The sequence below is a fragment of the Coregonus lavaretus genome, assembly GCF_964263955.1.
Source record: "Coregonus lavaretus genome assembly, chromosome: 16".
Classification (NCBI taxonomy): Eukaryota; Metazoa; Chordata; class Actinopteri; order Salmoniformes; family Salmonidae; genus Coregonus; species Coregonus lavaretus.
This window is the reverse complement of record NC_140003.1, coordinates 46,856,005-46,928,093: the sequence shown is the minus strand read 5'-3', so window position 1 is coordinate 46,928,093 and position 72,089 is coordinate 46,856,005. Positions and strand designations below refer to the sequence as shown.

General features: G+C 43.3%; 2 protein-coding genes across 2 annotated transcripts in view; one reads left to right on the top strand and one right to left on the bottom strand.

Annotated features, from left to right (window-relative positions):
• LOC311143325 (nucleoporin NUP35-like) overlaps positions 1-2,202 on the bottom strand; it is a 7,807-nt gene extending 5,605 nt beyond the window's left edge. Inside the window, exons 1-4 of the mRNA XM_084179157.1 lie at positions 2,046-2,202; positions 1,655-1,782; positions 1,045-1,102; positions 802-943 (exon numbers count right to left, since the gene is read on the bottom strand). Coding sequence (XP_084035283.1) covers positions 802-943; positions 1,045-1,102; positions 1,655-1,782; positions 2,046-2,190 — 473 coding nt within the window. The 5' untranslated portion in view covers positions 2,191-2,202. The remainder of the gene's footprint in view (positions 1-801; positions 944-1,044; positions 1,103-1,654; positions 1,783-2,045) is intronic.
• A 10,804-nt stretch (positions 2,203-13,006) lies between these two features.
• LOC311143478 (integrator complex subunit 6-like) lies at positions 13,007-71,809 on the top strand. Its single transcript, XM_084179305.1, has 18 exons — positions 13,007-13,421; positions 13,535-13,612; positions 14,168-14,317; positions 22,944-23,033; positions 23,551-23,734; positions 34,401-34,526; positions 35,024-35,166; positions 36,992-37,144; positions 37,585-37,717; positions 56,491-56,585; positions 56,993-57,103; positions 61,378-61,593; positions 61,915-62,038; positions 62,228-62,370; positions 62,623-62,824; positions 63,000-63,551; positions 68,479-68,572; positions 71,341-71,809. Exons 1-18 carry the CDS (start codon positions 13,311-13,313, stop codon positions 71,432-71,434), a joined length of 2,799 nt encoding a protein of 932 aa, XP_084035431.1. The 5' UTR covers positions 13,007-13,310; the 3' UTR covers positions 71,435-71,809.
• The last annotated feature ends 280 nt before the right edge of the window (positions 71,810-72,089 follow it).

The window sequence follows — 72,089 nt, the reverse complement described above, 5'->3', positions numbered from 1 at the left end:
ACCATGGCTATGCCCCCATAGGATGACAATGCCGCCATCCACAGGGCACGAGTGGTCACTGAATGGTTTGATGAGCATGAAAACTATGTAAACCATATGCCATGGCTGTCTCAGTCACCAGAGCTCAACCCAATTGAACACTTACGGGAGATTCTGGAGCGGCGCCTGAGACAGTGTTTTCCACCACCATCAACAAAACACCAAATGATGGAATTTCTCATGGAAGAATGATGTCACATCCCTCCAATAGAGTTCCAGACACCTGTAGAATCTATACCAAGGTTCATTGAAGTTGTTCTGGCTCGTGGTGGCCCAACGCCTTATTAAAGCGCAACTGAAGGCAATAAACATATTTTCATATAAAAACAGCCTATGTGGCATCGATATTTGCCCGAAACATTTATTCTACTGTCAAAATTGACCACAAAGTGTAAATAGGATCATCTTGTTCAACGCTCACTAACACGGGGTACACAGAGGCATGATTGTGCGCTATCAAATCCTACCGCAGAACACTAGACAGTGAGACAGACCTGCCTATCAGCGCAGCGTTACCTTAGATTCTGACTATTTTGAGGAAGTAATACTGGCTTTGTTCCTATGGTGTCTCATGGGGGACAAACATTAGTAACTGCCACATTGAACCACACCCCCAAGACTGAAATCTGGTTTTTCTTAATGAGCAACAGAGAAACGCATGCGGGATCGGATGCGTTCGCTCTTTAAGACACTTTATGTTGGGGTTTCCTTTATTTTGGCAGTTACCTGTAGATATTAGGGGGTGCAATACCAGGAACTTACCCAAACACAGTGATCCAAGTATCATCTAGACGGTCTTCAGAAGACAGTGCATCTCCCTGAGTGAAGAAAGGGTCTACTTGGGCTGGAGACATTGTTGACATCGCCTGCTGTCCGATGGTAGCAGGACTAAATATACTGGATGCTGAACAGAAGACGACATTAGGACGTACCTATGAATTCCCTCTCTTAGTAAATCTAAGACCAGTTGGTACAAACAAGTTTGAAGAAAACGAAACAGCTCACCTGTTCCTGGTGTAACTGCCATATAACCAGACAGTGGGGTGTGCATCATTGAGAAGGGCTGAGAGAAGATTACATCCAAATTATTACATTTACATTTGACATTTTTTGTCATTTAGCAGACGCTCTTATCCAGAGCGACTTACAGTATTTTACTTATTTTATTTAAAGGGCACATCGACCGATTTTTCACCTAGTCGGCTCGGGGATTAGAACCAGCGACCTTTCGGTTACTGGCACAACGCTCTTAACCACTAAGCTACCTGCCGCCCCTATTACATGTCCTCTTGATGCAGATACACTACTCAAAATCAAAAGCTTCTGGTGAGATGCTAATGTAGCAGGTGTAGAATCACTAGCAAATTGGATAAAACACTACCCTGGCTAAAGCGACAGACTCTGGGAAAACTCCAGAGGGACTGAAGAGTCTGGGGATGAATCCAGAAGAAGAAGAAAAATGTATGCACTAACTGTAAGTCGCTCTGGATAAGAGCGTCTGCTAAAATGACTAAAATGTAGAACACTACTCTGAGTGTAAAGTGTTGTAGCGCGTAAGGTCCCGGGTTCACGCCCAGGTCAGGAGAGGAATGGAACCTACTCTGTTAACACTTACCTGTTTATGTGCGCCCATAGGGGACATCCCTACAGCAGGACTAGAGAGGTCATCGTAGATACTCCTGACCGGAGGGGCCCCACTCTTGTCTTTGTGTGTAGGAACCACGGGTTGAGGGGTAGAGCCACCTAACAGAGAGAGGGTTAGAGAAACAGTCAGGAATCAATTGGAAATATTGCAGAGGAGAAACTGCCTTTGCCATATTACAACACTGACAGTGAAAGTAACAGATCTTGATAGTAACCAATAAGCAGGTGTTTTAAAGCAAGTTAGGCCTATCACGCTATGAAAGGGATGTTAGATAATTAGATATGACAGACTGTAAAGTCAACTAGCTAGTTATTTGTTTTAGTGAACAACAAATGACCCCCAAAAGTAAACTATCACTCACCTGTTTGAAGTGGTGACCTCATATCCATGACCCCAAATGACCGAGGCTGGGGTGTGACAGGTGCCGGCAGATCCCCCATCAAAAATCCGGGGAGAAACTGGGCACCCGGGCCGGGCTTGGGTGATGTTGGGGAACCCAGAGTCATTAGTTCCGTGCCTAGGGCCAGATAACGTTAGTTAGCGAAGTTAATGAATAAGTAAGCTAGCTAGTTGTTAGTACACAGGTACCTAGCTATGGCTCTTTTGTTAGTCTATAGCCTAGCATTCCTCCACATTGTTAGCAAAATAGTTCAGCTGCTGATTTCAAAACTCTTCTTTTAGCTAATCATCAAAGTTACTAACTGGCTAGTAGCTGACTTAGCTAGCTAGCTATAAACATTACAACAATAGCTAGCTAGCTAATTTAGCTAACTGACCAGTCACCATGCCAAACGTGTTAGCTAGCTAGTTGGTTAGCTTCACTAGCTAACTTTGCCCACCAACGATTGCTTTTGTTGACATTCTCTGAATGTTAACTAACGTTAGCTACCTTGTAATACGTTCACAGCGAAACTCAAAGTCAACACTGTACTGTAAGCGCTACGGTTAGATAACTCATGTGATAATGCTAACGTCGTTAGCTAGCAGTATTCTGTATCTGTTTAGCTTGCTGGATTGAGGAAAATATGATTAGTTACCCACCTTGGAATTCCATACTAAACCTAAGGACCACCGATTGTACAAAACCTTGGAACAGCGAGACACCAGAGAAACTAGCGAAGTTGAAGATGCGCCTCAAGTTTTCAAATTCTGTCGGAAATGGCGCGTTAGTTCGTCACCTAACTCGCTGGGCTGTGTCCTTTCTCTTACAGTCTGTGGTTCAGCTAACTCGCTGGGCTGTGTCCTTTCTCTTACAGTCTGTGGTTCTGCTAACTCGCTGGGCTGTGTACTTTCTCTTACAGTCTGTGGTTCTGCTAACTCGCTGGGCTGTGTCCTTTCTCTTACAGTCTGTGGTTCTGCTAACTCGCTGGGCTGTGTCCTTTCTCTTACAGTCTGTGGTTCTGCTAACTCGCTGGGCTGTGTCCTTTCTCTTACAGTCTGTGGTTCTGCTAACTCGCTGGGCTGTGTCCTTTCTCTTACAGTCTGTGGTTCTGCTAACTCGCTGGGCTGTGTCCTTTCTCTTACAGTCTGTGGTTCTGCTAACTCGCTGGGCTGTGTCCTTTCTCTTACAGTCTGTGGTTCTGCTAACTCGCTGGGCTGTGTCCTTTCTCTTACAGTCTGTGGTTCTGCTAACTCGCTGGGCTGTGTCCTTTCTCTTACAGTCTGTGGTTCTGCTAACTCGCTGGGCTGTGTCCTTTCTCTTACAGTCTGTGGTTCTGCTAACTCGCTGGGCTGTGTCCTTTCTCTTACAGTCTGTGGTTCTGCTAACTCGCTGGGCTGTGTCCTTTCTCTTACAGTCTGTGGTTCTGCTAACTCGCTGGGCTGTGTCCTTTCTCTTACAGTCTGTGGTTCTGCTAACTCGCTGGGCTGTGTCCTTTCTCTTACAGTCTGTGGTTCTGCTAACTCGCTGGGCTGTGTCCTTTCTCTTACAGTCTGTGGTTCAGCTAACTCGCTGGTCTGTGTCCTTTCTCTTACAGTCTGTGGTTCAGCTAACTCGCTGGTCTGTGTCCTTTCTCTTACAGTCTGTGGTTCTGCTAACTCGCTGGGCTGTGTCCTTTCTCTTACAGTCTGTGGTTCTGCTAACTCGCTGGGCTGTGTCCTTTCTCTTACAGTCTGTGGTTCTGCTAACTCGCTGGGCTGTGTCCTTTCTCTTACAGTCTGTGGTTCTGCTAACTCGCTGGGCTGTGTCCTTTCTCTTACAGTCTGTGGTTCTGCTAACTCGCTGGGCTGTGTCCTTTCTCTTACAGTCTGTGGTTCTGCTAACTCGCTGGGCTGTGTCCTTTCTCTTACAGTCTGTGGTTCTGCTAACTCGCTGGGCTGTGTCCTTTCTCTTACAGTCTGTGGTTCAGCTAACTCGCTGGTCTGTGTCCTTTCTCTTACAGTCTGTGGTTCTGCTAACTCGCTGGGCTGTGTCCTTTCTCTTACAGTCTGTGGTTCTGCTAACTCGCTGGGCTGTGTCCTTTCTCTTACAGTCTGTGGTTCTGCTAACTCGCTGGGCTGTGTCCTTTCTCTTACAGTCTGTGGTTCTGCTAACTCGCTGGGCTGTGTCCTTTCTCTTACAGTCTGTGGTTCTGCTAACTCGCTGGGCTGTGTCCTTTCTCTTACAGTCTGTGGTTCTGCTAACTCGCTGGTCTGTGTCCTTTCTCTTACAGTCTGTGGTTCTGCTAACTCGCTGGGCTGTGTCCTTTCTCTTACAGTCTGTGGTTCTGCTAACTCGCTGGGCTGTGTCCTTTCTCTTACAGTCTGTGGTTCTGCTAACTCGCTGGGCTGTGTCCTTTCTCTTACAGTCTGTGGTTCTGCTAACTCGCTGGGCTGTGTCCTTTCTCTTACAGTCTGTGGTTCTGCTAACTCGCTGGGCTGTGTCCTTTCTCTTACAGTCTGTGGTTCTGCTAACTCGCTGGGCTGTGTCCTTTCTCTTACAGTCTGTGGTTCTGCTAACTCGCTGGGCTGTGTCCTTTCTCTTACAGTCTGTGGTTCTGCTAACTCGCTGGGCTGTGTCCTTTCTCTTACAGTCTGTGGTTCTGCTAACTCGCTGGGCTGTGTCCTTTCTCTTACAGTCTGTGGTTCTGCTAACTCGCTGGGCTGTGTCCTTTCTCTTACAGTCTGTGGTTCAGCTAACTCGCTGGTCTGTGTCCTTTCTCTTACAGTCTGTGGTTCAGCTAACTCGCTGGTCTGTGTCCTTTCTCTTACAGTCTGTGGTTCTGCTAACTCGCTGGGCTGTGTCCTTTCTCTTACAGTCTGTGGTTCTGCTAACTCGCTGGGCTGTGTCCTTTCTCTTACAGTCTGTGGTTCTGCTAACTCGCTGGGCTGTGTCCTTTCTCTTACAGTCTGTGGTTCTGCTAACTCGCTGGGCTGTGTCCTTTCTCTTACAGTCTGTGGTTCTGCTAACTCGCTGGGCTGTGTCCTTTCTCTTACAGTCTGTGGTTCTGCTAACTCGCTGGGCTGTGTCCTTTCTCTTACAGTCTGTGGTTCTGCTAACTCGCTGGGCTGTGTCCTTTCTCTTACAGTCTGTGGTTCAGCTAACTCGCTGGTCTGTGTCCTTTCTCTTACAGTCTGTGGTTCTGCTAACTCGCTGGGCTGTGTCCTTTCTCTTACAGTCTGTGGTTCTGCTAACTCGCTGGGCTGTGTCCTTTCTCTTACAGTCTGTGGTTCTGCTAACTCGCTGGGCTGTGTCCTTTCTCTTACAGTCTGTGGTTCTGCTAACTCGCTGGGCTGTGTCCTTTCTCTTACAGTCTGTGGTTCTGCTAACTCGCTGGGCTGTGTCCTTTCTCTTACAGTCTGTGGTTCTGCTAACTCGCTGGTCTGTGTCCTTTCTCTTACAGTCTGTGGTTCTGCTAACTCGCTGGGCTGTGTCCTTTCTCTTACAGTCTGTGGTTCTGCTAACTCGCTGGGCTGTGTCCTTTCTCTTACAGTCTGTGGTTCTGCTAACTCGCTGGGCTGTGTCCTTTCTCTTACAGTCTGTGGTTCTGCTAACTCGCTGGGCTGTGTCCTTTCTCTTACAGTCTGTGGTTCTGTATTCAGGCCAATGTGGTGGAATGTTTCCTTGAGGGCAGGGAAAACAACATTGATTTATTAGCTAGAAGCTAGCCATTTTCAGAAAGTGTAAAGCCGAAGTAGGGTGTTGCAGCAACCCCTGAAAAATCTGAACAAATATTTGTTTTGTTTTTCTTGACAAAAGTAGTGCATTGGGCCTTTACTAGTCCTATACTAGCGGTCGGATACTTGCCCTGTAGGCGGGCAACAGTTTTGAAAACGTCTCTTTCACGGAGGTTGGAGTAATAACATTAAGAACTAATGGAGAATGTTTCAGTTCTATCATTGACTTCTCAAACCCGGGCCTGGTCTGTTTGGCAACTGTTCCTGGAAGTCTCTCGATATTGCGCCTCTGGCACCGGAGGTTGCTGAGGGGAGAATGTCTGGTAGGGTGTGTTCGTAAATTCAATCAGGAGTGTCAGAGTGCGCTCTGGGCGTTCGTAAATTCAGAGCTTTGCCAGATTGTCCGTTCGTAAATTCAGAGCTTTGCCAGATTGTCCGTTCGTAAATTCAGAGCGTTGCCAAGATTGTCCGTTCGTAAATTCAGAGCGTTGCCAGATTGTCCGTTCGTAAATTCAAAGCGTTGCCAAGATTTTCCGTTCGTAAATTCAGAGCGTTTCGCTCTTGGAGCCCAAGAGCGTTCTGACCCAACAACGGTAGTCAAGCACCCAAGCTAACTGGCTAACGTTACACTTCCAGACACAAATGACAGAACATCTCACTCTGACCGTTTTACTCGCCCTAGCAGAGCTGGGTATGCTGTTTTTTTTATGTTATCCAGAGCGTTGGTGACTGTAACTGTGCTTCTGGCAACAATTTAATGACGCTTTTTTTTGCTGACGTTTACCGATACCGGCCATATTCCATTGGGATGAACGTTCGTAAATTCATAAATTATTCTGCGCTCTGGCACACTCGGGACGAGAGTGCTCTGAAATCGGAGTAGTTAGCCAGAGCGAATTTACGAACGCACCCTTACCAATGGACGGAACGGAGCAAATTGAATGGCATCAAACACTTGGAAAAACGATGTGTTTGATGTATTTGACACCATTCCACCGATTCCGCTCCAGTTATTAACCCGAGCCCGTTCTCACCAATTAAAGGTGCCACCAACCTCCTGGTATTGTGTGTAGCTACGTTTGATTGATAGCTACCTACCTAGCTAGCTAGCCAGCCAGCCCATGGCGAGAGCATTGCATTGAGGATTTTCTAGTGGACTTAATAATAATAATAATAATAATATGCCATTTAGCAGACGCTTTTATCCAAAGCGACTTACAATCATGCGTGCATATATTTTTTTTTTGTGTATGGGTGGTCCCGGGGATCGAACCCACTACCTTGGCGTTACAAGCGCCGTGCTCTACCAGCTGAGCTACAGAGGACTTGAGCTGCAACAGATTTCCACAACGATTTTCCATGTTGCTACCAACCTTATTATAATGCCCCAAAAAATATTGTTCTCACATATTAGTGTAATTTAACACTGTAAGTTAAAGGAATGGGTGGTTTGAGGTGTATTTTTCCTTTGAGAAGTTTACAACAGAAATTGATAAGATGTATGTTGACATGGCTATGGTGCCTTTATAAGATCAAGAGCCAAATGGCTGGAAGAAGGTGAAAATAATACTAGTTACTTTTTTTACTTAGAAAAAAGGAATTGGAAAATAAACAATATGTCTGATGTTAAATTAAATGACAATCTTAAAACTTATCCTATAGAAATAGCAACTCATTTTATGGTAATTTTTACAATTCAAATTTCAATCTCAAGGATTGTGATAGGTTTATTGAACAGGTAAAGGGCTTTCCTCCAACAGTTTCAGAACAATTCAAATCAAACTGTGAGATAGATATCTTGAGTTGTGAGATCTCTGAAGCAATTCTTTCATAGAAAAAAGGTATTGACAGACTTTCAGTTGAATTTGATGTTTGTTTCTGGAACATTTTTGAAACTCCTTTATCAGAAATGTTTAAAGAATGTATGGATAGAAAGGAAATGTCTACTAAAATGAAACAAGGTTTGATTACTTTACTACCCAAACCAGATAAGAATGTATCTATTGAAAATTGGAGACATATAACTTTTAAATGTAGATTACAAAGTAATCGCTCATGTAATATGCTAAACGTTTGGAAAAAAGATCTTAAGGATATTATAAATGAGACTCAAACTGGCTTTATGGCCAATCACCATATTAGTTCTAATATCAGATTGATTTTGGCCCTTATAGACTATTCAGACAATGTGGAGTTTGACTTCTATAAGGCATTTGATAGAATAGAACATAAATTCCTACTTCAGGTCTTTAGTTTTGTAGATCATTGTATTTCTACTGTAGCAATGTTTTAATAAAGATATTAATAGTAGTGTTATTCTCTATCCAAATACTTCAAAAAAGATTTTCAGTACTGAGAGGTGTGTCAAGGGTGTCCTATTTCTCAATGTCTTTTTTAAATAGTGTTTAAACTATTATCTTTGACTATCCTGAATAGTCCAGACATTCAAGGGTTATCAATATGTAACAGAGAAATAAGAATGACTTAACTGGCTGGTGACACAGCATTGTTTCTTAGAGATAGATTACATTTCAAATTGAGCATGCGGTGTAGTTGATCAATCGTTAATTAAACTTAATTTAAGGTGCTCTGACAACACCTCCTTTGGCCGCCATTCCTTCCAGTTCTCTGCTGCCAATGACTGGAACAAATTGCAAAAATCTCTGAAGCTGGAGACACTTATCTCCCTCACTAACTTTAAGCATCAGTTGTCAGAGCACCTTACCGATCACTGCACCTGTACACAGCCCATCTGAAATTAGCCCACCCAACTACCTCATCCCTATATTGTTATTTATTTTGCTCTTTTGCACCCCAGTATCTCTATTTGCACATAATCTCTTGCACATCTAGCATTCCAGTGTTAATACTATTGTAATTATTTTGCACTATAGCCTATTTATTGCCTTACCTCCATAACTTGCTACATTTGCACACACTGTATATAGATTTTCTGTTGTATTTTTGACTTTATGTTTTTTTTTTTTACCCCATATGTAACTCTGTGTTGTTGTTTTTATCGCACTGCTTTGCTTTATCTTGGCCAGGTCGCAGTTGTAAATGAGAACTTGTTCTCAACTGGCTTACCTGGTTAAATAAAGGTAAAATAAAATAAAAAATAAAAAATATTTAAAAAATTGTCAATGTCTGACATGTTATGTTTATATAACACTGACAAAACTTTATTGTATGACATTCCAGTGAAAAAAATGTGTTAAATACCTAAGAATTATCCGGTTAGACAACAACTTAATTTCTCCCCCAAAATTAAAAAATACCAAAACAATCTTGAATATGTGGCTTCAAAGAGATATTTATATTTTAGGAATGGTTCTATTAATGAAGGCTGAGGGTACTTTATCCAGCTCTATCTCTTTTTGAATCCACACGTAAGGAGATTAATAATGAATTTATTTAAAACAAACATCACCACCTTAAAAAGGAAGTTATCTCTGCAACTAGGGCAGAATTAGCTTTTGAGTAATTTGATTTTATGGATATGAATAATACCTTTAAGATTAAGTGGTTAAAAAAATGCATTGAATCTCCGGAATCTTTATGGATCTTTATTCCTCATAATATTTTTAAGAAAATTGGGGGTTTTACAATTCTTGTTGTCTTGTAATTACAACATAACCAAACTGCCACTTAAATTATCAAATTTTATCAGCGAGCCCTTATGGCAAGGAAATTATGTTTTGTGCATGACTTTTCGCCTCAAAGCTATTCTGTGAAATACTGGTAATATCACTATTAAAAACACAATAATTTTTATGCAACATTGGATAGACAAAAATATAATCTTTTTTAGGTGACATGTTTGATAATGGTGGCCAAATGTTAAGTTATGGGGGTCTTTTTAAGTGTCAAAGCCTTTCCTGTTGCATACAAAGAATATCGCTCTGTGGTTAATGCTATACCCTCAGGTATTTACCAGCTAATGAAAAGTCATATGTCTTTTCAAGATACACTTAGAATATAATATTTATGAATGGTATTTATATCAAAAGTACCAAGTTTACAAATAAACATATCAGATAATATTTTTATAGCTAAATAAAAATCACACCATGAGGGAAATCCCTTTGGAATTCACAACCATCAGACATTCAATGGTGAAAGGCTTATGCTTTGTCCCTTTAAATGTTGTATTTCTAATAAGATAAGAGAGGTGCACCTAAATATTTTACACACTATGTACCCCTCCAACACAATGGTGTCAATAGGTACCCTCCAACACAATGGTGTCAATATGTACCCCTCCAACACAATGGTGTCAATATGTACCCCGCCAACACAATTGTGTCAATAGGTACCCTCCAACACAATGGTGTCAATATGTACCCCTCCAACACAATGGTGTCAATATGTACCCCGCCAACACAATTGTGTCAATAGGTACCCTCCAACACAATGGTGTCAATATGTACCCCTCCAACACAATAGTGTCAATATGTACCCCGCCAACACAATTGTGTCAATAGGTACCCTCCAACACAATGGTGTCAATATGTACCCCTCCAACACAATGGTGTCAATATGTGCCCCACCAACACAATTGTGTCAATAGGTACCCTCCAACACAATGGTGTCAATATGTACCCCTCCAACACAATGGTGTCAATATGTACCCTGCCAACACAACGGTGTCAACATGTACCCCTCCAACACAACGGTGTCAACATGTACCCCTCCAACACAATGGTAGGGACCCGGATAGCACTGACCCGTTTTTATTGCGTTCCAATCTTCTTGTCGAGCATGCGCAGCATGGTTGCCAGGTCAAGCTAAAACATTTTTGAACTAAGCAAGCTGCTAAATCGTTCAGTTGACCTACATTGCCTACATCTTGTCCAGGCTACTGTAGAGGATCTGAAATGAGACGTGGGCCTATCAGAGGCTATAGGCTCCCTTCCTTTATCTAAGCAAACCATGGCAAAATTGAATTACAATCACAAACCCCGATTTTAGTGTGTAGCCTATGCCTATTGAAATTATAAATCAATCTCGCAAATGGGCCATTTGTAGTCTTAACATTTGGCACACAATAACAGAACAATTGCCAGAAAATAGCCTAACATTCGTTCTTTTACGTTCATCCAAGTTTTTCTTGCTCAGAGATTTCGAGATCCTCTGTCCAACTTTCATCACTCAAACTCTCCTGTCGGATGTATCTATAGTTATACACATGCACAAAGGGGATTTATTTACAAGTATAAACCTGGTTCGGACATTACGATAGAGCTTTGATAATTTCCAATTGAATTAACTAAACATGTCCATTAATAATTGCATAATAACACAAGGCTACAACAACAAACTGAAGTTATAGGCTACTTATTAAATTGGTTTGCCAGCTCCAGGTAGGCTACACAAGTGGAACAAATTGATTTGCAATGACTCCAGTGATATCGTCATTTCAACATATTTATTGTATCAAATGGTAGCCTAAAATGGCATATACATTAATAGGCTACTTGATGGCCAACAGAGGCAAATGTATCATTCTTCATATTTAGCCCAATGTCAGTTTCATTGAGGACTTTTCCCCATAAAAATAACCACACGAGGGAGTTCCATAAATTCCATTTCAAATTTCCACTCGGGCAGCCCCCGAGACCCAACAACTGAGCATGCATAAAGCACTTCGCTTGATACCGTTTTCTTTAAGCAGTCAACATTAGAATGCAGTTTAAACCACCTCCGAGCGAATTTATGTAATGCGCTCTAGTGCGCCCAAAGTTGTTTTCCAGTGCTTTGTCTCCATTATGTCTTGATGTGCATCAGCTCTAGCGTATTAATATGTTTTATGAACAATGGGTTGGAAATAGGTGTCTCCATTATGACAATCTAAATAGCCTACCTACAACTGGTAAAAAGTTATCACAACGTGCGCGCATGCTGCTATCTCTCCTCTCGCTCACGTGACTCAGACAATAACTGTACTGCTCTTTCAACACACACACACACACACACACACACACACACACACACACACACACACACACACACACACACACACACACACAGAGAGAGACAGAGACACACAGTCACCCACTCAGCAACAGCCTGCCTCACTGCCTGACAGTCAGCAGCTGGTCACAGTGATATATATATATTTTTTAAAGAGAAATGCCATGGCGGCCGCGGTGCAACTTAGAAATAGCACCAAAGGCCGCAACTGTCGTAGTAAATATATAATGTTATAGCTTGGTCTGACTAAAATCTTGTGCATGACCCATCTTGTGTTGGGCCTTTGTATTTGATACAATGCACAAAAGACTTCTATCTTGTCAGCCTTATCAGCAGGTGGCTAAGAACAACACCCACGCCATAGGTCTCTCAGTTCTTCCAACTCACGAGTTCTTGCTCTGAGGACACACACATCATCACTGATAAACACATACACACACATACACACACACACACACACACACATACACACACACACACACACACATCATTACTGATAAACACACACACACACACACACACACACCACTGTAAAACACACACACACATACACACACATACACACACACACACACATACACACACACACACACACACACACACACACACATCATCATTGTTAAACACACATACACACACACACACACACACACACACATACAAACACACACACAAACACACACACACACAAAAACCCCCTTCTCTTAGGCTGAACATCTGAAGACAGAGAACCCGACTCAGAGCCAATGCAATGGAGGTGACCTCGCCCAACTCATCAGGACCAATCAGAAGATCAGAACTACTAGAATCAACCTACTTTATTTTATTGTATAAAATGTCAGCACACAATGTTTAGGGGCTCTCTCTCAGATATCTCCCTACGAGATTGACGAACGGGTCCGTGCACACTATTTACAGATATCTTTACCTCTGAATAAACTGCCTTATATTATACAATTATCCACCTTGTCCGAAAGTCTCTACTTGGTCTCCGTTCTCCAGTAAACTTGTGATCATCAACACAACTCGCGACAAATAAATGTTCACCCGCGACAGCGTTTTCAAAGTAGCCCAATTTTTTTGTGAAAACCACGAACATGGCAACACTGACGCGCAGACAGATCTTATGGCCGTTACCTTATTTGAAGATGGTAATTAGCAACTTCAAAGAGCCAATCAGTAGCGGAATGTGTTGCCACGTGACGCTGAAAGACCGGAAGGCGGTGTGAAGTGCGGAGCGCTCTAAAACCAGTGGAGCAGACAGAGTGCTCAGTGCAGGGTCGAGATGTGACTGGAAACTTAGGACTATTGACAAAATAACATAAAACGGCTCATATTCCCTCTTAAACCTAATAGTATGCCCCAAGGGTTTTTAGATTTATTTCCGTTTATTGAAGAAAGGTATCACACACTATTCTGACTTATTTTTTAAAGATGTGTGAGGCAGTTTAGTTAGCAAGCTAACTGAGGCGGGCAGGACAACAATATATTATTTTTTTCAGTTTTGACCGGTTTTCACTGACACCAAGTCCATGCAGAACGTGTCATCACCAACACAATGCCCGTGTTACTTTTTTTGATAGACACGTCCGCGTCAATGAACCAGCGCACCCACCTGGGCACTACCTATCTGGACATAGCGAAAGGCGCTGTTGAGACTTTCATGAAGGTATTGTAACCCCGAGACGAACCGCCCCACAAGACCCGATAATCTTGTGGTAAAGTTGCTAACTAACCATGACAAAATAATCACTCGATAACCGTTTATTATTCTTTCCACAGCTCAGAGGCAGAGATCCTGCTAGCCGAGGGGACAGGTATATGTTGATAAATCTTGAAGATGTTCCCCTCGGAATAAAGGTACAGTTTATTTTCGGTAATGTCCTGCTTTACATTACACAGTTATCCCGCTTGTCTTCTCACATTCCGATCACCATATCAATTGTGTGAAATCTTAAGACGGAGCTTTCATACCCACTTTAAAACATGGCCGACATTTTGTTTCAGGGTGAACAGCATGGAAGTCTGGGTGATATTTATACATCTAGATAGCTGCTTAGCGAGGTGGGGTCAACTTGGAGAGAGGGGTTGCTGCTAACTTGCCAGCGGAGAACTCACTTTGTCTTACTAGTTTACCATTTTGTCTGAACAGCTTATTATGGTTAATATGATACAGTAGCAAGGAATAAGTTGTAAATCTGTTGACAATGTTTATGGCAAATTTAAAGAAAGGGGAGAAAAAAGGAAATTACATTCTTTGATATGTTTATCAAGGCAATTACATTGTAAAAGTGTATTGATGACCTGATCCTAGAAATCCATCAATGTTGTGTCAGACAAAATATATAATATAAGGCCTATCTTGTTGCATGCGTGTTGTTGATGACAAAAGTGTCTCTTTCCCTATTTCAAAAGGCTGGATGGAAAGAGAGCCATGCCACATTCATGATGGAGTTGAGGAACCTTCAAGCAGCAGGACTCACAACTATTGGCCAGTCTTTGAGGACCGCTTTTGATTTGCTCAATCTCAATAGATTAGTGTCTGGGATAGACAACTATGGACAGGTATGTTGTACTCAGAGATAGAAAGGAGAGAATTGGTCAACTTGTTTCTCAAGGGTCCCCCCATCTTTTGTCCCCACCCTGTCCCCCGCCAATCTCACCCTGTCCCCCGCCCTCCCACCTTGAGTGACAAGTGACGATGACATGAACCAACAGTGTGGTAGGAGTTCCAACAACTTTCTTTTAACTGGAATTTATGTACTGGTATTTACCTTCTTTTTAATAGTATATTGAGTCTATTTTTAATTTAATTTTTTTTGTACTCTATGGTAAGGAATTTCATCCAGAGTAACACTTCACCATGAACTTCCTTTATCTCAAACTATTTGTATAAGAGATAAATGGATAACAATCGTTTAGTTCTGAACAGAACCATTATTTATTTATTTATTTCCATTCCACTGTTCCGACCAGCAAAATAAAGTTCTGAACTGGTTCGAACCCCCCAAAAAGTTAGTTTGTCATTCCCTTCTGTTCCTTTTTAAACCTTTTAAAATCATCTAAAAAAAAAAAACATTTCGCTCTACATGAAATTACTTCAATGGATAGAGCAGCTTGTTATGGAGCGGGCAACCTATGTAAAAGCATTGTACAGACAAGTGTAGTGTACGGCATGCAATTGAAATTTTGCGGGTGAGGCCGAAGCGCTGGGCACCTTGTTGTTATGACGTGTATTATCTGAATTAGGCCCACATAATTATACCTACGGAGGAGCGGCTTCTATGAAGGAACTTTGAATGTCTTTGAACTCCAGAGAGTTGGCATAACTAACGTTGGCCCAGAGCTTGCCCTTGATCATGACTCTCAGTTCGATTACATTACACACAATGTCGCCTAGAGTTTTCAAGAGCTAGGTCAGAGCTAGCGGCACCAGAATTAAAACAAAAACACGTCTTACCTTTTTTGTAGTTAATAAATCTGATGTGAAACATGATAACTGTAGTATCCTTAACTAGCACTGAAAAAGTTAAGAATTGTTCTCTAATTAAACATCTCTCTCCCTAGTTTCTGTATCACTCCTGTAACGACAGTAGCTACTGTAGACTATGCATGCTTCGGGGGGGAGGGTCATATAGCCCAAACACACATAAAGATGTTGAGCAGGCAGACAGGCAGACACTGGAATACGTGTCTGAGTGACAGCGAGGGCTTTGCATAGGCGCTTTGTTCCGGTTTTGTTTTGTTTTTGTGGGACTGGAAAGAAAATTGCCCAGAACGTAAAATAACGTTATTAACCGGTTCCCATGCTTTTAAAATAACGGTTCTGTTCCGGAAAAGTATGGATCACTTTCGTTCTGGGTTCTGTTCCTTCAAAAAATGTGGTTATTTTCTGGTTCTGTTCCCTGAACCGGTTCCAACCCCTGGCGCGCGGACCTTTCTTGATTTGAAGGGTCCTTAAAAAAATATATACTGAATAAGAATATAAACGCAACAATTTCAACAATTTTACTGAGTTTCAGTTCATATAAGGAAATCAGTGAATTGAAACACATTCATTAGACCCTAAACTATGGATTTCACATGACTGGGCATGGGTGCAGCCATGGGTGGGCCTGGGTGGGCATAGGCCCTCCCACTTGGGAGCCAGGCCCAGCCAATCAGAATGAGTTTTTCCCCACAAAAGGGCTTTATTACAGACATAAATACTCCTCAGTTTCATCAACTGTCTGGTTGGCTTGTCTCAATGATCCCGTAGCTGAAGAAGACGGATGTGGAGATCCTGGGCTAGCGTGGTTACACGTGGTCTGCGGTTAAAATCAAATCAAATTTTATTTGCCACATACACGTGTTTAGCAGATGATTGCGGGTGTAGCGAAATGCTTGCACTTCTAGTTCCGACAGTGCAGTAATATCTAACAAGTAATATCTAACAATTTCACAACATATACCTAATACACACATCTAAGGATGGAATGGAATTAAGAATATATACATATATGGACGAGCAATGACAGAGCGCCATGGACTAAGATACAGTAGAATATTAAAGAATACAGTATATACATATGAGATGAGTAATGCAATATATTTTAACATTATTAACGTGACTAGTGTTCCATTTCTTAAAGTGGCCAGGGATTTCAAAAGGCAGCAGCAGGCTCTAATGTGCTAGTGATTGCTATTTAACAGTCTGATGGCCTTGAGATAGAAGCTGTTTTTCATTCTCTCGGTCCCAGCTTTGACGCACCTGTACTGACCTCACCATCTGGATGATAGCGGGGTGAACAGGCAGTGGCTCTTTTGGCCTTCCTGTGACATCGGGTGCTGTAGGTGTCCTGTAGGGCGCGTAGTTTGCCCCGGTAATGCGTTCGGCAGACTGCACCACCCTCTGGAGAGCCCTGCGGTTGTGGGCGGTGCAGTTGCTGTACCAGGCGGTGATACAGCCCAACAGGATGCTCTCGATTGTGCATCTGTAAAAGTTTGTGAGGGTTTTAGGTGCCAAGCCAAATTTCTTCAGCCTCCTGAGGTTGAAGAGGCTCTGTTGCGCCTTCTTCACCACACTGTCTGCGTGGGTGGACCATTTCTGTTTGTCAGTGATGTGTACGCCAAGGAACTTGAAGCTTTCCACCTTCTCTACTGCAGTCCCGTCAATGTGGATAGGGGGGGTGCACCCTCTGCTGTTTCCTGAAGTCCACGATGATCTACTTTGTTTTGTTGACGTTGAGTGAGAGGTTATTTCCTGGCACCACACACCCAGAGCCCTCACCTCCTCCCTGTAGGCTGTCTCGTCATTGTTGGTAATCAAGCCTACTACTGTTGTGTCGTCTGAAAACTTGATGATTGAGTTGGAGGCGTGCTTGGTCACGCAGTCATGGGTGAACAGGGAGTACAGGAGGGGGCTGAGCACGCACCCTTGAGAGGACCCAGTGTTGAGGATCAGCGAAGTGGAGATGTTGTTTTCTACCTTCACCACCTGGGGGCGGCCCGTCAGGACGTCCAGGACCCAGTTGCACAGTGCGGGTTTCAGACCCAGGGCCTCGTGCTTAATGAGGAGCTTGGAGGGTACTATGGTGTTGAATACTGAGCTATAGTCAATGAACAGCATTCTTACATAGGTATTCCTCTTGTCCAGATGGGATAGGGCAGTGTGATGGCGATTGCATCGTCTGTGGATCTATTGGGGCGGTAAGCAAATTGAAGTGGGTCTAGGGTGACAGGTAAGGTGGAGGTGATATGATCCTTGACTAGTCTCTGAAAGCACTTCATGATGACAGAGGTGAGTGCTACGGGGCGATAGTCATTTAGTTCAGTTACCTTTGCTTTCTTGGGTACAGGAACAATGGTGGCCATCTTGAAACGTGGGGACAGCAGACTGGGGTAGGGAGAGATCGAATATGTTCGTAAACACACCAGCCAGTTGGTCTGCGCATGCTCTGAGTACACGGTCAGTCGACATGTTGATAGAACTTCGGCAGCCTAGTCCTCAAATTTGCTTTGTTAAAATCCCCGGCTACAATAAATGCAGCCTCAGGATATGTGGTTGTGAGGCCGGTTGGATGTACTGCCAAATTCTGTTAAACAATGTTGTATGCGGCTTATGGTAGAGAAATTAACATAAAATTCTCTGGCAACGGCTCTGGTGGACATTCCTGCAGTCAGCATGCCAATTGACATTTACATTTTAGTCATTTAGCAGACGCTCTTATCCAGAGCGACTTACAGTTAGAGTGCATACATTTTTTTCATACTGGCCCCCCGTGGGAAACGAACCCACAACCCTGGCGTTGCAAGCGCCATGCTCTACCAACTGAGCTACACAGACATCTGTGGCATTGTGAAAACTGCACATTTTAGATAGGCCTTTTATTGTCCCCAGCACAAGGTGAACCTGTGTAATATTTCAAATGTGTAAAGGGGGGCCCTGGAGAAGAAAGGATGGGAACCCCTGCCCTAGACTAGTATCAGGGATCAGTTCAACAGAACAGGGCTGAGGAGTTAGTGAAGTAAGCCTCTCCTGATCAAATCAATCACATTGTATTTGCCACATGCTTCGTACACAACAGGTGTAGACTAACAGTGAAATGCTTACTGACGGGCCGTTCCCAACAATAATAATAATAATAATAATATGCCATTTAGCAGACGCTTTTATCCAAAGCGACTTACAGTCATGTGTGCATACATTTTTACGTATGGGTGGTCCCGGGGATCGAACCCACTACCCTGGCGTTACAAGCGCCATGCTCTACCAATTGAGTAAACAACAGGTGTAGACTAACAGTGAAATGCTGACTGACGGGCCGTTCCCAACAATTTTATTTTATTTTTTATTTCACCTTTATTTAACCAGGTAAACCAGTTGAGAACAAGTTCTCATTTACAACTGCGACCTGGCCAAGATAAAGCAAAGCAGTGCGATAAAAACAACAACACAGAGTTACATATGGGGTAAAACAAAACAAAGTCAAAAATATAACAGAAAAAAATATATATACAGTGTGTGCAAATGTAGCAAGTTATGAAGGTAAGGCAATAAATGATGAGAGAGAGTTAACAACAGGTGTAGACTAACAGTGAAAACGTTCCCAACAATGATGAGAGAGAGTTAACAACAGGTGTAGACTAACAGTGAAAACGTTCCCAACAATGATGAGAGAGAGTTAACAACAGGTGTAGACTAACAGTGAAAACGTTCCCAACAATGATGAGAGAGAGTTAACAACAGGTGTAGACTAACAGTGAAAACGTTCCCAACAATGATGAGAGAGAGTTAACAACAGGTGTAGACTAACAGTGAAAACGTTCCCAACAATGATGAGAGAGAGTTAACAACAGGTGTAGACTAACAGTGAAATGCTTACTGACTGGCCGTTCCCAACAATGATGAGAGAGAGTTAACAACAGGTGTAGACTAACAGTGAAAACGTTCCCAACAATGATGAGAGAGAGTTAACAACAGGTGTAGACTAACAGTGAAAACGTTCCCAACAATGATGAGAGAGAGTTAACAACAGGTGTAGACTAACAGTGAAAACGTTCCCAACAATGATGAGAGAGAGTTAACAACAGGTGTAGACTAACAGTGAAAACGTTCCCAACAATGATGAGAGAGAGTTAACAACAGGTGTAGACTAACAGTGAAAACGTTCCCAACAATGCAGAGAAAAAAATACTAATAATAGAAACATAATAACACGAGGAATAAATCCACAATGCGTAACGATAACACTGGCTATATACACAGGGTACTAGTCGGTGCAAGGGTACGAGGTAGATATCTCCATATAGGTAGGGATAAAGTGACTAGGCAAGAGGATAATCAATAGCAGCATTGTATGTGATGAGTCAAAAGAGTTAGTGCAAAAAGGGTCAGCGCAGATAGTCCGGGTAGCTATTGGTTAACTATTTAGCAGTCCTTATGGCTTAGGGGTAGAAGCTGTTCAGGGTCCTGTTGGTTCCAGACTTGGTGCATCGGTACCGCTTGCCGCGTGGTAGCAGAGAGAACAGTCTTTGACTTGGGTGGCTGGAGTCTTTGACAATTTGTAGGGCCTTCCTCTGACACCGCCTGGTGTGGAGGTCCTGGATGGCAGGGAGCTTGTTCCCAGTGATGTACTGGGCCGTACGCACTACCCTCTGTTGCGCCTTGCGATCGGATGCCAAGCAGTTGCCATACCAGGCGGTGATGCAGCCAGTCAAGATGCTCTCAATGGTGCAGCTGTAGAATGTTTTTGAGGATCTGAGGGGCCATGACGAATCTTTTCAGTCTCCTGAGCGGGAAGAGGCATTGTTGTGCCTTCTTCACAACTGTTTGTGTGTGTGTGTGTGTGGACCATGCTAATTCCTTAGTGATGTGGACACCGCGGAACATGAAGCTCTTTAGTATCTTCCCTCTCACCATGTCTTTGTTAGAATCCTCAGAACTTGGCTTGGGTGCATCTCGTTCATCTAAAATGTCTCCTCATCTCCTTCCCTTCATCTGCACTGATTATGGTAGAACTGGACTGGCGAAAAACACATTCCTGGTAGGTAAGGATCCAACACACTACCTATCCTGTCAATTCAAATGAGTGTATATGAGGTGAAGGAGATGAGGAAAGGATGTCCGTTTTAGACTTGAGATACAGCCCTTCCCCTTATCTGGTCTGACCACCATATGGGCTATAACCAAGACCTCATGAATGTTGTTTTTGCCTGAAGGAAGAGCACTGTAGGGGGATATCAAGAAGGTCTGTCAGTTTACCTACACATCTTAATCGTTAACGAGCAGTCAGTAATGAAATGGAGAGAAATATGGAGTGAAGAGAAAGGTAGAGGAGGTGTGTTTTTCAGTGCAGGGATGAAGCGCCCTCAGGTTGCCAGGTGTCTGAGCGAATCTTTCCAGGATAGATTGAGTGGTGGAGGGAGGGAGGGAGGGAGGGAGGGAGGGAGGAAAGGAGGAGAGGTAACCAGCTGGTGGGTAATCCAGGGCCTGAACTGATTTTCGCTAGATGGAGAGAGGGAGGGAGGACAGCAGAACAACATGGCAACCCAACTAATTGAGATCTGATGACCTCTGTCTATACATGTTAGCAGACCTGGCAACGTGCCTAAGCATATAGACAGGCGGACAGTTCCATAGGGGAACAGTACATCACCCATACCTGCCCTGCCAGGCCAGTGGATTACATCAGTCACGCTGAAGTGTGTCACGCTGAAGCCATTTCTATGCTGTGACATTTACAGTGATTCTAATGAGGAGTAATGTAGCTTCTCTGTTAATAGGAGTGTTTTCCTAATGAAATATATTGATTTTTAAAGCCTAAATCCACCTGCAGGGTTGTCTCTGGCTGCTACTTCATATTCAGTCAGATCAGCAGGGGGTTGACTAGAATAGGATATCATTAGTACCGTTCTGAAGGAAAACTCCAGGTTGTCATGGATACCCTCCCTCGTCAATCAGGGTACGTGGGTCTGTTTTCTTTACTCTGTTTATAGACTCCCAATGTATCACCTGAGCAAAAAAAATCACTGTCTGGCCACAGTGAAAAGTAAGAAGGGAATAGATCCTTGTCCATTGATGGGAACAGTCACCAGTGGGGAAAGGACTAAACCTCAAGAGGTATGCATTTTGTATCCACAGTCAGAGGTCTTGGTAAATTCCTGGACATAATGTTAATCTCTATTGATAGAGAGAGTGTCAGGGCAGCAGTGAGTTGTTATGGCTTGGCAGAGACTATGTTTCCAAGGTGAATCATACCCATGCCCTCACAAAGCCTGTGATAGAATAGTCTGCTATCTAGCCGTCCGATTAGCCCTTTACTGTAGGCATTGGTGAACTGTTGGAATCGTGGAAATAGAATGATTATTCAAATTCTACAGTTGGAATATAGTGGGCAGCACCTTGAATACATTGTTGTTTGACATATCAAATGAATGAATAAGCCAAGGAGGAATTATTGACAGGATAGGAACCAAAGTGTTGGTCTGTTTCCAGGTGACCCTAATTTAGATTAGTTTTCTTACATCATGTAGCCGCTGCAAATTTGTGACATGCACACGAAAAAAGTTTATTTTTTATTTTTTCCTGTTCGAATCTCATCATGGACAACTTTAGCATTTTAGCTAATTAGCAACTTTGCAACCACATCCCACTGCACAGACTTCAATTCAACGTTTATTCCACTTTGGTTAAAGGGAAACAACATTGATTCTACCAGTGTGTTCTCAGTGGGTTACTACTTTTGAGTTACTTTGCAACTACTTTGCATGTTAACAAACCTTAACCCTTTAACCTAACTCCTAACTATAACCCCAACCTTAACTACTTAGCTAGCATGTTACCTAACCCCTAACCTTAACCCCTAGCCTAGCTAACGTTACCCGCCTAACTAACGTTAGCCACAACATATTGGAATTTGTGTGATGTACACAAATGTGTTGTGAAGAAAGATAATCGTGTGATACACACCAAATGTGTTGTGATGTAAATGGTGTAATACACACGAAAAGGTGGACTTTCATGTGCCTGTCACAATTTCTCAAAATAAGTAATTTGTCTATTTCACAATAAGTTGTGATGGTGTGTTCTAGTCATACTGTAATCTCAGTGCAAATAGTCCGGGTAGCCATGATTAGCTGTTCAGGAGTCTTATGGCTTGGGGGTAGAAGCTGTTGAGAAGTCTTTTGGACCTAGACTTGGCACTCCGGTACCGCTTGCCGTGCGGTAGCAGAGAGAACAGTCTATGACTAGGGTGGCTGGAGTCTTTGACAATTTTGAGGGCCTTCCTCTGACACCGCCTGGTATAGAGGTCCTGGATGGCAGGAAGCTTGGCCCCAGTGATGCACTGGGCCGTAATTACCCCCACCCCTATCAAAACCATTGCCTGTACCCCAAGGGGTGAATCTGTCTCTCCCAACCTCTGTCGGTTTCTCTCACACTCCTCATTTGTCTTCCTCCCTCTCACCCTCTCTCCTCCTTGACATTCCTAAAATAGATCTCCAGTAGGTTAACTATATAATATCTCTTCATGTACTCCTGTTATTTCAGCTCCAGGCCTCAAGTACCCCTCATCACAGCTCAGCTCAGGAAGCTTTTTGGCTATGCTAATTTTACTCTCACGTTTCCTTTTGTGTTTGACCTATTTGCATGTATCTGTACTGTGTCTGCACACCATTTTAACCGCTTTCTTTTCTCTCTCTCCCTCCACAGGGCAGGAATCCCTTCTTCCTTGAGCCGTCCATTGTAGTGGCCATCACCGACGGCAACAAGCTGACCAGTAGCGGTGGAGTCCAGGATGAGGTCAGTCATCACGGAGACCTGGGTCAAAGCCACTCAGGAGTACTTCCTGTTGCTCAGCTGACCAGACGTCCGTCTGTCTGTCTGTCTGTCTGTCTGTCTGTCTGTCTGTCTGTCTGTCTGTCTGTCTGTCTGTCTGTCTGTCTGTCTGTCTGTCTGTCTGTCTGTCTGTCTGTCTGTCTGTCTGTCTGTCTGTCTGTCTGTCTGTCTCTCTGTCTGTCTGTCTCTCTGTCTGTCTCTCTGTCTGTCTCTCTGTCTCTCTCTCTGTCTGTCTCTCTGTCTGTCTCTCTCTCTGTCTCTCTCTCTGTCTCTGTCTCTGTCTCTGTCTCTGTCTCTGTCTCTGTCTCTGTCTCTGTCTCTGTCTCTCTCTCTGTCTCTCTCTCTCTCTCTCTCTCTCTCTCTCTCTCTCTCTCTCTCTCTCTCTCTCTCTCTCATGCACACAGTCTATCTCTTTACAGTATTCCTAAATACCCTTCTCTCTCTCTTTGCCTCCCTCTCTCTCTCTCTCTCTCTCCGCCAGCTCCACCTTCCCCTGACCACTCCTCTGCCGGGCAGTGAGCTGACCAAGGAGCCGTTCCGCTGGGACCAGCGTCTGTTCTCCCTGGTGCTGAGGATCCCTGGACACGCCACTGTAGAGCCTGAACCACTAGGGGGGGTCCCCCCCGACGACTCGGCCATCACCCCCATGTGTGAGGTCACAGGAGGTGTGACACTGTGTGTGTGTGAATGTGTTTAACTATACTTGTGGGGAGCAGAAGTCCCCACAAGAATAGTAAACAATAAAACATTTGACCAACTGGGGACATTTTGTTAGTCCCCACAAGGTCAAATGCTATTTCTAGGGGTTACGGTTATAATTAGTGTTAGGGCTAGAATTAGGGTTAGGAGCTAGGGTTAGTTTTAGGGTTAAGGTTTTCGGGTTAGGTTAGGGGTTAGGGAAAAATGTATTTGAATGGGACTGAATTGTGTGTCCCCACAAGGTTAGTCATACAATACTCTCTCTCTGTGTGTGTGTGTGTGTGTGTGTGTGTGTGTGTAACTGCCTCTGTTTATGTAAGGCCTTATGAGGCTAGAGTATGTCATATCAAATCAAAGTTTATTCGTTACATACACAGGATACAGCGGGTGTAAACGGTACAGTGAAATGCTTACTTGCACGCTCTTTCCTCAACTGTGCAGTATCAATACCAAAAAAGTGTTCAATAGAGCAGGGGTTATTTTTTACTCCGGCCCCCTTAAAGCATTGGGGAACATCCTGCCTACTACTACTACTACTACTACTACTGGGACTCTACATGCTGCTACTACTACTACTACTACTACTACTACTACTACTACTACTACTACTACTGGGACTCTACATGCTACTACTACTACTACTACTACTGGGACTCTACATGCTACTACTACTACTACTACTACTACTACTACTACTGGGACTCTACATGCTACTACTACTACTACTGGGACTCTACATGCTACTACTACTACTACTACTACTACTACTACTACTACTACTACTACTACTACTACTACTGGGACTCTACATGCTACTACTACTACTACTACTACTACTACTACTGGGACTCTACATGCTACTACTACTACTACTACTACTGGGACTCTACATGCTACTACTACTACTACTACTGGGACTCTACATGCTACTACTACTACTACTACTACTACTACTACTGGGACTCTACATGCTACTACTACTACTACTACTGGGACTCTACATGCTACTACTACTACTACTACTGGGACTCTACATGCTACTACTACTACTACTACTACTACTACTACTACTACTACTACTACTACTACTACTACTGGGACTCTACATGCTACTACTACTACTACTACTACTACTACTACTACTACTACTACTGGGACTCTACATGCTACTACTACTACTACTACTACTACTACTACTGGGACTCTACATGCTACTACTACTACTACTACTACTACTACTACTACTACTACTACTACTGGGACTCTACATGCTACTACTACTACTACTGGGACTCTACATGCTACTACTACTACTACTACTACTACTACTGGGACTCTACATGCTACTACTACTACTACTACTACTGGGACTCTACATGCTACTACTACTACTACTACTACTACTACTACTGGGACTCTACATGCTACTCAATCAATCAATCAATCAATTTTATTTTATATAGTCCTTCGTACATCAGCTAATATCTCGAAGTGCTGTACAGAAACCCAGCCTAAAACCCCAAACAGCTAGTAATGCAGGTGTAGAAGCACGGTGGCTAGGAAAAACTCCCTAGAAAGGCCAAAACCTAGGAAGAAACCTAGAGAGGAACCAGGCTATGAGGGGTGGCCAGTCCTCTTCTGGCTGTGCCGGGTGGAGATTATAACAGAACCATGCCAAGATGTTCAAAAATGTTCATAAGTGACAAGCATGGTCAAATAATAATCAGGAATAAATCTCAGTTGGCTTTTCATAGCCGATCATTAAGAGTTGAAAACAGCAGGTCTGGGACAGGTAGGGGTTCCATAACCGCAGGCAGAACAGTTGAAACTGGAATAGCAGCAAGGCCAGGCGGACTGGGGACAGCAAGGAGTCACCACGGCCGGTAGTCCCGACGTATGGTCCTAGGGCTCAGGTTCTCAGAGAGAAAGAGAGAACGAGAGAATTAGAGAGAGCATACTTAAATTCACACAGGACACTGGATAAGACAGGAGAAGTACTCCAGGTATAACCAACTAACCCCAGCCCCCCGACACATAAACTACTGCAGCATAAATACTGGAGGCTGAGACAGGAGCGGTCCGGAGACACTGTGGCCCCATCCGAAGAAACCCCCGGACAGGGCCAAACAGGAAGGATATAACCCCACCCACTCTGCCAAAGCACAGCCCCCGCACCACTAGAGGGATATCCTCAACCACCAACTTACAATCCTGAGACAAGGCCGAGTATAGCCCACAGAGGTCTCCACCACAGCACAAACCAAGGGGGGGCTCTACATGCTACTACTACTACTACTACTACTACTACTACTACTACTACTGGGACTCTACATGCTACTACTACTACTACTACTACTACTACTACTACTACTACTACTACTACTACTACTACTACTGCTACTACTACTGGGACTCTACATGCTACTACTACTACTACTACTGGGACTCTACATGCTACTACTACTACTACTACTACTACTACTACTACTACTGGGACTCTACATGCTACTACTACTACTACTACTACTACTACTACTACTACTACTACTACTACTACTACTACTACTACTACTACTGGGACTCTACATGCTACTACTACTACTACTACTGGGACTCTACATGCTACTACTACTACTACTACTACTACTACTGGGACTCTACATGCTACTACTACTACTACTACTACTACTACTGGGACTCTACATGCTACTACTACTACTACTACTACTACTACTGGGACTCTACATGCTACTACTACTACTACTACTACTGGGACTCTACATGCTACTACTACTACTACTACTACTACTACTACTACTACTACTACTACTACTACTGGGACTCTACATGCTACTACTACTACTACTACTACTACTACTGGGACTCTACATGCTACTACTACTACTACTACTACTACTACTACTACTACTACTACTACTGGGACTCTACATGCTACTACTACTACTACTACTACTACTGGGACTCTACATGCTACTACTACTACTACTACTACTACTACTACTACTACTACTACTGGGACTCTACATGCTACTACTACTACTACTACTACTACTACTACTGGGACTCTACATGCTACTACTACTACTACTACTGGGACTCTACATGCTACTACTACTACTACTACTACTACTACTACTACTACTACTACTACTACTACTACTACTACTACTACTGGGACTCTACATGCTACTACTACTACTACTACTACTACTGGGACTCTACATGCTACTACTACTACTACTACTGGGACTCTACATGCTACTACTACTACTACTACTACTACTACTACTGGGACTCTACATGCTACTACTACTACTTCTACTGGGACTCTACATGCTACTACTACTACTACTACTACTACTACTACTACTACTGGGACTCTACATGCTACTACTACTACTACTACTACTACTACTACTGGGACTCTACATGCTACTACTACTACTACTACTACTGGGACTCTACATGCTACTACTACTACTACTACTACTACTACTACTACTACTGGGACTCTACATGCTGCTACTACTACTACTACTACTACTACTACTGGGACTCTACATGCTACTACTACTACTACTACTGGGACTCTACATGCTACTACTACTACTACTACTACTGGGCCACTACATGCTACTACTACTACTACTACTACTACTACTACTGGGACTCTACATGCTACTACTACTACTACTACTACTACTACTACTGGGACTCTACATGCTGCTACTACTACTACTACTACTGGGACTCTACATACTACTACTACTACTACTACTACTGGGACTCTACATGCTACTACTACTACTACTGGGACTCTACATGCTACTACTACTACTACTACTACTGGGACTCTACATACTACTACTACTACTACTACTGGGACTCTACATGCTGCTACTACTACTACTACTACTACTACTACTACTACTACTACTACTACTGGGACTCTACATGCTACTACTACTACTACTACTGGGACTCTACATGCTGCTACTACTACTACTACTACTACTACTACTACTACTACTACTGGGACTCTACATGCTACTACTACTACTACTACTACTACTACTACTACTACTACTACTACTGGGACTCTACATGCTACTACTACTACTACTGGGACTCTACATGCTACTACTACTACTACTACTACTGGGACTCTACATGCTACTACTACTACTACTACTACTACTACTACTGGGACTCTACATGCTACTACTACTACTACTACTACTACTACTGGGACTCTACATACTACTACTACTACTACTACTACTACTACTACTGGGACTCTACATGCTACTACTACTACTACTACTACTGGGACTCTACATGCTACTACTACTACTACTACTACTACTACTACTACTACTACTACTGGGACTCTACATACTACTACTACTACTACTACTACTACTACTGGGACTCTACATGCTACTACTACTACTACTACTGGGACTCTACATGCTGCTACTACTACTACTACTACTGGGACTCTACATGCTACTACTACTACTACTACTACTACTACTACTACTGGGACTCTACATGCTACTACTACTACTACTACTACTACTACTACTACTACTACTACTGGGACTCTACATGCTACTACTACTACTACTACTACTACTACTACTACTACTGGGACTCTACATGCTACTACTACTACTACTACTACTACTACTACTACTGGGACTCTACATGCTACTACTACTACTACTACTACTACTACTACTACTACTACTACTACTACTGGGACTCTACATGCTACTACTACTACTACTACTGGGACTCTACATGCTACTACTACTACTACTACTACTACTACTACTGGGACTCTACATGCTACTACTACTACTACTACTACTGGGACTCTACATGCTACTACTACTACTACTACTACTGGGACTCTACATGCTGCTACTACTACTACTACTACTACTACTACTACTACTACTATTGGGACTCTACATGCTACTACTACTACTACTACTACTACTACTATTGGGACTCTACATGCTACTACTACTACTACTACTGGGACTCTACATGCTACTACTACTACTACTACTACTGGGACTCTACATACTACTACTACTACTACTACTACTACTACTATTGGGACTCTACATGCTACTACTACTACTACTACTGGGACTCTACATGCTACTACTACTACTACTACTACTGGGACTCTACATGCTACTACTACTACTACTACTACTACTGGGACTCTACATGCTATTACTACTACTACTACTACTGGGACTCTACATGCTACTACTACTACTACTACTACTACTACTACTGGGACTCTACATGCTACTACTACTACTACTACTACTACTGGGACTCTACATGCTACTACTACTACTACTGGGACTCTACATGCTACTACTACTACTACTACTACTGGGACTCTACATGCTACTGCTACTACTACTACTACTACTGGGACTCTACATGCTACTACTACTACTACTACTACTGGGACTCTACATGCTACTACTACTACTACTACTACTACTACTACTACTACTACTACTACTACTACTACTGGGACTCTACATGCTACTACTACTACTACTGGGACTCTACATGCTACTACTACTACTACTACTACTACTACTACTACTACTACTACTACTACTACTACTACTACTACTACTGGGACTCTACATACTACTACTACTACTACTACTACTACTACTACTGGGACTCTACATGCTACTACTACTACTACTACTACTACTACTACTGGGACTCTACATGCTACTACTACTACTACTACTACTACTACTACTACTACTGGGACTCTACATGCTACTACTACTACTACTACTACTACTGGGACTCTATATGCTACTACTACTACTACTGGGACTCTACATGCTACTACTACTACTACTACTACTGGGACTCTACATGCTACTACTACTACTACTACTACTACTACTACTACTACTACTACTACTACTGGGACTCTACATGCTACTACTACTACTACTACTACTACTACTGGGACTCTACATACTACTACTACTACTACTACTACTACTACTGGGACTCTACATGCTACTACTACTACTACTACTACTGGGACTCTACATGCTACTACTACTACTACTACTACTACTACTACTGGGACTCTACATGCTACTACTACTACTACTACTACTGGGACTCTACATGCTACTACTACTACTACTACTACTACTACTACTACTACTGGGACTCTACATGCTGCTACTACTACTACTACTACTACTACTACTACTACTGGGACTCTACATGCTACTACTACTACTACTACTGGGACTCTACATGCTACTACTACTACTACTACTACTGGGCCACTACATGCTACTACTACTACTACTACTACTACTACTACTGGGACTCTACATGCTACTACTACTACTACTACTACTACTACTACTGGGACTCTACATGCTGCTACTACTACTACTACTACTGGGACTCTACATACTACTACTACTACTACTACTACTGGGACTCTACATGCTACTACTACTACTACTGGGACTCTACATGCTACTACTACTACTACTACTACTGGGACTCTACATACTACTACTACTACTACTACTGGGACTCTACATGCTGCTACTACTACTACTACTACTACTACTACTACTACTACTACTACTACTGGGACTCTACATGCTACTACTACTACTACTACTGGGACTCTACATGCTGCTACTACTACTACTACTACTACTACTACTACTACTACTACTGGGACTCTACATGCTACTACTACTACTACTACTACTACTACTACTACTACTACTACTACTGGGACTCTACATGCTACTACTACTACTACTGGGACTCTACATGCTACTACTACTACTACTACTACTGGGACTCTACATGCTACTACTACTACTACTACTACTACTACTACTGGGACTCTACATGCTACTACTACTACTACTACTACTACTACTGGGACTCTACATACTACTACTACTACTACTACTACTACTACTACTGGGACTCTACATGCTACTACTACTACTACTACTACTGGGACTCTACATGCTACTACTACTACTACTACTACTACTACTACTACTACTACTACTACTGGGACTCTACATACTACTACTACTACTACTACTACTACTACTGGGACTCTACATGCTACTACTACTACTACTACTGGGACTCTACATGCTGCTACTACTACTACTACTACTGGGACTCTACATGCTACTACTACTACTACTACTACTACTACTACTACTACTGGGACTCTACATGCTACTACTACTACTACTACTACTACTACTACTACTACTACTACTGGGACTCTACATGCTACTACTACTACTACTACTACTACTACTACTACTGGGACTCTACATGCTACTACTACTACTACTACTACTACTACTACTACTGGGACTCTACATGCTACTACTACTACTACTACTACTACTACTACTACTACTACTACTACTACTACTGGGACTCTACATGCTACTACTACTACTACTACTGGGACTCTACATGCTACTACTACTACTACTACTACTACTACTACTGGGACTCTACATGCTACTACTACTACTACTACTACTGGGACTCTACATGCTACTACTACTACTACTACTACTGGGACTCTACATGCTGCTACTACTACTACTACTACTACTACTACTACTACTATTGGGACTCTACATGCTACTACTACTACTACTACTACTACTACTATTGGGACTCTACATGCTACTACTACTACTACTACTGGGACTCTACATGCTACTACTACTACTACTACTACTGGGACTCTACATACTACTACTACTACTACTACTACTACTACTATTGGGACTCTACATGCTACTACTACTACTACTACTGGGACTCTACATGCTACTACTACTACTACTACTACTGGGACTCTACATGCTACTACTACTACTACTACTACTGGGACTCTACATGCTATTACTACTACTACTACTACTGGGACTCTACATGCTACTACTACTACTACTACTACTACTACTACTGGGACTCTACATGCTACTACTACTACTACTACTACTACTGGGACTCTACATGCTACTACTACTACTACTGGGACTCTACATGCTACTACTACTACTACTACTACTGGGACTCTACATGCTACTGCTACTACTACTACTACTACTGGGACTCTACATGCTACTACTACTACTACTACTACTGGGACTCTACATGCTACTACTACTACTACTACTACTACTACTACTACTACTACTACTACTACTGGGACTCTACATGCTACTACTACTACTACTGGGACTCTACATGCTACTACTACTACTACTACTACTACTACTACTACTACTACTACTACTACTACTACTACTACTACTACTGGGACTCTACATACTACTACTACTACTACTACTACTACTACTACTGGGACTCTACATGCTACTACTACTACTACTACTACTACTACTACTGGGACTCTACATGCTACTACTACTACTACTACTACTACTACTACTACTACTACTGGGACTCTACATGCTACTACTACTACTACTACTACTACTGGGACTCTATATGCTACTACTACTACTACTGGGACTCTACATGCTACTACTACTACTACTACTACTGGGACTCTACATGCTACTACTACTACTACTACTACTACTACTACTACTACTACTACTACTACTGGGACTCTACATGCTACTACTACTACTACTACTACTACTACTGGGACTCTACATACTACTACTACTACTACTACTACTACTACTGGGACTCTACATGCTACTACTACTACTACTACTACTGGGACTCTACATGCTACTACTACTACTACTACTACTGGGACTCTACATGCTGCTACTACTACTACTACTACTACTACTACTACTACTGGGACTCTACATGCTACTACTACTACTACTACTACTACTACTACTACTGGGACTCTACATGCTACTACTACTACTACTACTACTACTACTACTACTACTACTGGGACTCTACATGCTACTACTACTACTACTACTACTACTACTACTACTGGGACTCTACATGCTACTACTACTACTACTACTACTACTACTACTACTACTGGGACTCTACATGCTACTACTACTACTACTACTACTACTACTACTACTGGGACTCTACATGCTACTACTACTACTACTACTACTACTACTGGGACTCTACATGCTACTACTACTACTACTACTACTACTACTACTGGGACTCTACATGCTACTACTACTACTACTACTACTGGGACTCTACATGCTACTACTACTACTACTACTACTGGGACTCTACATGCTGCTACTACTACTACTACTACTACTACTACTACTACTACTACTTGGGACTCTACATGCTACTACTACTACTACTACTGGGACTCTACATGCTACTACTACTACTACTGGGACTCTACATGCTACTACTACTACTACTACTACTACTGGGACTCTACATGCTACTACTACTACTACTACTACTACTACTACTACTACTACTACTGGGACTCTACATGCTACTACTACTACTACTACTGGGACTCTACATGCTACTACTACTACTACTGGGACTCTACATGCTACTACTACTACTACTACTACTACTACTACTACTACTACTACTACTACTGGGACTCTACATGCTACTACTACTACTACTGGGACTCTACATGCTACTACTACTACTACTACTACTACTACTGGGACTCTACATGCTACTACTACTACTACTACTGGGACTCTACATGCTACTACTACTACTACTACTACTACTACTACTGGGACTCTACATGCTACTACTACTACTACTGGGACTCTACATGCTACTACTACTACTACTACTACTACTGGGACTCTACATGCTACTACTACTACTACTACTACTACTACTACTACTACTACTGGGACTCTACATGCTACTACTACTACTACTACTGGGACTCTACATGCTACTACTACTACTACTGGGACTCTACATGCTACTACTACTACTACTACTACTACTACTACTACTACTACTACTGGGACTCTACATGCTACTACTACTACTACTGGGACTCTACATGCTACTACTACTACTACTACTACTACTACTGGGACTCTACATGCTACTACTACTACTACTACTGGGACTCTACATGCTACTACTACTACTACTACTACTACTACTACTGGGACTCTACATGCTGCTACTACTACTACTACTACTACTACTACTGGGACTCTACATGCTACTACTACTACTACTACTACTACTACTACTACTACTACTACTGGGACTCTACATGCTGCTGCTGCTGCTACTACTACTACTACTACTACTACTACTACTACTGGGACTCTACATGCTACAATGGCTCAGGCTAATGAGGTGTGTGTGTGTGTGTGTGTGTGTGTGTGTGTGTGTGTGTGTGTGTGTGTGTGTGTGTGTGTGTGTGTGTGTGTGTGTGTGTGTGTGTGTGTGTGTGTGTGTGTGTGTGTGTGTGTGTGTGTGTGTGTGTGTGTGTGTGTGTGTGTGTGTGTGTGTGTGTGTGTGTGTGTGTCTCTCTTTCTCTCCCAGGCCGCTCCTACAGTGTGTTCTCTCAGCGCATGTTGAACCAGTGTCTGGAATCTCTGCTGCAGAAGATCCAGAGTGGAGTGGTCCTCAGCTTTGAGAAGACAGGCCCTGACCCCTCTCCTGGAGAGGGTAAGACGCTATCATAGTGACGGAAGTCCCAGGATGTGATCTTTAATGGTCAAAACGTGGTACAATGGTCTTCAGTGCAAAAACTTCATAAAAGGCATCTGGCAGAAGTAAATATATCCACAAACACAGATATAATTTTATATATATCTTAAATTACTGCAAGAATTTGATATAATCCTCAAACCAATTCATAAGATTCAGGGATTGACTGCGGAAGTGTGATTTAGGATGGCATCACTTTCACAGGGGAGAGAGAGCGTGCGAGGGAGAGATTGATGGAGATTGGGGACAGTCTCAATTGAATATTCATTGCGTCCTCTCCTCGCCTCCTTCTCAAAACCCATTGGATGAGAGAGCCAGAGGTCCCTTGAAGGAGGCGAGGAGAATGCAATTGAGATTTGTCTTATTGACAGCCAGTTGTTTTTCGTTCCCCTAGCCTCTATGCAGGTGTAGATCTGATTCACTTCATTTAACTCTCTTTCTGTCTCTGTGTCCAGATGAGATCCTGAAGTCCGGCCCCCAGTCCTGGCACTGCTGCCGCAAGCTGATCTACGTACGACCCAACCCCAAGACTGGTGTGCCCATCGGACACTGGCCCATTCCTGAAGCCTTCTGGCCCGACACTAACTCCCCCACCCTGGTAAGAGAGCAAGGGGGTGTGTGTGTGTTTGCGCGTGTGTGTGTGTTTGCGTGTGTGTATGTTTGCTCGTGTGTATGTGTTTGCGCGTGCGTGTGTTTGCACACGTGTGTGTGTTTGCGCGTTTTGTGCGTGTGTGTTTGCGCGTGTGTGTGTGTGTTTGCGAGCGTGTGTGTGTGTGTGAGAGAGAGAGAGAAGGAAGAGTGATGTTGGTGTGTGTAGGGTTGGGCGGTATCCAGATTTTCATACCTTCATACCGTCCTTCTCTCACCCCGGGATTTACGGTGTTACCGTCTTAGTACACAAGGGGGCGCCAAAAATGTAGCCCATTGGGCGTCTATTACCAGAATGCTAACACATTAGCACAATAATTGTGAATTTCTATGGAGGCTGCTAGCTAAATATGCTAACGAGCGTAAACGATAAAAAAACTAATTGCAAAGACAGGCAATCCAGCTCATAAAGGTATACATATATAGGTAGGCGCTACCGAATGTCATTTTTGGTGAGTTTGGACATTTACAAGCGAATGTGAACTAGAGACGTTGTGCAAATGAATGAAGTTTTGACGCATACTTGTCCGAAGGAAGAACAGGACTGGCTCTCTAGCAGCATGTCTACACACTGTGTCTGTGTGGAGTCGCTAGGGCAACGGGCCTGCCTGCTCTGCTTGGAGAAGATGTGGGGAGGAGCAGACGGGCTGAGACCTGAGAGGAGAAAAAAAATGCAAGGAAATCGAGATGGCAGTGGCAGCCAATGGGCTTTAACTTCTCAAACACGGCAGAAAGCTAACACAATATGATGCCCCGTCACCTTATTAATTCAGCCACTTACTGAGATAGCAAGTTAAACTTAAGGGTTCTGTTAATGCAGAATTCTGTGTTTTTTCACGCAGGAAAAAAAGATAAAACACATAAGAAATATCTTTCTGCGTTTTGTAAATGCAGATTTAAATTTATTCTTATTGTAAATTCTGCTCGGCATCAGACTCATTTTGGGCTTCAGTTGCCCTTCTAAACTCGGATGAGAATTCACAAATGGGCATTTTATCAGCAGACAGCTCTGACCGATGTGGAGCTACTTTTTTCTGGTACTTTTCTCGGTTTAACCAGCCTACATTTCTCTGGTAAAATGCAAGATTAACTTTTAAGCAAAAAATTAGGAAATGTAGCAGGCTACATTCTTTCTATGATAGGTCTAAACATTTTGAAATATGATGGCCATGATTTGTTTTTGCAAAAAGACCTTGCTTTTTCATTGTAAGCTCATTTACTTGTGTGGCTGCCAGCCAAATAGCGTTGCACTTCTGTTGTCGTCTGATGAAAACGAAGCTATTTTCTGCCGAATGTGTTGCACTAATGTATTTTCTGTGAAGGAGCACTACAGTTGCACGTCCCCTGATCACTCTGTTGAAACAAGAAAACACTGTTGACTTTCAATATAAAACGGGACCCCTGTCAACACACAACTGGACTCCCCTGCTCACACTTTCTCCTGTTGTTCTATTAACAAACAAACAGGTGACTGGCTCAACTGTTCTGGGGAACTACTTAAGCTTCCTAACGTAAAATAATGTGACTGGTGAAATGAAGAACGTGATCTGCTTTATCTCCTAACACATTGCACAAGCTGACTGCAGGTGTTTACTTAAAGAATAGCTACAAATATTTATAGAAGAACTTTTAAAAAAAAAAAATAGTTTTGACGGTATTGGAAAAACCATCCCGTGGCTATTTCCAAATACCCCGGTATACGTTATACCGCCCAAACCTATTGTGTATTTCTGTATGTTTTCTCTGATGTCCAACTTGTATTGCCCCTCTCCCAGCCCCCCCGCTCGGTACACCCCCACGTGCGTTTCTCCTGCCTGGATGCTGAGCCCATGGTGATTGACAAGGTTCCCTTTGACAAGTACGAGCTGGAGCCTTCGCCCCTCACACGGTACATCCTGGAGAGGAAGTCCTCTCACACCTGCTGGCAGGTACACAACTCCACACGATACACAGCATTATACTACACAACACACAAAGCTTTCCTACACACAACACTACACACAATACTACACACAATACTACACAGAACACTACACACAATACTACACTACACACTACGCTACACACAATGCTACACACAATGCTCCACACAATACTACACACAACACTAGACACAATACACCACTACACACTACACTACCCTACACTACACAACACCCTCATCCACTCTAAATACTCAGCACACTCTTTTGTCCTTACCAGTGAAGTGATAAAATAGTATCCATGTAATTCCATATTTCCTTCCTTTGTATATACCGGGATCTGATTCAGTAAATCCCATTAGGTGGACTTGTTTGTCTCTCACTCTGTTTTCTCCCTCCCTCCCTCCCTCCCTCCCTCCCTCCCTCCCTCCCTCGTTCCCCTCTAGGTGTTTGTAAGTAACAGTGCCAAGTACAGTGACCTGGGCCAGCCCTTTGGCTACCTGAAGGCCAGCACGGCTCTCAACTGTGTCAACCTGTTTGTCATGCCCTACAACTACCCTGTTGTACTGCCTCTACTGGGTAAGACCTGGGACCCGTCCTAATACTCTAACTACCCTGTTGTACTGCCTCTACTGGGTAAGACCTGGGACCCGTCCTAATACTCTAACTACCCCGTTGTACTGCCTCTACTGGGTAAGACCTGGGACCCGTCCTAATACTCTAACTACCCTGTTGTACTGCCTCTACTGGGTAAGACCTGGGACCCGTCCTAATACTCTAACTACCCTGTTGTACTGCCTCTACTGGGTAAGACCTGGGACCCGTCCTAATACTCTAACTACCCTGTTGTACTGCCTCTACTGGGTAAGACCTGGGACCCGTCCTAATACTCTAACTACCCTGTTGTACTGCCTCTACTGGGTAAGACCTGGGACCCGTCCTAATACTCTAACTACCCTGTTGTACTGCCTCTACTGGGTAAGACCTGGGACCCGTCCTAATACTCTAACTACCCTGTTGTACTGCCTCTACTGGGTAAGACCTGGGACCCGTCCTAATACTCTAACTACCCTGTTGTACTGCCTCTACTGGGTAAGACCTGGGACCCGTCCTAATACTCTAACGACCCTGTTGTACTGCCTCTACTGGGTAAGACCTGGGACCCGTCCCAATACTCCAACTACCCTGTTGTACTGCCTCTACTGGGTAAGACCTGGGACCCGTCCTAATACTCTAACGACCCTGTTGTACTGCCTCTACTGGGTAAGACCTGGGACCCGTCCTAATACTCTAACTACCCTGTTGTACTGCCTCTACTGGGTAAGACCTGGGACCCGTCCTAATACTTCAACTAAGAACCTACAGGAGGGTGTCTCTCCAGGAACAGGGTTGGAGTAAAAACCTACAGGAGGGTGTCTCTCCAGGAACAGGGTTGGAGTGAAAACCTACAGGAGGGCAGGGCTGGGCGATTTATATAGAATTAATTCAAATTTATTTTAGCGCGATGTTCCAAATGCCTGTATCGCAAGAACCCTTCGCTCCTTCTGTGCACTTTCCCACTAAGCCCCCCCCCCCCCCCCCCTGCCAAGACGAAAGATCACTTCTTCCTCTCTGACAACAAGCAGTTTAAAACTCTCTATTTGCATTTGAGGTTTGGTCCAACAGAGTCGGTCATATGGACACCAGGAAACACATTGAGACATTATTTTACCGTAATAGATCTAACGATACCCTTTTTATGTCTCAACCCCCCCCCCCCCCCCAAAAAAAAAAATGTAGAACAGATCAGACCCTACTAAGACAGCAGTATCAATGAACATGATTGCGGAAAATGAATGTTCAGTTTCTGTCGCGTGCGGCATTGTGGGACCATGTACTGTCTAGTCTGTGTTTAATAAACGAACGAGGATCATGAAAAGATGCATTTATATCAGGAATTGGCAACTCGTTCTCATTCTGAGAAATAAGCATCTTCTTATCCAGGTAGGCCACTTGATTTCAACATCTAAACAAAGTGAACAGGCTATGTTGTTCAAACAGTTGGAGACGGACAGGAGGGTGTGTTCATAACAGTTACATTTACGTCATTTAGCAGACGCTCTTATCCAGAGCGACTTACAAATTGGTGCATTCACCTTATGATAGCCAGTGGGACAACCACTTTACAATGTTTTTTTATTATTATTTTTTTTTTTTTGGGGGGGGGGTAGAAGGATTACTTTATCCTATCCCAGGTATTCCTTAAAGAGGTGGGGTTTCAAGTGTCTCCGGAAGGTGGTGAGTGACTCCGCTGTCCTGGCGTCGTGAGGGAGCTTGTTCCACCATTGGGGTGCCAGAGCAGCGAACAGTTTTGACTGGGCTGAGCGGGAACTATGCTTCCGCAGAGGTAGGGGGGCCAGCAGGCCAGAGGTGGATGAACGCAATGCCCTCGTTTGGGTGTAGGGACTGATCAGAGCCTGAAGGTACGGAGGTGCCGTTCCCCTCACAGCTCCGTAGGCAAGCACCATGGTCTTGTAGCAGATGCGAGCTTCAACTGGAAGCCAGTGGAGTGTGCGGAGGAGCGGGGTGACGTGAGAGAACTTGGGAAGGTTGAACACCAGACGGGCTGCGGCGTTCTGGATGAGTTTAATGGCACAGGCAGGGAGCCCAGCCAACAGCGAGTTGCAGTAATCCAGACGGGAGATGACAAGTGCCTGGATTAGGACCTGTGCCGCTTCCTGTGTAAGGCAGGGTCGTACTCTCCGAATGTTGTAGAGCATGAACCTACAGGATCGGGTCACAGCCTTAAACTGTTCTACCTTGTTAGCAAGCCAATGGATCCAAGTTGACTTTAAATATAAAGATTAGCTGGCCACTCACTAGCAGGTGGGCTCGTGTTTGAGAGATCGTTTATGAGACCTTTTCTATAATGCCTGCTATAAGAGGTTGGTCATTATTAGTGGATGTGCATTATGCATGGTTCTGGTAAAATTTGTAACAAAAATTGATTTTTCATAGACGGACTTGAAAGCCAGATAATGCAAATAGTAGAGGGTCTTATGCTTATGGAAGGCTTAAATTTAGCCTATGTATAATTTATAAGCCCTGAATTCATTAGATTATTCCTGACTGTTTTGAAATGCAGTGTATTGACCTGGGTTTCCGTTAGCCGGTAAAAGCTGGCTTTTGACCAACAAAATTCGAAATGAAAAAAGCCTATAAATAAAATTGTTGCCGACCAAATTGTCCGGGAGAAAAAAAGAAATCCATTGCAAAATAATGTTTTTTTAAAAAAATTAATTGATGGAAATACCAGTTCATGTGCAAAAATAATAAATCATCAAGCTGCTGGACATTTAGTATAGGGGAGGTTTCTATTATAACTCAAGCTGAAGACGTGAGGTCCTCATAAGGGACTTCAGCTAAGTGTCCCCTGACTGGACAGAAGACGCGAGGTCCTCATAAGGGACTTCATCTAAGTGTCCCCTGACTGGGCAAAACTGGAGAAGATTGTGTTGATTATCCCCGTTTCCAGTGAGCCCGCCGAGAGGGGATTCTTTCTCCAAAACAGAGTAAAGACGACCTCAAGATCGCCCCCTTCTTGAGGACAAAGTAGCGAGGCTGATGTGCATCAAGTTGCTCCAAGTAGTTGGACAGTTCTGACTTCCCAGCAGCAGCGGCGGCTCACTTTGAGCAGGCCATGGTCCACCGCCGCAAACGCAAGTATATTAGAGGCATATTATTGTGTTGGTCAGGCCCGGTCCCAGCAGTTCTGCTGCCTCCCTAGGCTAGATCAACATATGCCTCCCCTGTGTCATGTATAGTATAAATATTTGGAATGGATTGATAGACTAGAGTAATGATTGGTATCATGCACAATTGGTACATTTCAGTTGAGCTTATTCAGTAGCACTTGGAAACCAAACATCGTTGCCAACTATTCACATCGGAGAGTTACAATGTTGCAATCACCAGGCTGCCAACTGTCTATAGTAGGAAACAGTTATCAATCACTAGACAGCCAACTGTCTATAGTAGGAAACAGAGTTGTTATCAATCACCAGGCTGCCAACTGTCTATAGTAGGAAACAGAGTTGTTATCAATCACTAGGCAGCCAACTGTCTATAGTAGGAAACAGTTATCAATCACTAGGCAGCCAACTGTCTATAGTAGGAAACAGAGTTGTTATCAATCACCAGGCTGCCAACTGTCTATAGTAGGAAACAGAGTTGTTATCAATCACTAGGCAGCCAACTGTCTATAGTAGGAAACAGTTATCAATCACTAGGCAGCCAACTGTCTATAGTAGGAAACAGAGTTGTTATCAATCACCAGGCTGCCAACTGTCTATAGTAGGAAACAGTTATCAATCACTAGGCAGCCAACTGTCTATAGTAGGAAACAGTTATCAATCACTAGGCAGCCAACTGTCTATAGTAGGAAACAGTTATCAATCACTAGGCAGCCAACTGTCTATAGTAGGAAACAGTTATCAATCACTAGGCAGCCAACTGTCTATAGTAGGAAACAGAGTTGTTATCAATCACCAGGCAGCCAACTGTCTATAGTAGGAAACAGTTATCAATCACTAGGCAGCCAACTGTCTATAGTAGGAAACAGAGTTGTTATCAATCACCAGGCAGCCAACTGTCTATAGTAGGAAACAGAGTTGTTATCAATCACCAGGCAGCCAACTGTCTATAGTAGGAAACAGAGTTGTTATCAATCACCAGGCAGCCAACTGTCTATAGTAGGAAACAGAGTTGTTATCAATCACTAGGCAGCCAACTGTCTATAGTAGGAAACAGAGTTGTTATCAATCACCAGGCAGCCAACTGTCTATAGTAGGAAACAGAGTTGTTATCAATCACCAGGCAGCCAACTGTCTATAGTAGGAAACAGAGTTGTTATCAATCACCAGGCAGCCAACTGTCTATAGTAGGAAACAGTGTTGTTATCAATCACTAGGCAGCCAACTGTCTATAGTAGGAAACAGAGTTGTTATCAATCACTAGGCAGCCAACTGTCTATAGTAGGAAACAGAGTTGTTATCAATCACCAGGCAGCCAACTGTCTATAGTAGGAAACAGAGTTGTTATCAATCACCAGGCAGCCAACTGTCTATAGTAGGAAACAGAGTTGTTATCAATCACTAGGCAGCCAACTGTCTATAGTAGGAAACAGAGTTGTTATCAATCACCAGGCAGCCAACTGTCTATAGTAGGAAACAGAGTTGTTATCAATCACCAGGCAGCCAACTGTCTATAGTAGGAAACAGAGTTGTTATCAATCACTAGGCAGCCAACTGTCTATAGTAGGAAACAGAGTTGTTATAAATCACCAGGCAGCCAACTGTCTATAGTAGGAAACAGAGTTGTTATCAATCACCAGGCAGCCAACTGTCTATAGTAGGAAACAGTTATCAATCACCAGGCAGCCAACTGTCTATAGTAGGAAACAGTTATCAATCACCAGGCAGCCAACTGTCTATAGTAGGAAACAGTTATCAATCACTAGGCAGCCAACTGTCTATAGTAGGAAACAGTTATCAATCACTAGGCAGCCAACTGTCTATAGTAGGAAACAGAGTTGTTATCAATCACTAGGCAGCCAACTGTCTATAGTAGGAAACAGAGTTGTTATCAATCACCAGGCAGCCAACTGTCTATAGTAGGAAACAGAGTTGTTATCAATCACCAGGCAGCCAACTGTCTATAGTAGGAAACAGAGTTGTTATCAATCACTAGGCAGCCAACTGTCTATAGTAGGAAACAGAGTTGTTATCAATCACCAGGCAGCCAACTGTCTATAGTAGGAAACAGAGTTGTTATCAATCACTAGGCAGCCAACTGTCTATAGTAGGAAACAGAGTTGTTATCAATCACCAGGCAGCCAACTGTCTATAGTAGGAAACAGTTATCAATCACCAGGCAGCCAACTGTCTATAGTAGGAAACAGTGTTGTTATCAATCACTAGGCAGCCAACTGTCTATAGTAGGAAACAGAGTTGTTATCAATCACCAGGCAGCCAACTGTCTATAGTAGGAAACAGTTATCAATCACCAGGCAGCCAACTGTCTATAGTAGGAAACAGAGTTGTTATCAATCACCAGGCAGCCAACTGTCTATAGTAGGAAACAGAGTTGTTATCAATCACCAGGCAGCCAACTGTCTATAGTAGGAAACAGAGTTGTTATCAATCACCAGGCAGCCAACTGTCTATAGTAGGAAACAGAGTTGTTATCAATCACCAGGCAGCCAACTGTCTATAGTAGGAAACAGTTATCAATCACCAGGCAGCCAACTGTCTATAGTAGGAAACAGAGTTGTTATCAATCACTAGGCAGCCAACTGTCTATAGGAGGAAACAGTTATCAATCACCAGGCAGCCAACTGTCTATAGTAGGAAACAGTTATCAATCACCAGGCAGCCAACTGTCTATAGTAGGAAACAGAGTTGTTATCAATCACCAGGCAGCCAACTGTCTATAGTAGGAAACAGAGTTGTTATCAATCACTAGGCAGCCAACTGTCTATAGTAGGAAACAGAGTTGTTATCAATCACCAGGCAGCCAACTGTCTATAGTAGGAAACAGAGTTGTTATCAATCACCAGGCAGCCAACTGTCTATAGTAGGAAACAGTTATCAATCACCAGGCAGCCAACTGTCTATAGTAGGAAACAGAGTTGTTATCAATCACCAGGCAGCCAACTGTCTATAGTAGGAAACAGAGTTGTTATCAATCACTAGGCAGCCAACTGTCTATAGTAGGAAACAGAGTTGTTATTAATCACCAGGCAGCCAACTGTCTATAGTAGGAAACAGAGTTGTTATCAATCACCAGGCAGCCAACTGTCTATAGTAGGAAACAGTTATCAATCACTAGGCAGCCAACTGTCTATAGTAGGAAACAGAGTTGTTATCAATCACCAGGCAGCCAACTGTCTATAGTAGGAAACAGTTATCAATCACTAGGCAGCCAACTGTCTATAGTAGGAAACAGTTATCAATCACCAGGCAGCCAACTGTCTATAGTAGGAAACAGTTATCAATCACCAGGCAGCCAACTGTCTATAGTAGGAAACAGTTATCAATCACCAGGCAGCCAACTGTCTATAGTAGGAAACAGTTATCAATCACCAGGCAGCCAACTGTCTATAGTAGGAAACAGAGTTGTTATCAATCACCAGGCAGCCAACTGTCTATAGTAGGAAACAGTTATCAATCACCAGGCAGCCAACTGTCTATAGTAGGAAACAGTTATCAATCACTAGGCAGCCAACTGTCTATAGTAGGAAACAGTTATCAATCACTAGGCAGCCAACTGTCTATAGTAGGAAACAGAGTTGTTATCAATCACCAGGCAGCCAACTGTCTATAGTAGGAAACAGAGTTGTTATCAATCACTAGGCAGCCAACTGTCTATAGTAGGAAACAGAGTTGTTATCAATCACTAGGCAGCCAACTGTCTATAGTAGGAAACAGAGTTGTTATCAATCACCAGGCAGCCAACTGTCTATAGTAGGAAACAGAGTTATCAATCACCAGGCAGCCAACTGTCTATAGTAGGAAACAGAGTTGTTATCAATCACCAGGCAGCCAACTGTCTATAGTAGGAAACAGTTATCAATCACCAGGCAGCCAACTGTCTATAGTAGGAAACAGAGTTGTTATCAATCACCAGGCAGCCAACTGTCTATAGTAGGAAACAGAGTTGTTATCAATCACTAGGCAGCCAACTGTCTATAGTAGGAAACAGAGTTGTTATCAATCACCAGGCAGCCAACTGTCTATAGTAGGAAACAGAGTTGTTATCAATCACCAGGCAGCCAACTGTCTATAGCAGGAAACAGAGTTGTTATCAATCACTAGGCAGCCAACTGTCTATAGTAGGAAACAGAGTTGTTATCAATCACCAGGCAGCCAACTGTCTATAGTAGGAAACAGAGTTGTTATCAATCACCAGGCAGCCAACTGTCTATAGTAGGAAACAGAGTTGTTATCAATCACTAGGCAGCCAACTGTCTATAGTAGGAAACAGAGTTGTTATCAATCACCAGGCAGCCAACTGTCTATAGTAGGAAACAGAGTTGTTATCAATCACTAGGCAGCCAACTGTCTATAGTAGGAAACAGAGTTGTTATCAATCACCAGGCAGCCAACTGTCTATAGTAGGAAACAGAGTTGTTATCAATCACTAGGCAGCCAACTGTCTATAGTAGGAAACAGAGTTGTTATCAATCACCAGGCTGCCAACTGTCTATAGTAGGAAACAGTTATCAATCACCAGGCAGCCAACTGTCTATAGTAGGAAACAGTTATCAATCACCAGGCAGCCAACTGTCTATAGTAGGAAACAGAGTTGTTATCAATCACCAGGCAGCCAACTGTCTATAGTAGGAAACAGTTATCAATCACCAGGCAGCCAACTGTCTATAGTAGGAAACAGTTATCAATCACCAGGCAGCCAACTGTCTATAGTAGGAAACAGAGTTGTTATCAATCACCAGGCAGCCAACTGTCTATAGTAGGAAACAGAGTTGTTATCAATCACTAGGCAGCCAACTGTCTATAGTAGGAAACAGTTATCAATCACCAGGCAGCCAACTGTCTATAGTAGAAAACAGAGTTGTTATCAATCACCAGGCAGCCAACTGTCTATAGTAGGAAACAGAGTTGTTATCAATCACCAGGCAGCCAACTGTCTATAGTAGGAAACAGAGTTATCAATCACTAGGCTGCCAACTGTCTATAGTAGGAAACAGAGTTGTTATCAATCACTAGGCAGCCAACTGTCTATAGTAGGAAACAGAGTTGTTATCAATCACTAGGCAGCCAACTGTCTATAGTAGGAAACAGAGTTGTTATCAATCACTAGGCAGCCAACTGTCTATAGTAGGAAACAGAGTTGTTATCAATCACCAGGCAGCCAACTGTCTATAGTAGGAAACAGAGTTGTTATCAATCACCAGGCAGCCAACTGTCTATAGTAGGAAACAGAGTTGTTATCAATCACCAGGCAGCCAACTGTCTATAGTAGGAAACAGAGTTGTTATCAATCACCAGGCAGCCAACTGTCTATAGTAGGAAACAGAGTTGTTATCAATCACCAGGCAGCCAACTGTCTATAGTAGGAAACAGAGTTGTTATCAATCACCAGGCAGCCAACTGTCTATAGTAGGAAACAGAGTTGTTATCAATCACCAGGCAGCCAACTGTCTATAGTAGGAAACAGAGTTGTTATCAATCACCAGGCAGCCAACTGTCTATAGTAGGAAACAGAGTTGTTATCAATCACTAGGCAGCCAACTGTCTATAGTAGGAAACAGTTATCAATCACCAGGCAGCCAACTGTCTATAGTAGAAAACAGAGTTGTTATCAATCACCAGGCAGCCAACTGTCTATAGTAGGAAACAGAGTTGTTATCAATCACCAGGCAGCCAACTGTCTATAGTAGGAAACAGAGTTATCAATCACTAGGCTGCCAACTGTCTATAGTAGGAAACAGAGTTGTTATCAATCACTAGGCAGCCAACTGTCTATAGTAGGAAACAGAGTTGTTATCAATCACTAGGCAGCCAACTGTCTATAGTAGGAAACAGAGTTGTTATCAATCACTAGGCAGCCAACTGTCTATAGTAGGAAACAGAGTTGTTATCAATCACCAGGCAGCCAACTGTCTATAGTAGGAAACAGAGTTGTTATCAATCACCAGGCAGCCAACTGTCTATAGTAGGAAACAGAGTTGTTATCAATCACCAGGCAGCCAACTGTCTATAGTAGGAAACAGAGTTGTTATCAATCACCAGGCAGCCAACTGTCTATAGTAGGAAACAGAGTTGTTATCAATCACCAGGCAGCCAACTGTCTATAGTAGGAAACAGAGTTGTTATCAATCACCAGGCAGCCAACTGTCTATAGTAGGAAACAGAGTTGTTATCAATCACCAGGCAGCCAACTGTCTATAGTAGGAAACAGAGTTGTTATCAATCACTAGGCAGCCAACTGTCTATAGTAGGAAACAGAGTTGTTATCAATCACCAGGCTGCCAACTGTCTATAGTAGGAAACAGTTATCAATCACCAGGCAGCCAACTGTCTATAGTAGGAAACAGTTATCAATCACCAGGCAGCCAACTGTCTATAGTAGGAAACAGAGTTGTTATCAATCACCAGGCAGCCAACTGTCTATAGTAGGAAACAGTTATCAATCACCAGGCAGCCAACTGTCTATAGTAGGAAACAGTTATCAATCACCAGGCAGCCAACTGTCTATAGTAGGAAACAGAGTTGTTATCAATCACCAGGCAGCCAACTGTCTATAGTAGGAAACAGAGTTGTTATCAATCACTAGGCAGCCAACTGTCTATAGTAGGAAACAGTTATCAATCACCAGGCAGCCAACTGTCTATAGTAGGAAACAGAGTTGTTATCAATCACCAGGCAGCCAACTGTCTATAGTAGGAAACAGAGTTGTTATCAATCACCAGGCAGCCAACTGTCTATAGTAGGAAACAGAGTTATCAATCACTAGGCTGCCAACTGTCTATAGTAGGAAACAGAGTTGTTATCAATCACTAGGCAGCCAACTGTCTATAGTAGGAAACAGAGTTGTTATCAATCACTAGGCAGCCAACTGTCTATAGTAGGAAACAGAGTTGTTATCAATCACTAGGCAGCCAACTGTCTATAGTAGGAAACAGAGTTGTTATCAATCACCAGGCAGCCAACTGTCTATAGTAGGAAACAGAGTTGTTATCAATCACCAGGCAGCCAACTGTCTATAGTAGGAAACAGAGTTGTTATCAATCACCAGGCAGCCAACTGTCTATAGTAGGAAACAGAGTTGTTATCAATCACCAGGCAGCCAACTGTCTATAGTAGGAAACAGAGTTGTTATCAATCACCAGGCAGCCAACTGTCTATAGTAGGAAACAGAGTTGTTATCAATCACCAGGCAGCCAACTGTCTATAGTAGGAAACAGAGTTGTTATCAATCACCAGGCAGCCAACTGTCTATAGTAGGAAACAGAGTTGTTATCAATCACTAGACAGCCAACTGTCTATAGTAGGAAACAGAGTTGTTATCAATCACTAGGCAGCCAACTGTCTATAGTAGGAAACAGTGTTGTTATCAATCACCAGGCAGCCAACTGTCTATAGTAGGAAACAGAGTTGTTATCAATCACTAGACAGCCAACTGTCTATAGTAGGAAACAGAGTTGTTATCAATCACTAGGCAGCCAACTGTCTATAGTAGGAAACAGAGTTTTTATCAATCACTAGGCAGCCAACTGTCTATAGTAGGAAACAGAGTTGTTATCAATCACTAGGCAGCCAACTGTCTATAGTAGGAAACAGAGTTATCAATCACCAGGCAGCCAACTGTCTATAGTAGGAAACAGTGTTGTTATCAATCACCAGGCAGCCAACTGTCTATAGTAGGAAACAGAGTTATCAATCACCAGGCAGCCAACTGTCTATAGTAGGAAACAGAGTTGTTATCAATCACCAGGCAGCCAACTGTCTATAGTAGGAAACAGAGTTGTTATCAATCACCAGGCTGCCAACTGTCTATAGCAGGAAACAGAGTTGTTATCAATCACCAGGCAGCCAACTGTCTATAGTAGGAAACAGAGTTGTTATCAATCACCAGGCAGCCAACTGTCTATAGTAGGAAACAGAGTTATCAATCACCAGGCAGCCAACTGTCTATAGTAGGAAACAGAGTTGTTATCAATCACCAGGCAGCCAACTGTCTATAGCAGGAAACAGAGTTGTTATCAATCACTAGGCAGCCAACTGTCTATAGTAGGAAACAGTGTTGTTATCAATCACCAGGCAGCCAACTGTCTATAGTAGGAAACAGAGTTGTTATCAATCACCAGGCAGCCAACTGTCTATAGTAGGAAACAGAGTTGTTATCAATCACCAGGCAGCCAACTGTCTATAGTAGGAAACAGTTATCAATCACTAGGCAGCCAACTGTCTATAGTAGGAAACAGAGTTTTTATCAATCACTAGACAGCCAACTGTCTATAGTAGGAAACAGTTATCAATCACTAGGCAGCCAACTGTCTATAGTAGGAAACAGAGTTGTTATCAATCACTAGGCAGCCAACTGTCTATAGTAGGAAACAGTTATCAATCACTAGGCAGCCAACTGTCTATAGTAGGAAACAGAGTTGTTATCAATCACCAGGCAGCCAACTGTCTATAGTAGGAAACAGTGTTGTTATCAATCACCAGGCAGCCAACTGTCTATAGTAGGAAACAGTGTTGTTATTAATCACTAGGCAGCCAACTGTCTATAGTAGGAAACAGAGTTATCAATCACTAGGCTGCCAACTGTCTATAGTAGGAAACAGAGTTGTTATCAATCACCAGGCAGCCAACTGTCTATAGTAGGAAACAGAGTTATCAATCACTAGGCTGCCAACTGTCTATAGTAGGAAACAGAGTTGTTATCAATCACTAGGCAGCCAACTGTCTATAGTAGGAAACAGTTATCAATCACTAGGCAGCCAACTGTCTATAGTAGGAAACAGAGTTGTTATCAATCACTAGGCAGCCAACTGTCTATAGTAGGAAACAGAGTTGTTATCAATCACTAGGCAGCCAACTGTCTATAGTAGGAAACAGAGTTGTTATCAATCACCAGGCAGCCAACTGTCTATAGTAGGAAACAGTGTTGTTATCAATCACTAGACAGCCAACTGTCTATAGTAGGAAACAGAGTTGTTATCAATCACTAGGCAGCCAACTGTCTATAGTAGGAAACAGTTATCAATCACCAGGCAGCCAACTGTCTATAGTAGGAAACAGAGTTGTTATCAATCACCAGGCAGCCAACTGTCTATAGTAGGAAACAGAGTTGTTATCAATCACCAGGCAGCCAACTGTCTATAGTAGGAAACAGAGTTGTTATCAATCACTAGGCAGCCAACTGTCTATAGTAGGAAACAGTGTTGTTATCAATCACCAGGCAGCCAACTGTCTATAGTAGGAAACAGTTATCAATCACTAGGCAGCCAACTGTCTATAGTAGGAAACAGAGTTGTTATCAATCACTAGGCAGCCAACTGTCTATAGCAGGAAACAGAGTTGTTATCAATCACTAGGCTGCCAACTGTCTATAGTAGGAAACAGTTATCAATCACTAGACAGCCAACTGTCTATAGTAGGAAACAGTTATCAATCACTAGACAGCCAACTGTCTATAGTAGGAAACAGTTATCAATCACTAGACAGCCAACTGTCTATAGTAGGAAACAGTTATCAATCACTAGGCTGCCAACTGTCTATAGTAGGAAACAGAGTTGTTATCAATCACTAGGCTGCCAACTGTCTATAGTAGGAAACAGTTATCAATCACTAGACAGCCAACTGTCTATAGTAGGAAACAGTTATCAATCACTAGACAGCCAACTGTCTATAGTAGGAAACAGTTATCAATCACCAGGCAGCCAACTGTCTATAGTAGGAAACAGAGTTGTTATCAATCACCAGGCAGCCAACTGTCTATAGTAGGAAACAGTTATCAATCACCAGGCAGCCAACTGTCTATAGTAGGAAACAGTTATCAATCACCAGGCAGCCAACTGTCTATAGTAGGAAACAGAGTTGTTATCAATCACCAGGCAGCCAACTGTCTATAGTAGGAAACAGAGTTGTTATCAATCACTAGGCAGCCAACTGTCTATAGTAGGAAACAGTTATCAATCACCAGGCAGCCAACTGTCTATAGTAGGAAACAGAGTTGTTATCAATCACCAGGCAGCCAACTGTCTATAGTAGGAAACAGAGTTGTTATCAATCACCAGGCAGCCAACTGTCTATAGTAGGAAACAGAGTTATCAATCACTAGGCTGCCAACTGTCTATAGTAGGAAACAGAGTTGTTATCAATCACTAGGCAGCCAACTGTCTATAGTAGGAAACAGAGTTGTTATCAATCACTAGGCAGCCAACTGTCTATAGTAGGAAACAGAGTTGTTATCAATCACTAGGCAGCCAACTGTCTATAGTAGGAAACAGAGTTGTTATCAATCACCAGGCAGCCAACTGTCTATAGTAGGAAACAGAGTTGTTATCAATCACCAGGCAGCCAACTGTCTATAGTAGGAAACAGAGTTGTTATCAATCACCAGGCAGCCAACTGTCTATAGTAGGAAACAGAGTTGTTATCAATCACCAGGCAGCCAACTGTCTATAGTAGGAAACAGAGTTGTTATCAATCACCAGGCAGCCAACTGTCTATAGTAGGAAACAGAGTTGTTATCAATCACCAGGCAGCCAACTGTCTATAGTAGGAAACAGAGTTGTTATCAATCACCAGGCAGCCAACTGTCTATAGTAGGAAACAGAGTTGTTATCAATCACTAGACAGCCAACTGTCTATAGTAGGAAACAGAGTTGTTATCAATCACTAGGCAGCCAACTGTCTATAGTAGGAAACAGTGTTGTTATCAATCACCAGGCAGCCAACTGTCTATAGTAGGAAACAGAGTTGTTATCAATCACTAGACAGCCAACTGTCTATAGTAGGAAACAGAGTTGTTATCAATCACTAGGCAGCCAACTGTCTATAGTAGGAAACAGAGTTTTTATCAATCACTAGGCAGCCAACTGTCTATAGTAGGAAACAGAGTTGTTATCAATCACTAGGCAGCCAACTGTCTATAGTAGGAAACAGAGTTATCAATCACCAGGCAGCCAACTGTCTATAGTAGGAAACAGTGTTGTTATCAATCACCAGGCAGCCAACTGTCTATAGTAGGAAACAGAGTTATCAATCACCAGGCAGCCAACTGTCTATAGTAGGAAACAGAGTTGTTATCAATCACCAGGCAGCCAACTGTCTATAGTAGGAAACAGAGTTGTTATCAATCACCAGGCTGCCAACTGTCTATAGCAGGAAACAGAGTTGTTATCAATCACCAGGCAGCCAACTGTCTATAGTAGGAAACAGAGTTGTTATCAATCACCAGGCAGCCAACTGTCTATAGTAGGAAACAGAGTTATCAATCACCAGGCAGCCAACTGTCTATAGTAGGAAACAGAGTTGTTATCAATCACCAGGCAGCCAACTGTCTATAGCAGGAAACAGAGTTGTTATCAATCACTAGGCAGCCAACTGTCTATAGTAGGAAACAGTGTTGTTATCAATCACCAGGCAGCCAACTGTCTATAGTAGGAAACAGAGTTGTTATCAATCACCAGGCAGCCAACTGTCTATAGTAGGAAACAGAGTTGTTATCAATCACCAGGCAGCCAACTGTCTATAGTAGGAAACAGTTATCAATCACTAGGCAGCCAACTGTCTATAGTAGGAAACAGAGTTTTTATCAATCACTAGACAGCCAACTGTCTATAGTAGGAAACAGTTATCAATCACTAGGCAGCCAACTGTCTATAGTAGGAAACAGAGTTGTTATCAATCACTAGGCAGCCAACTGTCTATAGTAGGAAACAGTTATCAATCACTAGGCAGCCAACTGTCTATAGTAGGAAACAGAGTTGTTATCAATCACTAGGCAGCCAACTGTCTATAGTAGGAAACAGAGTTGTTATCAATCACCAGGCAGCCAACTGTCTATAGTAGGAAACAGTGTTGTTATCAATCACCAGGCAGCCAACTGTCTATAGTAGGAAACAGTGTTGTTATTAATCACTAGGCAGCCAACTGTCTATAGTAGGAAACATAGTTATCAATCACTAGGCTGCCAACTGTCTATAGTAGGAAACAGAGTTGTTATCAATCACCAGGCAGCCAACTGTCTATAGTAGGAAACAGAGTTATCAATCACTAGGCTGCCAACTGTCTATAGTAGGAAACAGAGTTGTTATCAATCACTAGGCAGCCAACTGTCTATAGTAGGAAACAGTTATCAATCACTAGGCAGCCAACTGTCTATAGTAGGAAACAGAGTTGTTATCAATCACTAGGCAGCCAACTGTCTATAGTAGGAAACAGAGTTGTTATCAATCACTAGGCAGCCAACTGTCTATAGTAGGAAACAGAGTTGTTATCAATCACCAGGCAGCCAACTGTCTATAGTAGGAAACAGTGTTGTTATTAATCACTAGACAGCCAACTGTCTATAGTAGGAAACAGAGTTGTTATCAATCACTAGGCAGCCAACTGTCTATAGTAGGAAACAGAGTTGTTATCAATCACCAGGCAGCCAACTGTCTATAGTAGGAAACAGAGTTGTTATCAATCACCAGGCAGCCAACTGTCTATAGTAGGAAACAGTTATCAATCACCAGGCAGCCAACTGTCTATAGTAGGAAACAGAGTTGTTATCAATCACCAGGCAGCCAACTGTCTATAGTAGGAAACAGAGTTGTTATCAATCACCAGGCAGCCAACTGTCTATAGTAGGAAACAGAGTTGTTATCAATCACTAGGCAGCCAACTGTCTATAGTAGGAAACAGTGTTGTTATCAATCACCAGGCAGCCAACTGTCTATAGTAGGAAACAGTTATCAATCACTAGGCAGCCAACTGTCTATAGTAGGAAACAGAGTTGTTATCAATCACTAGGCAGCCAACTGTCTATAGCAGGAAACAGAGTTGTTATCAATCACTAGGCTGCCAACTGTCTATAGTAGGAAACAGTTATCAATCACTAGACAGCCAACTGTCTATAGTAGGAAACAGTTATCAATCACTAGACAGCCAACTGTCTATAGTAGGAAACAGTTATCAATCACTAGACAGCCAACTGTCTATAGTAGGAAACAGTTATCAATCACTAGGCTGCCAACTGTCTATAGTAGGAAACAGAGTTGTTATCAATCACTAGGCTGCCAACTGTCTATAGTAGGAAACAGTTATCAATCACTAGGCAGCCAACTGTCTATAGTAGGAAACAGTTATCAATCACTAGACAGCCAACTGTCTATAGTAGGAAACAGTTATCAATCACCAGGCAGCCAACTGTCTATAGTAGGAAACAGAGTTGTTATCAATCACTAGGCAGCCAACTGTCTATAGTAGGAAACAGAGTTGTTATCAATCACCAGGCAGCCAACTGTCTATAGTAGGAAACAGAGTTGTTATCAATCACCAGGCAGCCAACTGTCTATAGTAGGAAACAGAGTTGTTATCAATCACCAGGCAGCCAACTGTCTATAGCAGGAAACAGTTATCAATCACCAGGCAGCCAACTGTCTATAGTAGGAAACAGAGTTGTTATCAATCACTAGGCAGCCAACTGTCTATAGCAGGAAACAGAGTTGTTATCAATCACTAGGCAGCCAACTGTCTATAGTAGGAAACAGAGTTGTTATCAATAAGCCACCTATATCACACATGACACAAGTCACGACCCCAATAAACATAACAGTTATTAACATCATCCAGTAGAACTGTATAAAGAGAGAAATAATTTGAGCTTTCATAAATGCATGGCGAGGGCCTCGTTTCTCAGGAGCGTTGTAAAATAAGCTTTCTCTCAATAAACCAGCCTTGATGGATTTTGTTTATTTACATATCAAATTTCATTGTCCAACATCAGTTTTATAATTTCTCCATTTTGTGGATGCCTAGAGTTTCCTCTCTCCATTGCTGTGGGGCGGGCCGGCCGGTCACGGCTAGAAGGGATCAAGCTTTTGTCAAATTAACATAAAAACTTTTGGTGGATTTGAGCTAACCCTAACCCTTTTCCTAACCTTAACCTAATTATCCTAACCTGCTACGTTAATTTTCCTAACCACTGCATAAGTTCTCCTAACCTGCTACGAAAAGTCAAATCTGACGTTAATTTGACAAAAGCTGGATCCCTTCTAGCCATTACCGGCCGGCCCTGGTGTTCCTAGACTTAATTAAAATGTTAATTAAATGACATTAGAGAGGCTTAGATTGTATTTGAAAACAGCTGTGTTTTTGTTATTTATGAATTTAAAAATTTGTGCAAATAGCCCAGGGATGGACAACTGGCGGGCCGAGTTCTTTAGGAACTCGGTCGGGGTCTCAACTTCCTGTTGTGAGTTAGAATAATAGAATACATGAAATGTGGTTGATCATCAGCAGTCACTCAATTAGCCCATGTCATCTAAATGTTTTTAGATTGGTAAGTTAGTCTAGCGGCCAGCTATCTAAATTTGTAGTAATCATGGTCGAATTACCGACCGGGGTCGAGCCCATTTGATCATCAGTTATAATATTAAAAACGGCAAACATTTGCCTCCCCACCCTGTGGCAAAATGTGCAGATTTGCAGGAAATTAACTTTTAAAACAGATTTTTTATTTTTTTTGCTGTCACATGGGGGGCCACTAAAATATTTTACTGGCAAGGTGGGAGGGGGTATGGGTGTGGGTACGCAGGCGCACAAGCCAATGCGGCCCGTCATGATGAGTTCTGTTTTTTTTTGTGGCCCCCAACCCCATCAAAGTTGCCCATTCCTGAAATGGCCTGTCGGACAGGAAATTCGCAAATTGTATTTTACAAATATTACATTTTTGAAGTTGTTTTATTACTGTGTAGGCGACTTATTCTTCTAGGCTAAACGTAAAAAAAATATATATATATATATATATATATATATCTATATATATATATATATATATATATATATATATATATAATTTTTATTTTATTTTATTTTTTCCATTATTTTATGATTTATAGCAGGGATGAAGACTCAAATAAAACCTGTCATGTTGGTATAAGAACATTGTTCTACTTTATTTTATTACAACTTTACAGGCAAATTTCTATTCTGTTAAGATTAATTTAAATAATCAAAATGTGATTTTGAGCACCACCGTGTTACGTACCCAATGTATATGGATGTCCGGTAAATTTCTCAAATGTCCGGCAAATTAAAATATTTTCCGGTCACGTGGTCCGGTGCCACATTTTCTGAACGAAAACCCTGGTATTGACCTTTGTAATTTGGGCAATATTTTTTTTTCAAGATGTATATCGTTAATCGCTCATAAGTTTGAAAAAATTAAATACGATTTTTTAGACCATATCGCCCAGCCCTATAGGAAGGTCGCTCTCCAGGAAACAGGGTTGGAGAGACCTGCTCTAGTATCTAGATCGCCCAGCCCTATAGGAAGGTCGCTCTTCAGGAAACAGGGTTGGAGAGACCTGCTCTAGTATCTAGAAAAGCATCATTGTGCCCACGAGCCCTGTGGTGTATTCATTATGCTGATTCTGTTGCGAAACATCTCTTAAAACGGAAGCAAACAAAACAAGGTGGGACCTACCTGAATTTATCCAATAGAAACGCTCTGTTTTGGACCAACGCTTCCATCCCCTGACGTAGAGCGCTGTGGCGCCCCTACCAGGCCAGCAGAGGGCGTGGTGGTTCTCTGCCTCTCTAAAGGCCTGGTGTGCTGTGTGTTTGCTGCAGATGATTTGATCCGGGTGCACAAGTTCAAGCCCTCCATGAAATGGCGTCAGTCGTTTGAGAACTACCTGAAGACCATGCCTCCCTACTACGTTGGGGTAAGTCAACTATACATGGGGCTGGCCACTGTTTTATCTGGAGAGTTAGGGGACATTGAGGTTTCTGCGTGATGATGCGTTTTACATGACACAGTAATAATCAAATCATTCGATATGGTAGCCATGGGCAATATTGACCCATAACAGTTCATGGAATTTTCTAAATTTTAAACAGTGCTATGTAACTGAACGTCTAGAAAATAAAATCCCAAATAGTTAAATAAACTCATGAATGGATAAATGGAATGCTCAAAGGCGCTGACGTGACGTCCGTTCTAAAAGTTGTCCCATCTCTCTAAATAAATGGCTCTGATATCCACCGTTAGGTGTTAACATGGCTGCCATGGAGATTGGTGACATTTTGGTTGCAATGTGTGGTCTTGACGATGCCCCTTCCTCTCCTGCAGTCCCTCCGGAAGGCGCTAAGGATCATGGGAGCTCCCAACCTCCTGGCTGATAACATAGAGTATGGTCTGAGTTACAGTGTAGTGTCCTACCTTAAGAAGCTCAGCCAGCAGGTAGGGACACTCTGTGTTTATGGTTGGTGTGTGTCTTTATGGTTGGTGTGTGTCTTTATGGTTGGTGTGTGTGTGTTCTTATGGTTGGTTGGTGTGTGTGTGTTTATGGTTGGTTGGTGTGTGTGTTTATGGTTGGTGTGTGTGTTTATGGTTGGTTGGTGTGTGTGTGTGTGTGTGTGTGTGTGTTTTTATGGTTGGTGTGTGTGTGTGTGTGTGTGTGTGTGTGTTTATGGATGGTGTGTTTATGGTGTGTGTGTGTGTGTGTGTTTATGGTTGGTTGGTGTGTGTGTTTATGGTTGGTGTGTGTGTGTGTGTTTATGGTTGGTTGGTGTGTGTGTGTGTGTGTTTCTATGGTTGGTGTGTGTGTGTTTATGGATGGTGTGTTTATGGTTGGTATGTGTGTGTGTTTATGGTTGGTGTGTGTGTGTGTGTGTGTGTGTGTGTGTGTGTTTATGGATGGTGTGTTTATGGTTGGTTGGTGTGTGTGTGTGTGTGTTTTTATGGTTGGTGTGTGTGTGTGTGTGTGTGTGTTTATGGATGGTGTGTTTATGGTTGGTATGTGTGTGTGTTTATGGTTGGTGTGTGTGTGTGTGTGTGTGTGTGTTTATGGATGGTGTGTTTATGGTTGGTGTGTGTGTGTGTGTGTTTATGGTTGGTGTGTGTGTGTGTTTATGGTTGGTGTGTGTGTGTGTGTGTGTGTGTTTATGGATGGTGTGTTTATGGTTGGTGTGTGTGTGTGTGTTTATGGTTGGTGTGTGTGTTTATGGTTGGTGTGTGTGTGTTTATGGTTTGTGTGTGTGTGTTTATGGTTGGTGTGTGTGTGTGTGTTTATGGTTGGTGTGTGTTTATGGTTGGTGTGTGTGTTTATGGTTGGTGTGTGTGTTTATGGTTGGTGTGTGTGTTTATGGTTGGTGTGTGTGTGTGTGTGTGTTTATGATTGGTGTGTGTGTGTGTTTATGGTTGGTGTGTGTGTGTGTGTGTTTATGGTTGGTGTGTGTGTGTGTGTGTTTATGGTTGGTGTGTGTGTGTGTGTTTATGGTTGGTGTGTGTGTGTTTGTTTATGGTTGGTGTGTGTTTATGGTTGGTGTGTGTTTATGGTTGGTGTGTGTGTGTGTGTGTGTGTTTATGGTTGGTGTGTGTGTGTGTGTGTGTGTGTGTGTGTGTTTATGGTTGTGTGTGTGTGTGTGTGTGTGTTTATGGTTGGTGTGTGTGTTTATGGTTGGTTGGTGTGTGTGTGTGTGTGTTTTTATGGTTGGTGTGTGTGTGTGTGTGTGTGTTTATGGATGGTGTGTTTATGGTGTGTGTGTGTGTGTGTGTTTATGGTTGGTTGGTGTGTGTGTTTATGGTTGGTGTGTGTGTGTGTGTGTTTATGGTTGGTTGGTGTGTGTGTGTTTCTATGGTTGGTGTGTGTGTGTGTGTGTGTGTGTGTGTGTGTGTGTGTGTGTGTGTGTGTGTGTGTGTTTATGGATGGTGTGTTTATGGTTGGTTGGTGTGTGTGTGTGTGTGTGTTTATGGATGGTGTGTTTATGGTTGGTATGTGTGTGTGTTTATGGTTGGTGTGTGTGTGTGTGTGTGTGTTTTTATGGATGGTGTGTTTATGGTTGGTGTGTGTGTGTGTGTTTATGGTTGGTGTGTGTGTGTGTTTATGGTTGGTGTGTGTGTGTGTTTATGGTTGGTGTGTGTGTGTGTGTGTGTGTGTGTGTGTGTTTATGGATGGTGTGTTTATGGTTGGTGTGTGTGTGTGTGTTTATGGTTGGTGTGTGTGTGTGTTTATGGTTGGTGTGTGTGTGTGTGTGTGTGTGTGTGTTTATGGATGGTGTGTTTATGGTTGGTGTGTGTGTGTGTGTTTATGGTTGGTGTGTGTGTTTATGGTTGGTGTGTGTGTGTTTATGGTTTGTGTGTGTGTGTTTATGGTTGGTGTGTGTGTGTGTGTTTATGGTTGGTATGTGTGTGTTTATGGTTGGTGTGTGTGTTTATGGTTGGTGTGTGTGTTTATGGTTGGTGTGTGTGTGTGTGTGTTTATGGTTGGTGTGTGTGTGTGTTTATGGTTGGTGTGTGTGTGTGTGTGTGTGTGTGTTTATGGTTGGTGTGTGTTTATGGTTGGTGTGTGTGTGTGTGTGTGTGTGTGTGTGTGTGTGTTTATGGTTGGTGTGTGTGTGTGTGTGTGTGTTTATGGTTGGTGTGTGTGTGTTTGTTTATGGTTGGTGTGTGTTTATGGTTGGTGTGTGTTTATGGTTGGTGTGTGTGTGTGTGTGTGTGTTTATGGTTGGTGTGTGTGTGTGTGTGTGTGTGTGTGTTTATGGTTGGTGTGTGTGTGTGTGTGTGTGTTTATGGTTGGTGTGTGTGTGTTTATGGTTGGTGTGTGTTTATGGTTGGTGTGTGTGTGTGTGTGTGTTTATGGATGGTGTGTTTATGGTTGGTGTGTGTGTGTTTATGGTTGGTGTGTGTGTGTGTGTGTGTGTGTGTGTTTATGGTTGGTGTGTGTGTGTGTGTTTATGGTTGGTGTGTGTGTGTGTTTATGGTTGGTGTGTGTGTTTATGGTTGGTGGGTGTGTGTGTTTATGGTTGGGGTGTGTGTGTGTGTGTTTATGGTTGGGGTGTGTGTTTGTGTGTTTATGGTTGGTGTGTGTGTGTGTGTGTGTTTATGGTTGGTGTGTGTGTGTGTGTGTGTTTATGGTTGGTGTGTGTGTGTGTTTATGGTTGGTGTGTGTGTGTGTGTGTTTATGGTTGGTGTGTGTGTGTGTGTGTTTATGGTTGGTGTGTGTGTGTGTGTGTGTTTATGGTTGGTGTGTGTGTGTGTGTTTATGGTTGGTGTGTGTGTGTGTGTGTGTGTGTGTGTGTTTATGGTTGGTGTGTGTGTGTGTGTGTGTTTATGGTTGGTGTGTGTGTGTTTATGGTTGGTGTGTGTGTGTGTGTGTGTGTTTATGGTTGGTGTGTGTGTGTGTTTATGGTTGGTGTGTGTGTGTGTGTGTGTTTATGGTTGGTGTGTGTGTGTGTGTGTGTGTTTATGGTTGGTGTGTGTGTGTGTGTTTATGGTTGGTGTGTGTGTGTGTGTGTGTGTGTGTGTGTTTATGGTTGGTGTGTGTGTGTGTGTTTATGGTTGGTGTGTGTGTGTGTGTTTATGGTTGGTGTGTGTGTGTGTGTGTTTATGGTTGGTGTGTGTGTGTGTGTGTTTATGGTTGGTGTGTGTGTTTATGGTTGGTGTGTGTGTGTGTGTTTATGGTTGGTGTGAGTGTTTATGGTTGGTGTGTGTGTGTGTGTTTATGGTTGGTGTGTGTGTTTATGGTTGGTGTGTGTGTGTGTGTTTATGGTTGGTGTGTGTGTGTGTGTTTATGGTTGGTGTGTGTGTTTATGGTTGGTGTGTGTGTGTGTGTGTGTTTATGGTTGGTGTGTGTGTGTGTGTGTGTGTGTGTGTGTGTGTTTATGGTTGGTGTGTGTGTGAGTGCATACTGTCTTGGTTCCCATTCAGTTCCAGAACTATCCATGCCTTCAGAAAGTATTCATACCTTTTGACTTATTCCAAATAATGTTGTTACTGCTTGAATTCAAAATGGATTACAGAAATGTTTTTGCTCACCCATCTACACAGTACCCCATAATAACGAAGTGAAAACATGTTTTTAGACATTTTTGCAAATGTATTGAAAATGAAATGCCGAAATACGAAGTATCTCATTTACATAAGTATTCACACCCCTGAGTCAATACATCTTAGAATCACTTTTGGCAGCGATTACAGCTGTGAGTCTTTCTGGATAAGTCTCTAAGAGCTTTCCACACCTGGATTGTGCAACATTTGCCCATTTATTCTTTAAAAAAATCTTCAAGCTCTGTCAAATTGCTTGCTGGTCATTGATAGATAAATATTTTGCAAGACCTGAAAATATTTTCAAGCAGATTTCAGTCAAAACTGTAACTCTGCCACTCAGGAACTTTTACTGTCTTTTTGGTAAAAAAATTCAAAAATTTAGGTTATTGTCCTGCTGAAAGGTGAATTCATCTCCCAGTATCTGGTGGAAACCAGACTGAACCAGGTTTTCCTCTAGGATTTTGCTTGTGCTTAGCTCCATCCTTTAAAAAAAAAAATAAACTCCCCAGTCCTTAACGATGACAAGCATACCCATATTATGGGGTGTTGTGTGGAGGCCAGTGACAATAAATTCTGTCTGTAACACAACAAAATGTGGAAAAATTCAAGGGGTGTGAATACTTTCTGAAGGCACTGTATTCTCACTTGGTTTCCATTCACTCCTCCTCCACGTATTTTCTCCTCAGACCAAGATCGAATACGAGCGGCTGATAGCGTCTGTAGCTAAGAAGGTGGTAGCGGAGGGTGGCATCGCGGTGCGTGCCCGCGGTGGGAACATCTCCCTGGCCCAGCGCAGAGACTTCACCCAGCTTCTGGCCAGCATCACAGGAGAGACGCCCGCCCTTCCCCTCGAGCTCAACCCTAAAGAGTTCTCTGGCTTTCAGCTGGCGCCGCTCAACAAGGTCAGCAGCACTTGACGACGAACAGCCCTTGCCTGTAATGCTTGAGGATGAAGACGTCATGTTATCTCTGGAGATGTTCACATAGAGATACTGTATGTTGTTTAGAACAGCCACGATTCCCTGTCATGTAGTATTAATTATCAGCTCTACACATGACTATTCTATATCTCCTATTTCTGCGTATTGAATGTACTGTATATGTGTAATAATGTTGGGTGGGATACCAGTACCACAGCAACAACAAGTTACGATACCGTCATTTTAGAAAACCATAGTACCGTTTCATATGATACCACCACATCTCTCTTTCTCTCTGTGTAGAGTCTGAAACCTCAGGGTTTCCGGAATGCCTATGACATTCCCAGAATGCACCTGCTGGATCAGCTGAGCCGCATGAGGAGGAACCTGCTCGGCACCAGCTGTCTGCTCCGCGGACAGGACCCAGGTGGGTGTGGGTGGGTCAGGTGGTTGTGGTTGTGTGTGTGTGTGTGTGTGCGCACAGAAATGCAATTCAGTTCTTAAATGAACTGGAATTAGTCTCGCTACCAGTTTTGTTAAGGAAGAGACTAAGACTGAATTTGAGCCCAACCCTGGCCTGTCTACTCTGCCTTCATATGTCCTCCTGTTTGTCCAGACCAGCTCCACAGTGTTCCCATCGCCCAGATGGGGAACTACCAGGACTTCCTAAAGGCCCTTCCCCAACCCCTCAGAGACGCAGACCCTGAGCAACCCAAACGCCTGCACACCTTCGGAAACCCCTTCAAACTGGACAAGAAGGTAGGACCTGCCTCTCCCTGTGTACCTCCCACTACCATTATCCTCCACTTAGGCATTATAAAGGGTCTGAAATCAGCCGGTCAGACCTTCACAATTTCCTTTTGTTTCCAGAAACGTCCATCTAGGGACGGTGTTGAACATTAGAAAGCTAGAAAGCCTTTGTGATTGGTCCAAATAAACAAATTCCTTTTTTTTAACGTCTCTGATTGGTTGTAGTCAGTCATGTCATATTTGTTCATCCTGTTTCTCTAGGGGATGATGATTGACGAGGCGGATGAGTTTGTGACGGGTCCCCTGAACAAGGGCAAGCGCCCGGGGGGTGACTCCAACATGCACGGGGTCGGGGTCGGGGGCCCTAAGAGACGGAGGTGCATGTCCCCCCTACTGCGCCCCGGCAGGACCTATACACCCCCCGTCAGCCCTGCAGCCAGCCCCTCCAGAACCCCCCTCACTGGTGAGACACTCACACACACACACACACACACACACACACACACACAAGCTATTGTTGTCAGTGGTCCTCTGTGTTAAAACACTAATCTGGGAAGCGCTGAGCCTGTAGAAGAAAGAGACCGTAGTTGACATGTTAAACTGAATGAATGACTGTCCCTGCTGGTCCCCCCTCACAGAGAGGGAGAACCTCTACAGCCCAGAGGTGAGAGAGACCGGGACAGGACCGAGACCAGGAGAGATCCTCTCTGGACTCCCTCTAGGCGGCCCCGGACCAGGGAACCACACGGGGAACCTCTACAGCCCAGAGGTGAGAGAGACCGGGACAGGACAGAGACCAGGAGAGATCCTCTCTGGACCCCCTCTTGGCGGCCCCGGACCAGGGAACCACACGGGGAACCTCTACAGCCCAGAGGTGAGAGAGACCGGGACAGCAGCCCAGCCGAGACAGGGAGAGATCCTCTCTGGACCCCCTCTAGACGGCCCCGGACCAGGGAACCACACGGGGGATGATGGTGATGGGGACACGGAGGAGGAGAGCAGGCATCCCAGGGAGGCGGAGCTCTCGGAGGGCAGTGAGGACGAAGGAGAGACGAGGGGTGTGGAGGAGGAGCGTCTGCCCCGGTACCCCTCCCCCGGGGAGCTGAAGAAGGTGATGAACAGCGAGATTCTGGAGGTCAACACTGTGCTACGGACCCTCATCACCAAGGAGATACGGAAACCAGGGAGACGTATGTAACCAGGGGCCACGCCCACACAACACACTACCATGGCAACCAGAGAAAGTCTCCTCACTTTTTTTGACGACTTTAAATTGTTAACTTGTGGTGGAAATGATGATACTGGTCTAGATCCAGGGGTTTATAGAGACTGGCTGTGTTATCTGTGGCCTGTACAGTGGCTTGCCAAAGTATTCATCCCCGTTGGCATTTTTCCTATTTTGTTGCATTACAACCTGGAATTAAAATGGATTTTTGTGGGGTTTGTATCATTTGATTTACACAACATGCCTACCACTTTGAAGATGGAAAATATTTTATATTCTGAAACAAACAAGAAATAAGACAAAAAAACAGAACTTGAGCATAACTATTCACCCCTCTAAAGTCAATATTTTGTAGAGCCACCTTTTGCAGCAATTACAGCTGCAAGTCTCTTGGGGTATGTCTCTAAAAGCTTGGCACATCTAGCCACTGGGATTTTTGCCCATCCTTCAAGGCAAAACTGCTCCAGCTCCTTCAAGTTGGATGGGTTCCGCTGGTGTACAGCAATCTTTAAGTCATACCACAGATTCTCAATTGGATTGAGGTCTGGGCTTTGACTAGGCCATTCCAAGACATTTAAATGTTTTCCCTTAAACCACTCGAGTGTTGCTTTAGCAGTATGCTTAGGGTCATTGTCCTGCTGGAAGGTGAACCTCTGTCCCAGTCTCAAATCTCTGTACGACTGAAACAGGTTTCCCTCAAGAATTTCCCTGTATTTAGCGCCATCCATCATTCCTTCAATTCTGACCAGTTTCCCAGTCCCTGCCGATGGAAAAACATCCCCACAGCATGATGCTGCCATCACCATGGATGGTGTTCTCGGGGTGATGAGAGGTGTTGGGTTTGCGCCAGACATAGTGTTTTCCTTGATGGCCAAAAAGCTCAATTTTAGTCTCATCTGACCAGAGTACCATCTTCCATATGTTTGGGGAGTCTCCCACATGCCTTTTGGCGAACACCAAACATGTTTGCTTATTTTTTTCTTTAAGCAATGGCTTTTTTTCTGGCCACTCTTCCGTAAAGCCCAACTCTGTGGAGTGTACTGCTTAAAGTGGTCCTATGGACAGATACTCCAATCTCTGCTGTGGAGCTTTGCAGCTCCTTCAGGGTTATCTTTGGTCTCTGTTGCCTCTCTGATTAATGCCCTCCTTGCCTGGTCCGTGAGTTTTGGTGGGCGGCCCTCTCTTGGCAGGTTTGTTGTGGTGCCATATTCTTTCCATTTTTTAATAATGGATTTAATGGTGCTCCGTGGGATGTTCAAAGTTTCAGATATTTTTTCATAACCCAACCCTGATCTGTACTTCTCCACAACTTTGTCCCTGACCTGTTTGGAGAGCTCCTTGGTCTTCATGGTGCCGCTTGCTTGGTGGTGCCCCTTCCTTAGTGGTGTTGCAGACTCTGGGGCCTTTCAGAACAGGTGTAAATATACTGTGATCATGTGACACTTAGATTGCTCACAGGTGGACTTTATTTAACTAATTATGTGACTTCTGAAGGTAATTGGTTGCACCAGATCTTATTTAGGGGCTTCATAGCAAAGGGGGTGAATACATATGCACGCACCACTTTTCTGTTATTTATTCATTTTTTTCATTTCACTTCACCAATTTGGACTATTTTGTTTATGTCCTTTACATGAAATCCAAATAAAAATCCATTTAAATTACAGGTTGTAATGCAACAAAATAGGAAAAACGCCAAGGGGGATGAATACTTTTGCAAGGCACTGTATGTCTAGAGGACTGTGTGATGGTAGTCATTAATCTGTGGCCTGTATGTCTAGAGGACTGTGTGGTGGTAGTCATTAATCTGTGACCTGTATGTCTAGAGGACTGTGTGATGGTAGTCATTAATCTGTGGCCTGTATGTCTAGAGGACTGTGTGATGGTAGTCATTAATCTGTGGCCTGTATGTCTAGAGGACTGTGTGATGGTAGTCATTAATCTGTGGCCTGTATGTCTAGAGGACTGTGTGATGGTAGTCATTAATCTGTGGCCTGTATGTCTAGAGGACTGTGTGATGGTAGTCATTAATCTGTGGCCTGTATGTCTAGAGGACTGTGTGACGGTAGTCATTAATCTGTGGCCTGTATGACTAGAGGACTGTGTGATGGTAGTCATTAATCTGTGGCCTGTATGTCTAGAGGACTGTGTGATGGTAGTCATTAATCTGTGGCCTGTATGTCTAGAGGACTGTGTGATGGTAGTCATTAATCTGTGGCCTGTATGTCTAGAGGACTGTGTGATGGTAGTCATTAATCTGTGGCCTGTATGTCTAGAGGACTGTGTGATGGTAGTCATTAATCTGTGGCCTGTATGTCTAGAGGACTGTGTGATGGTAGTCATTAATCTGTGGCCTGTATGCCTAGAGGACTGTGTGATGGTAGTCATTAATCTGTGGCCTGTATGTCTAGAGGACTGTGTGATGGTAGTCATTAATCTGTGGCCTGTATGTCTAGAGGACTGTGTGATGGTAGTCATTAATCTGTGGCCTGTATATTTAGAGGACTGTGTGATGGTAGTCATTAATCTGTGGCCTGTATGTCTAGAGGACTGTGTGATGGTAGTCATTAATCTGTGGCCTGTATGTCTAGAGGACTGTGTGATGGTAGTCATTAATCTGTGGCCTGTATGTCTAGAGGACTGTGTGATGGTAGTCATTAATCTGTGGCCTATATGTCTAGAGGACTGTGTGATGGTAGTCATTAATCTGTGGCCTGTATGTCTAGAGGACTGTGTGATGGTAGTCATTAATCTGTGGCCTGTATGTCTAGAGGACTGTGTGATGGTAGTCATTAATCTGTGGCCTGTATGTCTAGAGGACTGTGTGATGGTAGTCATTAATCTGTGGCCTGTATGTCTAGAGGACTGTGTGATGGTAGTCATTAATCTGTGGCCTGTATGTCTAGAGGACTGTGTGATGGTAGTCATTAATCTGTGGCCTGTATGTCTAGAGGACTGTGTGATGGTAGTCATTAATCTGTGGCCTGTATGTCTAGAGGACTGTGTGATGGTAGTCATTAATCTGTGGCCTGTATGTCTAGAGGACTGTGTGATGGTAGTCATTAATCTGTGGCCTGTATGTCTAGAGGACTGTGTGATGGTAGTCATTAATCTGTGGCCTGTATGTGTAGATGACTGTGTGATGGTAGTCATTAATCTGTGGCCTGTATGTCTAGAGGACTGTGTGATGGTAGTCATTAATCTGTGGCCTGTATGTGTAGATGACTGTGTGATGGTAGTCATTAATCTGTGGCCTGTATGTGTAGAGGACTGTGTGATGGTAGTCATTAATCTGTGGCCTGTATGTCTAAAGGACTGTGTGATGGTAGTCATTAATCTGTGGCCTGTATGTCTAGAGACGGACTGTGTGATGGTAGTCATTAATCTGTGGCCTGTATGTCTAGAGGACTGTGTGATGGTAGTCATTAATCTGTGGCCTGTATGTCTAGAGGACTGTGTGATGGTAGTCATTAATCTGTGGCCTGTATGTCTAGAGGACTGTGTGATGGTAGTCATTAATCTGTGGCCTGTATGTCTAGAGGACTGTGTGATGGTAGTCATTAATCTGTGGCCTGTATGTCTAGAGGACTGTGTGATGGTAGTCATTAATCTGTGGCCTGTATGTCTAGAGGACTGTGTGATGGTAGTCATTAATCTGTGGCCTATATGTCTAGAGGACTGTGTGATGGTAGTCATTAATCTGTGGCCTGTATGTCTAGAGGACTGTGTGATGGTAGTCATTAATCTGTGGCCTGTATGTCTAGAGGACTGTGTGATGGTAGTCATTAATCTGTGGCCTGTATGTCTAGAGGACTGTGTGATGGTAGTCATTAATCTGTGGCCTGTATGTCTAGAGGACTGTGTGATGGTAGTCATTAATCTGTGGCCTGTATGTCTAGAGGACTGTGTGATGGTAGTCATTAATCTGTGGCCTGTATGTCTAGAGGACTGTGTGATGGTAGTCATTAATCTGTGGCCTGTATGTCTAGAGGACTGTGTGATGGTAGTCATTAATCTGTGGCCTGTATGTCTAGAGGACTGTGTGATGGTAGTCATTAATCTGTGGCCTGTATGTCTAGAGGACTGTGTGATGGTAGTCATTAATCTGTGGCCTGTATGTGTAGATGACTGTGTGATGGTAGTCATTAATCTGTGGCCTGTATGTCTAGAGGACTGTGTGATGGTAGTCATTAATCTGTGGCCTGTATGTGTAGATGACTGTGTGATGGTAGTCATTAATCTGTGGCCTGTATGTGTAGAGGACTGTGTGATGGTAGTCATTAATCTGTGGCCTGTATGTCTAAAGGACTGTGTGATGGTAGTCATTAATCTGTGGCCTGTATGTCTAGATGACTGTGTGATGGTAGTCATTAATCTGTGGCCTGTATGTCTAGAGGACTGTGTGACGGTAGTCATTAATCTGTGGCCTGTATGTCTAGAGGACTGTGTGACGGTAGTCATTAATCTGTGGCCTGTATGTCTAGAGGACTGTGTGACGGTAGTCATTAATCTGTGGCCTGTATGTCTAGAGGACTGTGTGACGGTAGTCATTAATCTGTGGTCTGTATGTCTAGAGGACTGTGTGATGGTAGTCATTAATCTGTGGCCTGTATGTCTAGAGGACTGTGTGATGGTAGTCATTAATCTGTGGCCTGTATGTCTAGAGGACTGTGTGATGGTAGTCATTAATCTGTGGCCTGTATGTCTAGAGGACTGTGTGATGGTAGTCATTCAGTCCATTGACTCTCTCTCCAACCATTACTCCTTAGACCTAGTTTCATAGCCTGCCATTGTTTGATCTCTCGTCTGAAATCCCAGAATGGAAAGTGTTCTAGTTTAATCGGCAGCTCTCACTCTGCTTGACTCTTCCCTTCTCTCTTGTGTTTTTATAGACTATGAAAAAATCTTCCTTTTCCTGAAGCAGATCCAAGGAAGCTTTGACACACGGTTGATATTCCTCCGGAACATTATAAAAGAGGCCACAAGGTGAGGAACACGACCTCCAGTACAAGCTTCTAAACAGACTCCAAGTCAAACTAGTATTACTGTAGTTTTACCATGTTGGTACATGATCATGACGGTCATGATGGTCCTCTGTAGCTCAGCTGGTAGAGCACGGTGCTTGGTCCTCTGTAGCTCAGCTGGTAGAGCACGGTGCTTGGTCCTCTGTAGCTCAGCTGGTAGAGCACGGTGCTTGGTCCTCTGTAGCTCAGCTGGTAGAGCACGGTGCTTGGTCCTCTGTAGCTCAGCTGGTAGAGCACGGCGCATGTAACGCCAAGGTAGTGGGTTCGATCCCCGGGACCACCCATACACAAAAATGCATGCACGCATGACTGTAAGTCGCTTTGGATAAAAGCGTCTGCTAAATGCCTTATTATTATTATTATTATTATTATTATTATTATTATTATTATCAGCTTGGAACTCTTCTTTGTATTACTGTCTGGCTGCTTGTTTTCAGTTTTGAATAACTAACTTTAATTTATACTTTTATCACTTTAGACACATTTACTGGAATATCCTGAACTCCACTAGAGTATTCCAACTAAAACCCCTCTGTAGGCTCTGTTAGGTTTCTCTGTTTAGTTTCTCTGTTAAGTTTCTCTGTTAGGTTTCTCTGTTTAGTTTCTTTATTGATGTTCAACTAGACTCTCTCTCCTGTGTATGTCTTCTATTTCTGTATCAAGAACATCATTGTAACCTGCCTAAATGACTACCGCCCCGTAGCACTCACATCTGTAGCCATGAAGTGCTTTGAAAGGCTGGTCATGGCTCACATCAACACCATCATCCCGGAAAACCCTAGACCCACTCCAATTCGAATACAGTCCCAAACAGATCCACAGATGACGCAATCTCAATCGCACTCCACACTGCCCTTTCCCACCTGGACAAAAGGAACACCTATGTGAGAATGCTATTCATTGACTACAGCTCAGTGTTCAACACCATAGTGCCCACGAAGCTCATCACTAAGCTAAGGACCCTGGGACTAAACACCTACAGTGAGGGAAAAAAGTATTTGATCCCCTGCTGATTTTGTAAGTTTGCCCACTGACAAAGACATGATCAGTCTATAATTTTAATGGTAGGTTTATTTGAACAGTGAGAGACAGAATAACAACAAAAAAATCCAGAAAAACACATGTAAAATTTTTTATTAATTGATTTGCATTTTAATGAGGGAAATAAGTATTTGACCCCTCTGCAAAACATGACTTAGTACTTGGTGGCAAAACCCTTGTTGGCAATCACAGAGGTCCGACGTTTCTTGTAGTTGGCCACCAGGTTTGCACACATCTCAGGAGGGATTTTGTCCCACTCCTCTTTGCAGATCTTCTCCAAGTCATTAAGGTTTCGAGGCTGACGTTTGGCAACTCGAACCTTCAGCTCCCTCCACAGATGTTCTATGGGATTAAGGTCTGGAGAATGGCTAGGCCACTCCAGGACCTTAATGTGCTTCTTCTTGAGCCACTCCTTTGTGGCCTTGTCCGTGTGTTTTGAGTCATTGTCATGCTGGAATACCCATCCACGACCCATTTTCAATGCCCTGGCTGAGGGAAGGAGGTTCTCACCCAAGATTTGACGGTACATGTCCCCGTCCATCGTCCCTTTGATGCGGTAAAGTTGTCCTGTCCCCTTAGCAGAAAAACACCCCCAAAGCATAATGTTTCCACCTCCATGTTTGACGGTGGGGATGGTGTTCTTGGGGTCATAGGCAGCATTCCTCCTCCTCCAAACACGGCGAGTTGAGTTGATGCCAAAGAGCTCCATTTTGGTCTCATCTGACCACAACACTTTCACCCAGTTCTCCTCTGAATCATTCAGATGTTCATTGGCAAACTACAGACGGGCCTGTATATGTGCTTTCTTGAGCAGGGGGACCTTGCGGGCGCTGCAGGATTTCAGAACTTCACGGCGTAGTGTGTTACCAATTGTTTTCTTGGCGACTATGGTCCCAGCTGCCTTGAGATCATTGACAAGATCCTCCCGTGTAGTTCTGGGCTGATTCCTCACCATTCTCATGATCATTGCAACTCCACGAGGTGAGATCTTGCATGGAGCCCCAGGCAGAGGGAGATTGACAGTTCTTTTGTGTTTCTTCCATTTGCGAATAATCGCACCAACTGTTGTCACCTTCTCACCAAGCTGCTTGGCGATGGTCTTGTAGCCCATTCCAGCCTTGTGTAGGTCTACAATCTTGTCCCTGACATCCTTGGAGAGCTCTTTGGTCTTGGCCATGGTGGGAGTTTGGAATCTGATTGATTGATTGATTCTGTGGACAGGTGTCTTTTATACAGGTAACAAACTGAGATTAGGAGCACTCCCTTTAAGAGTGTGCTCCTAATCTCAGATCGTTACCTGTATAAAAGACACCTGGGAGCCAGAAATCTTTCTGATTGAGAGGGGGTCAAATACTTATTTCCCTCATTAAAATGCAAATCAATTTATAACATTTTTGACATGCATTTGTCTGGATTTTTGTTGTTATTCTGTCTCTCACTGGCCTACCACTCTCACTGTCGAGAGTTTCAAGTTCCTTGGTGTCCACTTCACCAACAAACGATTATGGTCCAAACACACCAAGACAGTCGTGAAGAGGGCACGACAACACCTTTTCCCCCTCAGGAGACTGAAAAGATTTGGCATGGGTACCCAGATCCTCAAAAAGTTCTACAGCTGCACCATCGAGAGCATGTTCTGTTCTGTTCTATTTCTATATCCATGATCGTGTTCTGTTCTGTTCTACGCAGGTTCAAGAAGCGGGTGTTGATAGAACAGCTGGAGAACTTTCTAGAAGAGATCCACAACAGGGCCAAAAATATGAACCACCAGGACGGGTTCTAACGGACATCTGTGCCCTTCTCACCCCTTTTAACCCTCACCATTCACCCCCTCAACCTTGACCCCTTCACTCACCCTTCACCCCTCACCCCTCAGCTTGCACTTTTCACCCAGGCAGAAAGAGTCCAACAGAGAGAGAGAGAAGAGGGATATAATGTGTACTAACTAACCCGAGGAATGAGAAGACAGTGCTGTTGGCCTGTCTGCCTCTGTGTCAGTGTGATGTCTTGTCTCATCAGTGATGGTGTGGTGAACTGATATCGCTAAGGGGAGTGGGTCCCATTGTACAAAGTTTCCAACAACTTCAGGGCCGAAGGAGGAACGGATGTTTTTGGTCTCATTTGAATCTTTTAAATGTCTTCTTTCCTTCCTCTCTCTTTCTATTCATCTCTCTCTCTCAATTCGCTCGCTCTCGCTCGCTCTCGCTCGCTCTCTCTCTCTCGCCCTCTCTCTCTCTTTCTGTTATCTCTCGCTCTCTCTTTCTGTTATCTCTCGCTCTCTCTCTCTTTCTGTTATCTCTCGCTCTCTCTCACTCTTTCTGTTATCTCTCGCTCTCTCTCTCTCTTTCTGTTATCTCTCTCTCTTTCTCGCTCTCTCTCTCTCTGAGGTATTTTTGCTATGTGGGGACGTCCCTGTTTGGTCATGCACTTCTCAATGC

Coding starts and splice junctions, on each gene's coding strand:
- LOC311143478 (XM_084179305.1), top strand. CDS start 13,311: ATGCCCGTGTTACTTTTTTTGATAGACACGTCCGCGTCAATGAACCAG. Junction 35,167..36,991: donor ACACTAACTCCCCCACCCTG/GTAAGAGAGCAA, acceptor CCCCTCTCCCAG/CCCCCCCGCTCGGTACACCC. Junction 57,104..61,377: donor TTAAGAAGCTCAGCCAGCAG/GTAGGGACACTC, acceptor TTTTCTCCTCAG/ACCAAGATCGAATACGAGCG.